Raw genomic sequence first — 72,089 nt, forward strand, 5'->3', positions numbered from 1 at the left:
ATTTCCACAACAGGATGTCCAACGGCTGCATCTTTCCATGCGGTCTCTGATGTTCGGCCTTGACCTTCCTGCAGGTCAAGCACCGCTCGACGTACCATGCCACATCCCGCTTCATGCAGGGCCACCAATAGTTTAGGCGAAGATCCCGATACATCTGTTGCCCCTGGGTGAATAGAGAATCGGGATTTGTGCGCCTCCTCCATCAAGATCTGGCGCACGCCTCCATGATACTGCACCCACACCCTACGGTGTAGTGTCAATAACCCCCGGCTATCATAATCGAAAGAGGTGACTTGACCCATTATTCACTCACTCTTCCGATGCTCCTCCTTCATAGCCTCCCGTTGGGCCTCTTGAATCTGCTCCAACAGAGGAGTCACCACGGTCATCCTCATGCAAACATCCCTGATCAGCGCCGCCTTGCGGCTAAGCGCATCAGCCACCAAATTAGCCTTCACCGGGTGGTAAAGGATCTCGCAATCATAATCCTTTACCACGTCCAACCACCCACGCTGCCTCATGTTCAGATTCGGCTGATCCATGAGGTACCTCAAACTCTTGTGGTCCATTGAAATGGTACAACGAACCCCGTAAAGGTAATTCCACCATATCTTGAGGGCGAAGACCACCGCCCCCAACTCCAAATTGTGTGTCGGGTAGTTCGCCTCATGAGGCTTTTGCTGCCTCGAGGCATAAGCAATGACATGCCCCCTTTGCATCAACACTGCACCTAAGCCTGAGATCGACGCATCGCAATATACCACAAAATCCTCCACGCCATCCGGTAGGGCTAAGATTGGCGCCTCGCACAATCTCTGCCTTAGAGTCTCGAATGCTGCCTGTTGCTCAGGCCCCCATCGAAAGACCATGGCTTTCCTAGTCAACCGTGTCAGGGGTACGACTATCTTGGAGACATCCTGAATGAACCTTCGATAGTAGCCTGCTAATCCTAGGAAACTCCGAATCTCGGATGGAGACTTAGGAACCTCCCATCTCATCACGGACTCGACCTTGGCCGGGTTGACTAGAATCCCGTTCTGGTTGACAAGGTGTCCGAGAAATTGCACCTCGCGCAACCAAAACTCGCACTTGGAGAACTTGGCATACAAGCTCTCCCTCCTCAGCGTCTCCAAAACCTCTCTCAGATGCTCCTCATGCTCCTCCTGTGTCTTGGAATAAACCAAGATGTCGTTAATGAAAACTATCACAGACCGATCCAGCATCGGTCTGCATACGCGGTTTATGAGGTCCATGAACGTGGCAGGAGCATTGGTGAGCCCAAACGGCATCACCACAAACTCATAATCGCCATAGTGCGTCCGAAACGCAGTCTGCTGCGCATCCTCCTCTCTGACCCTCATCTGATGATAACCCGAATGCAAATTGATCTTGGAAAACCAAAACGCTCCCTGAAGCTGGTCAAAGAGATCATCAATCCTCGGGAGTGGGTATCAGTTCTTCATCATTACCTTGTTCAGCTCCCGGTAATCTATACACATCCGATGCGACCCGTCCTTCTTTTTCACGAACAAAATCGGGGCTCCCCAGGGTGAACTGCTCAGTCGAATGAATCCCTTGTCTAACAGCTCCTGTAGCTGCGTAGACAACTCTTGCATCTCCGGAGGAGCCAACCGATAGGGTGCCTTGGCTATCGGAGTCGCACCAGGAACTAGGTCGATCCTGAACTCTACCTGACGCTCCGGAGGTATTCCAGGAAGCTCCTCCGGGAACACATCAGCGTAGTCTCGCACCACTGGAACCTCGCTCACTGTCGCCTTACCCGACTCCTAGGTATCCATAACGTACGCGACATACCCCGTGCATCCCTGCTGAAGGTATCGCCTAGCTCTCGTTGCTGAACATACTATAGGTCCATGCTGTGGCCTCTCGCCATGAATCACTAACTCTCCCCCACCTGGGGTCCTGACTCGCACCAGCTGCTGTGCATAATCTATCACCTCCCCATTGAGGCTCAACCAATCCATGCCTATAATCACCTTGTTCCCACGCAACGGAATGGGAACCAAATCCACCAGATAACGCTCCTCAAATAACCTCAAAACACAATCCCTGAACATTGTTGATGCTCGCACCGATCGATCATCGGCAATCTCTACCTCTAAAGGGCAATCCAACATGCCCGAGGACTCAGCGAACTTCTTGCTAAGCGCAAGGGAAACAAACGATCGGGTAGCACCCGAGTCGAACTACACCTGGGCTGGGATACCATTCACATGGAACGATCCCGTCACCACATCGAGTTCAGCACGTGCCTCCTCGGCGGTCAGCTGAAATGCCCGGCTCCTCATCACTGGAGCCTTTGCCTTGCCCTGTCGGCCATCTGTGATCCGCACGGTCGCTGGAGCTAGCACCTTTACCGGCGCTGAAACTATCAACTGGGGTTAATTGGCCTTCTTGTGGCCCCTCTGGTTGCAGTGGAAACACAGCAACTCAGACGTCTGAATAACTGCTGTCGGAGCAGTGCAATCCCTGCTATAGTGCCCAGACTTGCCGCACTTGTAGCAGCCTGATGATCCCAACCTGCACGCCCCCTCGTGCGTCTTGTCGTATTTCCTGCAGCGGCCCTGTCCCTGTTGGCCTTTCGGCCCTGCATCTGATCCCTTGGGCTTCTTCCCCGAAGCCCCCATAACATGCCCCTCCTCCGTCTTCCTCTTCCGGATGTGCTCCAGATCTATCTCCCTCTCCCTCGCCCTGGCAATCATGGAGTCCAAGGTAGGGCAAGCTGAAAAACTGACATGCTCCCGAATATCAGCTCGTAGCATATCATGATAGTGGGTCCTCCTCATATCCTCATCGCCCACGTGATGGGGCACCAGCAACGCCCTCTCCCGGAACTTGGCGGTGATCTCCGCCACAGTCTCCGTCGTCTGTCTCATATCTAGGAACTCTCTGGCCAACTGCTGAAGCTCGACAGCCGAGGCTCCAAACGAGTCACCGATGGACTCCCACCAATCCCTAGCTCAATCTCTCAGACATCCTGCTGCATATCTTACCTTCGACCCCTCAGGGCAGAAGCTAGTCAACTGTGCAGACTCAATGTCTGCAATCCATCGTCTTGCAGCTATGGGGTCCTTCGCCCCATGAAAGTCCGGTGCACCACTGCCCCGAAACTCCTTGAAGGACAGTGTGCGAGATCCCGACTGGCCAGATGCCATGTCACTCCTGAATGCCCGGAGGCGATCCTCCATCATCTCCAATATCCCTTCCTTGATCGACCCGAAGATAATGGGGGTCGACTCAAGGATACCTCTGGTGATCTCAGACGCGATGAACTCGCGCAGCCTCTCATCTACTGGCTCGAAACCTAATCCAGAACCCGATCCCTCTCCTGAACTGCCAACTGTTGGCCTCGGGCGTAGTACCACCATTATGAAATACAAAGAAATAACAACTGTTAGCGATACCGATACCCCTGGAGGGATCCCACCCGCTACAAGTTCCCTGGTCTTATCTTAGCCTTCCTCGGTTCAGGTACGGATCCTCTGCTTTCAGTAGTACAAGCCCATACTACCTTCCACATCTATCCGTACCTTCCCCGAAGACTGCCTCGACTCAACCAGGTCCTTTCCACTACCGCTGATCACTGCTACTCTTTATCCTAGGCTTACCCTAGGAAACCTCTGACTCCACCCAACCCAATCCTCAGCTGCTGAAGGCCTCTTAGTGATACCAATTAGCTATTACCTTAATACAATCACATGTGACGAGGCTCAGATAATCCTTCGAGTAAGGGACTCATCCCTACAACGGTTAGGACTCAAACAAGAGCTACAGCATAGAGTCAAATCTAATACTCTGAGATTATTCAACCCTGATCACATGTGACTTTAATGTATTCACCTAACAGCTAACTCCCATCACTTCAAAGCCCACATAGCACAAAGCAAGCAACATTTGGACATAAATGTCACAACTAGCATTTTTGCTAGGAAATTCTACTCTCATGCAATCATTCACCTAGTGTAATAACTTTTACTCTAAAGGAATATCATACTCCACTCTCATTCAAATATATCTCATATGTTTAAATAAGGGTTGGAAACCCTAGATATCCCGACTCAAGTTCATTATGGACTATGATTCTCTTATTGGACCTAATGGACCAATAAACCCTTAACTTAATTCTTTTAAGCTAAGAGTCTTAAGTTGGGCCTTATTTGAACTCACATTCATTAAGATATAGTATTTTGGGCTTTAATGGGCCTAGAATGACCCACACCTTTCTCATGGACCTATTGGGCCGAGAACTACCCTAAAGGCCCAATGGGCCGAAAATTTTCTTTATGGGCTTCATAATTCCGAACCAAAGAAAGAATTGGGCCAAGCTAATTCACCCTCCTTCCTCCTAGCCCAAAATCTCGGCCCAAGATCAATTAAAACAATATATATATATATATATATATATATATATATATATATATATATATATATATATATATATATATATATATATATATATAGGGAAATGTAATAAGAATTGACTTAGGAGGTGCCACCTCCATAATGTCCAACATACATCCATGCAACGACCCCCATACTTCCAAGCATGTCACCTCACCATCTCTCTCTCCCTTCTCTCCATATTCTCGGCCAACCCTCTCACCACCTTCATTTTTCATTCAAAAACTCTCTTAAACACTCTCAAATACCTCTTCCATCTTCCATCAAAAATCTCGAGTTGGTGTGTGCTTTCAAGAGGATTCTCCACCAAAAATCATCATCCTAGGTAAGTTTTTACTTATATCCATGGTTTAGCTTCTTGATTTCTTCAAAATCTCCTCTTAACCCTTTCCATTTCGTGAATCATACATCTTAGAGCCATCTAAGTTGTAAAGCTCCTCAAGAAGCTTGCTAGGGCCAAAAACCTCTTCACATCTTCATCAAAAACCGAAACCTTCAAACAATGTGAGCTTCATACCCCCTATTTTCTGTTTTTTTTGGGGGGGGAATACAAGTGAAAGTGTAGATCTATATGTGTTTTGTATGCTTTGTATGATTTCCATGCTTATATGTGTGCTTTTGTGAGTTATAATGTTGGATTTAGCCATAAAACCCCTCAAAACCGAGATATACCTTATGTTAAATGATTTTAGCCTCTACTATATTTCTACATACTAAGTGTTTCTAGAAAAATAGCTAAGTGGTTTAGTAATAATTTCTTTGGGCTAAAAACACAATTTTTTGACCTAAAATGTGAAAAATACAAAAATTAAGGGCCCAAATTGACATATCACGAATTCTGATGGATAAGGTGTGTCAAAACAGTTTCAATAAAACCATTTCTGGAAATATACTCATTTAGAGAATTAAAAACATAAATTTCAAGCTTAATGGGCTAAAAATGACATTTTCGGCCCAATGAGGCCCATTATGCGAAATTTTCTGTTTTGGAGGGCCAAAACTGTGTTTTTCTGTAAAACAGTGGACTATAAGTGTTCCAAGTCCTTTTCAAAGGTTTAAAATGCTTTTTAAATTTAAAAAGGACCAAAGTTGCAAAATTTTACAATTTGGGCCAAAATTGTCAAAATTGCGAAAAAGAAGGGTTATAACCAAGAAAACTGAAATTTCAGGGACTTAAGCTGTTTTCTATGAAAAATATGCTGAAAAATATTAATTTCAATAATTTTTGGTGTTAAAATGTCAAGAAAATTGATTTAAGGACCAAACCGGAAAGTATTTAAATAAAGGGTTGAAAAAGTAAATTTTACAAACAATGAGGGGCTGAAAACAGAAAACTTTCAAGGCTAATTCAATACATGCAATTTGACCAAATGATGGCACCACGACTATCGATGAAATACAATACATTACAACACCAAAAGTCGTTGTTAAACGAATTGGTTCGGTCTCGAACCAATAAAAATCCGAAACTACTAACACGACGACACTATGACACTATGACACTACGATTCATACTAATAACGTTTGGGAATTCAATATACATGCGAGTGTGCACAGACGTCTACGCACCATCTTTGGGCCCCAAAAGTGTAAAATCTTGTTTGTTGAGCCTAGCTAGCCCAATGACCTGATCTTAAGGCCCGAAGACTTCTATCTTACGAAGTGTTGGGTTTTACCGATCCGACACGACGTAAAAGGACTTTCAATGGCTTGTATACTACTGGTCCCCAAGGGTCCTTTGGTATTGCTAGTAGAGTCTACCTTTTTATGCGAGGCGGGTCTGGGACCCCTCGTACCTTTTTATCCCCAACCGGCTAATGGAGTCATCGAGGCCTTCGTGTCCTCTTTCTCTTCGGATGTGGGACTACACGTAGTCAGGGCGGTTGGATAACGTGATTAGTACAGACAACGCCTACGGGATCGTTAGTATTGCTATAGACTATTCGTTTGTGTAACGCGTGTTTGTAGCAAATAATGATGCTCAAAAATAATCCAACGTCGCCTGGTATTGATAACTTCACGTGTTGCAATGGTTTCAATGTAAATTCATGTAATTCAAAGAATTAGGAAAACATCGGGTTTTCCTAGGGTTTTTCAATACATACGGATTCGGAATGCACACAATTTTAATGAACAATTTTTACAAGTATAGAAACAAACAAGCATACCTACGGATCTTCACACCTTTTTGACTATACTATTTTCAGAAAATATCGGATTTTCTAGTGGTTTTCAAACAATACAAATCATTGGATTTCAAACACTACTTATGAACTCACCAACATTTCATATGTTGACGTTTTTCAAAATACTTGTATTCTCAGGGAACCAGTGAATCAAAGGAAATCATATTCAGTGATGGCTTGCAGTTTATTTATGTACGAAACGAACAATTTATTTTTGGAAATGTAATGTTTAAACAATGTACTTCATGTAAACTTTACTGGTTGTACTATATTAATGCATGGTGACGAATGTTGTTACGTTTCATATATATTCAATGTCATGGTATTCAATTGAGTCACGACAGCCCCCGGACGTTTCCGCCGTCTGGTTCGGGGGTGTGACAATAAAGAAAATAATCTCAAGCAACTCTATCCTCGTAGAGAAAACTGAACTATCATACAATGCTAAACTCGTAGTATAAGGAATAACCTAAACAGGCTACCCTACTACTGTCTACTCAACTCTAGCATGCAACTCTTTCATATACTGAAGCACATAAAGCAGGCACATAAGGCATCACTCCTAGATCCTTATTCCTATTCTAGCATGTTGTTCTACAGAAACTGATAAACATAAATAAACTTGTATGGGTACATTGGGGAATACTTACTTGAGCTCGGCTAGTCGCGCACATCACACACTTTGTTCTTTCTTAAAACCCTTTACTTAGCCTTTTAGAAAACATTTTCTCTTTCCAAAATCTTTTAATCCCTCGATTTGAGTTCAAACACCCCCCAAGGTGTGTCCGAATCCCTCAAACCAGGGCTCTCATACCAACTTGTAACACCCCAAAATACGAGCCAAAAATTTCATTTTTGAAAACATATTTTTAACAAAACATTCGAATTAAAACATTTACTGGTCATAGTATTTTAATAAGATATCGCATGTCTGGAAAACATTTCAATAAACATAATAATGTCATAGTACAAATCCCCAGGAAGTTCTCATGATGTGGAATACGAAGCATGTGTGTGATGGGCCACTACCGCGTCAGCTCCTTCCCCTTCGAATAAGAGGTACATGAAACCAACAATGAAAACTGTAAGCAAGAAGCTTAGTGAGTTCCCCCAACCTACCACATACCATACAATCACATAACATGCATATATCGTCAGGCATATCTGGGTGCCCGACCTACCCCTTCGGTCCTCTCGACCGGATACTGTCTAGCATAACTGGGAGCTTGCCTCCCCTTCGGTCCTCTCGATCGGATACTGACTAGCATATCTGGGTGCTAGTCTCCCCTTCGGTCCTCTCGACCGGATACTGACTAGCATATCTGGGTGCTGGTCTCCCCCTTCGGTCCTCTCGACCGGATACTGGGGACTATTTCACCCCCTACTACTACCACATAACACATATATCTCGTAATCTATCTAGCATGGCTGGGCATGACCGCCCCTTCGGCCCTATCGACCGGTAATTTGGGGACTATCTCCCCTACTATCACTAACACATAGCAGCATATCATACTAGCACATAAACATATCACCAGGTAGTAGCAACCTTAGATGAATATCACAGAAACAATCATCCATCATACAACTCCTATTGGTGGGTCGGCATTGTGGCCGTAGACCCACCACTACTGGAAGGTAACTCACCTCGTAGTAGCTGCTAATCTGTGTGGGAATAGTCTGTATGCTGCTGCTACTGCTCCGGAAATCCTCCGGCTGTAATTCCCACCAAACACTTAGTCAACTACTGCTACCCGCCCTCAGGGTAAATTGCCCATTTACCCTTAACGAGTCATGAGTTAAGTCATATCAACTACCAGTTGACCAGACTCGTCGAGTTGGCTTGCCGACTGGCCGAGTCCCTTTCTCTATACCCAAGTCTTAATAGTCCTGCATCCTACTCGCCGAGTTGTATGAACAACTCGCCGAGTTCGCCTTCATCCGAAGAACACTCTACGCTGTGACTAGCCGAGTTGTATGAACAACTCGTCGAGTCTGTGCTTGATCTAAGAAGATTGTCTTGAACTCGCCGAGTCATGGCATTGACTCGCCGAGTTCCTTCATGGATAAGTTCGGCTTCCAACTCACCGAGTCCACCCCGGACTCACTACACTACTCGCCATAACGAAAAGCGGGAAAACTCGGGGACTCCCGTCTCGACTCGCCGAGTCGTTCCCATACAATTACTATATGGTCGATTCTACTTGAATCCATCTCATGCCATACATAGATCCGTGATCCTGGGGCTTGATTTACACGTAAAGTTTCCAACTTTACGTGTAAATAGGCAACCATGAGGGTTTTACGGTCCAAAATGCACCAAAAGGGTAGATCTAGGGCTTTCATGTAATATGGTTCCAAAAAGACAGTAGATCTGAGCTCCTGAAGCTCAACCATGCCTAGATCTAAAGGTTAATCAACTTATTACGAACCCTCACACCTACCCAAGCTTGGAAATGGTTCAAGAAGGACTTTAATGGAGCTATAAGGGACAATAAGCATGAAAACAAGGGGGAAAACGAGTTATACCTTAAGGAACACACTGAGATAGCTCAAAGATGCTTGACCTCCTCTTCTTCTTCTTGATCTACTCTTCTTCCTACTCCAAAACTTCAAGAGGACACACCAAATGCTTCAAACTCACAAGGAAACAAAGCTTGGACGAGATATAGGTCTCTGAGGGTGAATGGGGGCGAGCTTGGGTCGCACAAGCTAGCTTAAATAGGGGGCAAACCCTTGGGATTAGGGTTTCATCAAATAGCGATGACTCGCCGAGTCCAGGATATGGACTCGCCAAGTCGCCAACTTAAGCGTGCCCCCGGACCGCATCCCTACTCTGTGATTCGGACCTACAACTCGCCGAGTCCAAGGCTAAAATGACAATTACTTAGATAAATTTTTACGTACCAGGAACCAGGTGCTACAATCCTCCTCAAGCACTCGTAACTGGTGATACCCGGACCTAAGATCAATCTTGGAAAAGTAACTCGCCCCTTGCAGTTGGTCGAATAGGTCGTCTATATGGGGAAGAGGGTAGCGATTCTTGACTATCAGCTTGTTGAGATCTCTTTAGTCGATGCACATACGGAATGATCTGTCCTTCTTCTTTGCGAACAAGAATGATGCTCCCCAGGGTGAGAAGCTTGGTCTTATAAAGACCTTGCTGAGCAGCTCGTTAAGTTGACCGGACAGTTCTTGCATCTCAGCAGGCGCTAGACGATAAGGCGATTTAGCTACGGGGGTAGCTCCCGGAATTAGGTCGATTCTGAACTCAACCTGACGTTTGGATGGTAAACCTGGTAGCTCCTCTGGAAAAACGTCGGGGAAGTCGTGTACAACGGGGAAGTCTTTTAGATCTTTCGTTTTCTGGCTCATGTCGACAACGTGTGCAAGGAATGCGCGATATTCCTTACGCAAGTATCTCTGGGCTTGAATACTCGAGATGATGCGAAGACTCGTACTGGGTTTGTCTCTGTAGATTAACAGGGTTTCGTTATTCATTAGATTTAGACGGATTGCTTTATCGAAGGATAGAATATCAGCATGATAGAGACTCAACAGTCCATGCCCACAATGACATCGAAACTCTTGATCGATACTGGTATGAGGTCGATTGGGAATGAATGATCATCTAGCGTGAGGGTGCAACCTATATAGATTTCGTTAGAGCTCTCTGTCTTTCCGTTAGCCATTTCTACGATGAATGTTTCTTTTAGTGGTTGCGGGGATTGGTTAAGTAAGTGTTTAAAGTTTTGGTTTATGAAGCTTCCTTCTGCTCCACTATCGAATAAGACACAAGCATATGACTTGTTGAGAAGGAACGCACCCGTGACTACTATGGGGTATGCTACTGCTTCATTGTGGCCAATAGCGAGTAGTCTTCTTGTTCCTCCCGTATTCCCAGCCTTCGAACAGTTTTTCTTGAAATGGCCAACTTCACCGCAGCCATAGCAAGTCTGGCTCACTCCTGAGCTGGGGCCGTGGGAGATAGGTTTGGGTTGGGATCTGCAAAACCGGATGGTATGGCCCTTCCACGCAGTTGGTGCAGTGCAATTCACGGCAGGGGCCGTTGTGATGGAAGGGGCACTTGGGACACTTGGGTAAGTTTCCAGCATAGGATTTGGCTGGTATGGGGGTAGAAGGAGTGGTGGCAGCATAGACGGCCACGATCTATTGGTTTTTGGAGGAGGATTGAGTTTTCTTGCTCTTCTTCTGATCCCAACACTTCCTCTTGTTGTTAGTTGATTTGGGTGGTGAAGTGGTAATCGCCATGGTTGTTGATGGGGTGGAGGGAGTTTCATGATCAATTAACCTTTAGGCCAATTCCTTGGCGCTATCAAAGGTCATAGGACGTGATGCTAACACGTTCCCTCGATACGGGGGCACTAAATCCCTAGATGTATCATTCTATCTTCTTGCTTTCAGAAGGTATCATGTTGGGACACATAGCTACTAGGTCACAGAACCTGGCAGTATAAGTGATTATATCAGTCCCCTTCATCTTGAGATTCCAAACTTCTTCTTCGAGCTTCTAAACTTCGCCCCTAGGGCAGTACTCATTCATCATTAGGTCCTTCAGTGTGTCCTAGCCAATGGCGTTGGCTGTTACCAAAGAGATTGATTTGACATGGCCATTCCACCATGTCAAGGCCCTTTCAGTGAATGTGGCAGCAGCAAACTTTATTTTGCTTTCTTCGGGGCATGAGCACATTTCAAAGACAGCTTCATCCCTTTCAATCCATTGGGACAAAGCAAGGATTCCTCCGGTCCCATTGAAAAATGTCGGTTTGCATTTCATGAAATATTTATAAGTACACCCCTGCACACGTAAGGTAATTTCACCGTGTCTGGAGTTGATGCCCATTCCAGCTCCACTGGCATCATCGGAATTCATCTAAGCCATAGAGGCTGTTACAGCTGCAGTTACAGCTATTTGAAACATCACAGGATCGATCTGTGGAGGAGGAGGTGGTGAAGGTGGAGTCTGTGTTGCAGGTCTGCCTCTGTTCGGACGCTTGCGGGGAGGCATCTTTTACTAGAAATTTATAAAGATGAAGATAATAGTGAGAATCGATTGTAAATAAGTTGTGAGAGTTTCACAGACCAAACTGACATAGTTCAATTATCAGATAGAATCATAGCAATAGAGTAGAAAAACATAAAACTTCAAACTTTCTCACAAAGTGTGTAGCTACCAATATTACTGGTATTAATGATGTAAAATGAATTCGAGAAAAGCGACCTAACAGTAGGTCTTACATCAAACCATAAGGGAAAATGTTGGCATCCTAGAGGCCTAATTAGAGTACTTTCAAAGTTAGGAACGTTTACAGACAAGTGCTCTACCGAGCATAGAAAGAGAAAGGCTACTCCTTAAACAAAAGGGAAAGATAAGTAGATATATTTTACTGGCAACAGGTACTCATTGGGCGAACCCTAAGATCATCCAGTTAGCGTACAATTTCCTGAAGATGTCTCTCCTGAACCCTCTGACGTGCTCGGAGTTCCCTAACTTCGGCTCGGGATGCAACTAGTTGTTGTTGCAGAGTCTCATTGGTCCTCCTAGTCCTATTCATGGCTTCTTCCAGTTGGCGGATACATACAGTGTTAAGGCTGGAGTTGGCATCAATTTCCACGACTCTGCCAATGGCTGCTTGACTTTGTTCAATGTTCCTAGCAATCCTACGGATCATGATGGGCAAGACTCGATCCACTGATCCTCCTTCGCTTATGTTATAGAAGCTTCGGTCTCCGTTGAAAGGTACAAGCTGACCCTGCTCATCGCTCCATCGGTTCAATGTTATTTCCCACATGGGGGTGGGACCTTGAAATACCAGACGGGGGTTACGGTTTTGAGCTACTGGGGGTAGGTTTTTGACTTCCGGTTCGGATTCGGAGCTATCCGAAAAACCTTCAGCACGGTGATCATCCAAAGGGATCGGGTGATCATCTTTTGGCTCCTCATCGAGCCATCCTCCATTGCCTTGGTTCAGATAATACGGATCACCAGGAATGTGGAAGCTAGCCATGCTATCTATGCGAGAATGGGGAAAGAAAGGTTAATAGACGTACTAATCTAGGATACTTATAAGATGATCGTTATTAGTCGACCCAATACTTGCATAGTGCATACCAATTACATGTAACCGAAGCAAGATAGTCCTTCGAATAAGCGACCCTAACTCCAGATGTCCAATCAAACAAGAACATGAAATGAAGGAAAGGTCACAAATTCTAAGTCTATAGCACCCTAGTCACATGTAACTGTGGTGTATCCACTTAGCAACTATTTCCCTACTAGTAACGACCCTTTTAGTTATCACATATGCAGTTAGTAGAATACAGAATACTCATATAGTATTCTTTTTCTAACGTTCTTGTAGTAGTGTTGGTAAGTTTTTAGACTTGTTGCAACACCACAATCACTCTTAGGCACATGCTAGTCATTCCTAGAAAAATGTAGTTGATCAGGCTACATCCACCCAGATATGACTATATGTCTCTAAGCCTAATTGTGTTGTTCAACAATCTTAATACTTTTGTTCTGTTCTAGTATGATACTGACCCTTTGTATTGGTGAATGTATATATATACTTAATTAAATATTTTAGCATTAAAAAGTATATATTCTTGGTCAGAGTGTTTTAGTCCCGAAGTGTTTATAGTTCGTATATCTTTTATGGGTTGATATACTTAATTCACTATAAACAATGCTCTGATACCAATCTGTCACACCCCAAAACCGAGAACGGCGGAATACGTTCCGGGGTGGAGGATGTCATGTACAGTATCATAACAATTGCATAATAGTAAAAACAAGCGACAATAACCATTGCATTAATATAGTAATTGTAAATACAAGCGTGTTCTATACAGTTTGATAGACACCAAAAGTATAAACAAAAATAAAAGATGGGTCTTGTATATGCTCCATCTTCTCAAAAGTTGCACCAGTACCTGTCTATTTTTGACCTGAGAATACAAGTTATTTTGAAAATGAGTATCAACATAAAGCTGGTGAGTTCATACGAATTTAGTGTTGTTGCTTGTATAAAAGTGTTTACAATCACGTAATATAAAAATAGTGAATAATGTTTGAGAATAGTAAAAATCCCTAGAAAATCCTATATTTTCTAGATTCGAGCATTTGTAAGTTTAACTCTTCGTGTGTGTAAAAGTATTTCCATTGAAACTTTCAGTTATAAAAATAAGGTAATAGATTTCATTCAAGTAAAGTAGAAGAGAAAAGATATTGTCGGTTGGCTGTAGTAGTGTTGCAAACTTCAATTAGTAATATATATATATATATATATATATATATATATATATATATATATATTATTTACTTCGGGATGTTAGCTTAGACTTTAATTCTTAGTGTGTTAATTTGGATATGGATGTGATCTCTCATGACCAAACTTAGTGATAATAGAGAGTCCGATGACCTTCCCGGTCATACGTAGTGTAGCGATGTTTTGTCACCTCTGGGCCTGGTCAGCTCGGACTGTAGTTAGCAGTCGGGATGTAATAGTGTCCGTCCTATATAGATCTATACATGTAGTGTTGCTTTCCTTCCGGGAAGCTCTGGTTACATGGTATTTGCGCAGTAGAGTGCCGTATAGAGGGATAGTGTGTCATTTCTGGGTTAGTGTATTCTCTTGTATTATAGTATAGGGAACTTTTAGTATAGTATATAGAGTGCTCTTTTTAACATGCGTTAACTTGTAATAGTAGTAATTATAGTGAGTATCATAGTACTAGAGGTAATGAGCAGTAGTCTTAACTATACCTATTATAGTTAATTAGAGTGTGGGATTGCATGCCTTTGATCTACAAAGGTATTAAATAAGGTGAATACTTTCATATTTAACACAAATATATATGATATATAACTAAGAATTCAACAACAGTCGGACGGATAACAGTATACCCTAAGACCACAACCAAACAAGAACAGGAAATAAGGCGAGCTATCGGTCCTAAGTCCTTCAAGTCTTATTTATATAAATATATTGGTATAGATATAGTTTAAAAGAAAAGTATTTTAAAAACAATTTAACATAAAAAATGCGTTTGAAAGTCATTTAAAACAGTTTTGTTGACTAGTAGCTAAAAGTATAGAAATCCTTTTTTATTGCGAGTTATAAATCACATATGATTTGATACTATAACTTTCTTGTATTTAACTTGTATTCCCCTCCCCCCCCCCCCTAAAACATTTAAAAACATTTAAAAGCTTAATTAAGGGGTATAAACTCACCTGTAGCGAGTGGATCGGGTAGGAGTGTCGGTTGAGTGCTTGGTGCCAAGTGAAGACTTGAACACACTTTATGACCCTAGTAACATATGAAGAAATATGTTTACATATAATTAGTTATTAAAACACCAATTAAACACGTATAGACATCCTAATGCGAAGAAAAACTCTTTGGTCAAGTGCTAGGAGGCTATTGGGTTGTAAGGAAGGAGTGTAAGGCCTCACTATGGAGTTTACTCCTCAAATACTCACCTTAGGTGAGTTTGTGGTTGAAGGACCACTTCCCCCATGGGTTTACGACCGTAAACTCATGGGAGGAGTGTATTTGAGTGCTTAAGGGTCTCTTACATCATTAGGAAGAGTTATAGGGTTTAATCCATGGCTTGAGGAGTGTTTAGGGTTCAAAAGGGGCACTCTCTTGGAGTTTGCAGCCCTAGGACCACTCCTTGGGAGTTTACAGTCATGAACCCCATGATTTACGGCCATAAACCCTTATACACCCCTTATACTTTGTTTTTGAGGTCCTCAGTTCACTCCTACAAGTTTCTAAGTGAAGGTCCAAGGCTAAATAGGGGGTTTAGGGCTCAATTTGCATAATTTGAGGGAGTTTACGGCCTAAGAGTGTTCCTGGGTCATAAACCCTCTTTCAAGCCTCCAAACATAATGTTTAATGTGTAAAACATTTCAAGGGTAAGTTCTAAGTTAGCCTCTACGCCTAAGGAAGGGGTTTGGGGGCATTTTGGCACCTTTTTAGGGGTTTACGGCCTAAGAGGGTTCTTGGGCCGTAAACTCCTTGTTCTTGGCCTTCTTGGATGATTTTCAAGCTATATTGACATGTAATGAGCTTTAGAACAATTTAGGGTAAGAGAACTTACAGTTTGGGAGCGGAAACTTGGGGATTTTTGAAGAATCGGGCCTTGAAGAGAGAGAGAGAGAGAGAGAGAGAGAGAGAGAGAGAGAGAGTGTGTGACTAGAGTGGTAAAAAGTTTAAGTTGGTGACCAGTCAACCCTTATATAGGGTTTGAGTTTGTGGCCAGGTGGAAATCTACTCGATACCGACATTAAACGGGGTTTATGGTCGTACCCGATTAAATGGTCGTAATTTGACTTGTTTGTAACTAAAACTTTTTAAAAGAATATTGATGGTGTTTCCCATGATTCTAATTTAATCCGATCCTTATGAAGTTATAATAAAAGTTCAAATTTTTAATTTCTCTGATCCTAATGTTAACGGAAAAGTTTAATAAAAACGAGTTATATTAACGGGAAACGGGTTACGGTGACGGAATAAATTTCAGGTTGTCACACAATGTTTCAATATAAATAAAATACATTTCTTCGAAAATACTTGGATAATTTACTTATCTTGTTTTTTGGGAACAAATTCCGCAATATTATTTTCTAAAATGGATACTCTGATTTTTAAATAAGCATATATAAAATTTTTAAAATGACTGTGAAATTGGGTATGTCACAGTTGGTATCAGAGCATTAGTTTAAGCAAACTAGGAATTTATAGGATTTCTAGACTTAAACTTAGAATGTTAAACGGTGATCGTGAGATGTGTGTATGCTATATTTCGGAAGTATGCCTGAATAGACACGAGCAATAGCTTCTTTAGGGAAGATTCCTAAATTGATTTTATGTGATAAATAGTTTATGCTATAAGATGCCTTATATTCTTTATGATGCTATCGTTTAATTGGGTCTATGACCTATTGCCAATTGGATCTGGAAATTTATGTGTTTTAGATTTCTAAACATTTAATTATGGTATTAGAACTGGCATGTAACTTTTCATAGTAATAAGGAGGATTATACATCTAAACCTTCTCCATCTTAAATTTCTCATCTTGAAACTATTACGGTGTATGGAACATCATGATAAGGACTCATACCAGACTCAGCAAACAGAAGAAATAAGAAAGCTAATGATAGTGAATGATACCTATCAGAAGATACCGTAAAAGAGGTATCTTGCATTTAGAATGCGTCTAATAAATAATATGTCTAGTACGGGAAAAGTACACTTTCAATTTGTAGAAAGAAAGATTTTTGGTATAATCCATGAAGTTATCCCATCATCTATCATTTCCTACACCAACCGAGTTTGAGAATAATTGATGATTGAAGATACGTATGGAAGAAGTCCTAATAGAGTCTAGGGAAAATTTTATGATTGTTTGGACACATTTGTATCTGTTAAAATTGTTTTTGTGATAATAACTTTGAGAACTGAGAGACAATACTAGGGACGAGTACAAGTAGGTGTGAAAGGTAGTAGTGTCATATACTACTGGAAGTACGTGACTCGCATTTAGATCAGGGAAAGTCACAAGGTTAGCAAGGCAATAGTAATTGAATCTATTTGGTTCATGCCTGTCATTACCATCGTTTCGTAATGACTAAGAAGATGATTGTTATTTCGACCGTAGTGGTCATATCAAACCGAGTCCGAATAAGATGAGTGTGTTACGTGGTTCAAAGAACCAAGTTCGATGTAGCGTCTAACTTAAGCCAGAAGATTGAAGTGAAAGATAATCGAAGCGATCAATAGAAGTATCATGATCGCCATGAAAGTAAAAATCTTGTAGCTAGAAGTGTTACATGGTAGAATGTGATTGTATCACATTAGAACATGAAGGAAGGTATATTCCATTCTGAAATTTGGCTCTAAAAGACCTAAGTCTAAGAATTGCATTATACGATGAGAGATCATTAGAACATGACCCATTGGTCTGTTACAATAATCAAAGTAAAGTCTATTTACGAAGGATCAAGAGTCTCCAATAAGAATTGAGATTGTAACTTGAAGGTCACGATTGAAATTCCAACGTGAGATAGAGAGTGGATGCAAGATTGAGCACCACCAAAAGTCAAGAGGTCCAAGAGTTAGATACTCATTTAAAAGGAAATAGGAGTTACAATTATTACTTAAGATGAAAAGATAATGTATGGAGTCATTATAAAATCCATGTTTCATTGATGATCCCGAGACATAATCATCCTAAGGGGAGAGATAATTCTAACGCCCGCAAATTCGGGCTAGCCAATTTAGAGATAATAAGCGTTAAAAATAAGTTTTTGAAAGAAATTTTTTTAAGAATAAGTAATCTTAACCAAGATATAGTATATGTCACAAGGGTTCTGTACATATAAAGAACGTTGAAATCCTAATTATAACGAAGAAGTTATGACCCGTCAAAGTTTTGCGATAAAACCGACACGACGCTGTGTATCGTAAAAAGTGAGTTTGCGATAAAAAAAAAACTTTTTAGCCTTAGCGATCTAAACGAAAGTCGTAGTAGACGTTAAACCAAGAGTGTACATAAAAAAGAACGTCCGAATTTGACTTCGTATAATGAAGTTATGATTTTTCTAATATTAAGCATAGTAGTACACAACCCGGAAATCCAATTTTAGATCGATCAACTTTTAGCCAACATAATCTAAACTAGAATTAAAGATTTCATTCATAGGAGTTCAACGATATAAAGGCATACAAAAACGGACGTCGAATGACAAAGTTATGAATTTTTAACGGACTTTAACTGCCTAAGCCTGTTAAAAGATAACTTTAAAAATAAACTCAAAATTAGCCGATGGAGTCTAAAAGTTGTAGATCCCATCGATACCTATGTGTGGATATAAAGAACGTCAAAAATCGAGCTCGTATGCAAAAGTTACGGATTTTAGAAGATAATTAGTTTTGGAATAACATGAGGTGACACGTGGTGCGATATGATCCATTGGTTCCTCACCACAGATTGACACCAGAGGATGACACCTAGCCACGAACGCATAGCGTTTAGCAAGGGAACGCCCCACGTTCGCACCAGAATTAGCCTATAAATAGAGGCGAGGATCACCGCAAGTGCTAGAGGCGAGTCCTGGAGCGCCAGTAGGCTCCGAGAAGAAGAGCTTTTAGCTCAGAAGTTCTGCCCCCTCAGAGTCTGACTCCTAGCTAAACCCCCTTGTAAGTGAGTTATGCTTACCCTACTTTAAGTGTAGTTTATGATTAAGTTCATTACCGCTATTATGAACCTATAAACATATTAAATGTGCTAAGTATTATAAATTATACAAAGTGGTATTATAATATCTTTTAACTACTCGTAGTACAGGGAATCTGCTCTGAAGTGCCGCATAGGGTTGTTGGATTTCAGAACAACTTAAATGCCAAAATGGTCCTGCTCTCCGGTGTTTCATGTCTGGACTATGTCTGTACACAGTAGTTGAAAAAGTATTGTTTAATACTTATAAAACCATATCACCCATAGACCTTGAGTTAATAATAAGTCACAACTTAGAAATAATAATGCTAGGTTTCGTTGAAGGAAAAGACGATTATTAGAAGCGAAGCGCTGTATGAAGTTGGTGAAAACATAGTTCAAAGGTTATCTATAAGGCACAACTGCTAGTATTATCCATTAGGCACAATTGCCAGTAAATTTAGAGTACATATGGTGAACACATCGTTCACAACACCTACAGGCTGTGAGCCTGCTAGCATTCCACTAGACTGTCTATAATAGTCTGTGGTCATTGTATATACTCGGCTAGATGACTGGGTCATCGTTATGGTCAAGTCTTCTCATCATCTTTCACATCTCATCATCTATATCATCTTTCATCTCTTATATTTCATCTACCCATTTTTACCCAATATATTTATAGGTATAAAATACATATACAGTTTAAATCAAATAAAATATGTATATTAGGGTCTCCAGCATAGATATCAAGAACACAAATAATATGCACACATATCACGTAATTTATATTAAATACTTCATGTGTAATATGAAAGTAACTATGTACTCACTTGTTAAAGTGATCACTCGAAATTTGAACAACGCTTCACTTCTAGCAATCGTTTTTCCTTCGATGAAACCTAGCATTATTATTGCTAAGTTTTAGTCTAATACTTATTGCGTATATGTTTTCATTTATAATATATAACTATTTATACAAATAATATGTTTGTAGAAAATCGAAAAAGATACAATAGAAACTATTATGCACGAAAAAAGGAGAAAAACAAAAAGAGAAGGATAGCTAACGGTGAAGGATGTAGTCAACCTACAGCACTCACAAGTTGCACTACAATGGAGACAAACGAAACAAATGTGAACGAAGATTCCTCTGTGAGTGTTATAAGTGCTGCTCAGAGGACGAGTACTTATAATAAAGAATATTATCAACGAAGAAAGGAACGAACTATGATGACAAAAAGAAGAGTATACGCCTTTCAGGAGGATCCGTATGATTTTGTTTACGAAAATATCCGTATGGAACATCGTATATTAAAGGCTCAAAACCCTTGTGTTTATTGTGGAGCAAAGCGACTACAATATGAATTCCCTACCTTTTGTTGCATGAGTGGGAAGACAAAACTGGCACACTCCCCTATTCCCACAGAGTTGCACCAACTCTTCACAAGGCAAGAGCAGCTAGAAGAAAGCTTCAGGTACAATATAAGGGCGTATAACTCAAACTTTTCTTTCGCATCACTAGGTGTAAATGTGGATAAAGAATTGGCCAATATGAATTCTGGAGTTTACACTTTTTGTGCGCACGGAACACTCTATCATAATATCGATCAGTTAATTTCAAGGGATGGTAAATCGAGGTATTTACAGTTGTATTTTTATGACGGTGAAGCTGAAATATCACAGAGATCCTCCTGGAAGAATGTTGATAGAAGAATCATCCAAAAACTAACACGTATTCTAGCTTCGAATCCGTACGTTAGAACATTTAAACAGCTATCTGATCTAGGACCCCTTGATAATTATAGAGTGACTTTGAATGCATCGGTGGAGCTTGACCAAAGGGTGTACAATAAGCCTACCACATCTGAGGTGTGAATAGTAACATTTAACTTTATTCATTTTAAAATTAAATGTCTCATATTTATAATTATAGATATCATATTAATCACCATATTGAACTACACCTTTGCATAGGTTGCTGGTATTTGGGTTGAAGGAAATAACAACATCACTGCATATAAAAGAAGTATAATTGTCTACGGGAGGTCTAACTATAGTACTGAAATTCAACCTCACTTTGGTTGTTATGATCCTTTGTCGTATCCTTTATTCTTTCCCAATGGTGAGTCTGGATGGCATCCTAAAATACCAAGATATGGGGTGGCCATGGATGAAATTAATAGTGACAATGAAGACAATGATGAAGGTTCAGAAGGTACGCCTTTAACATTCTTTTACATATTTAAAACATGTAACAGGTATTGCCTTAAATATTTGGATATTAAATTTATATTTTTCACATAAATTATGATATCACAGGATCTACTTCAAAAAAAGGCAGAAACACTGTAAGTATGCAGGAGTACTATTGTTACAAGTTCCAGATATGGTCGAATGATAATGTGATTTTGATGGGAGGGAGATTGTTCCAGCAGTTTGCAGTAGATACCTATATAAAGATTGAGACTACACGTTTGGTTTTTGTTGAAAAGAACCAAACCAAAATTAGAGCTGATTTATACCATGGCATTGTTGATTGTTTCAATGCCGGTGAGGCTCAACCAAGTAGGGTTAGACAGAGAATTGTGTTACCTGCAAGTTTCATTGGAGGTCCACGTGACATGCGCCGAAGATTTCTGGATGCCATGGCTTTAGTTCAAGATGATGGGAGGCCTGATATATTTCTTACAATGACGTGCAACCCAAAATGGAAAGAAATCGATGATGAGTTATTGCCTGGACAATCAGCTCAAGATCGACCGGACCTTGTTGCAAGAGTTTTTCATGCTAAGTTAGAGGATCTCAAGGTACAGTTATTGCAGAGACATATAATCGGTGTGGTGGGGTCATATGTGTATGCGATAGAGTTTCAAAAGCGTGGATTGCCACATGCACATTTCCTCTTAATAATGACCCCTGGATATAAGATGAATAATCCAGACGATTATGACAAACTTGTGTGTGCGGAAATTCCCGACCCAATAAGGTTTCCTGAAATGCATGATCTTGTCAAAAGTCACATGATGCACGGTCCCTGTGGTAGCTTACGAGAAAAAAGTCCGTGTATGCAGGGTGTGCCAAAAATATGTCGTTTCAGATATCCTAGGCAATTCAATGAAAAGACATCACAAGGAGAGAACTCATATCCATTATATAGAAGGAGAAATAATGGAATTGAGGTTACTGTAAGAAATACATCATTGGATAACAGATGGGTGGCTCCATACAACCCGAAGTTGTTAATGATGTTTAATTGTCATATCAACGTTGAGGTTTGTTCGAGTATAAAGTCTGTGAAGTACCTCTTCAAATATGTTTATAAGGGCCATGACAAACAAGTTATCCATATTGATAAAGACCAAGAAAATGTTGTTATTAATGAGATAAAAAAGTTTCAAGACGCACGTTATGTGTCCCCTCCCGAGGCATTATGGCGAGTTTTTAGCTTTCCTCTTTCAAAAATCCACCCTTGTGTGATGGCCTTGCAAATACATCTCCCGAATCAACAGTTGGTTAGGTTCAAAGACGGTGACAGAATAGAAGACATTGTTGATAGGGAGAACGAAAAAGATTCAATGTTGACGGCATTTTTCAAGAAGAATAAAGAAGATTCCAAAGCGAGAGAATATTTGTATAAGGATTTTCCCAAACATTTTACATGGAATCGGAGAAACCATTGTTGGAGGACCCGGGAACATAAATCAATGGTTGGTCGACTTGTTTATGCTAATCCAGATGAAGGAGAGAGATACTACCTACGCCTGCTTTTATGTCATATCACCGGGCCTACCTGCTTTGAAGATTTATACACAGCCAATGGTGTATTACACCCTACATTTCAAAAAGCAGCTCTTGAAAGAGGTTTAGTAGAGATGGATGATAATTTATCACAGTGTCTTGAAGAGGCTTCCTTATTTCAATTTCCCAGTGCACTTAGAAGGTTATTTGCGACGATGCTGATTTTTTGTGAACCTGGAAATGTTCGCAAGTTATGGGACGACTACTATGATTCTCTTTCTGAAGATTATAGGAAACAATATGGATGCGCCGAGCGAGTGCAAAATATGGTCCTCATCGACATTAGAGTCTTCCTAGAATCTATGAGTAAAAAGCTTAGTGATTACGACCTTCCAAATATCAGTGCACACATCGATTTACAATCAAGAGGCTATCGTGAGGTGCAAGAAGAATACTCTATAAATGTGGAATATGAAGACTTACATGCGCGAGACTCTCTCAATCCAGACCAGAAGTTTGCATATGATGAGATAATGAGGCATGTGGATCAAAATATTCCAGGTGTCTTCTTCATAGATGGTCCCGGTGGAACTGGAAAGACATTTTTGTACAAAGCTTTGTTGGCTAATATCCGTGCCCGTGTTCTTATTGCACTTGCAACTACCACGTCAGGTGTTGCGGCTAACAACATGCCAGGAGGGAGAACATCTCATTCACGATTTGGAATTCCGCTCAATCTTGATAATAACTTGATGTGCAAGATCACTAAACAAAGTGGGAAGGCTCAGATACTTCGCGAGGCAAAGGTAATCATATGGGATGAAGCAGCAATGGCTAAGAGGCAGGCAGTAGAAGCAGTTGATCGGACAATGCAAGACATCACAGATGAGAAGCTCCCTTTCGGTGGAAAGATAATGGTTATGGGAGGTGACTTTAGATAAGTGTTGTTGGTCGTGAGATATGGCACTCGAGCACAAATTGTCGACTCTAGCTTACGAATGTCACCTCTATGGGCTTCAGTTAAAAGGCTTCGATTAAATATCAACATGAGAGCGGTAAATGACCTGTGTCTGATTTTTTATTACGAGTCGGTGATGGAAAGGAGGAAACATTGGACGAGTCCTATATTCGTATACCTGATAACATGTCCATTCGATACACTGATAAAACTAAATCAGTGGACGTTCTGATTGATGCAATATTTCCTTCTTTGCAATCCAACGGCGCTGATTCAAAATTTATCATTTCGAGAGCGATATTGTCAACTAAAAATGAAAGTGTTGATGAGATTAATAATAAGTTGATCGAACGATTTTCTGGCGAGCAAAAAGTTTACTATAGTTTTGATGAAGCGGAAGATGACAAAAATAACTTATATCCGATGGAGTATTTGAACTCGCTAAATGTTAGTGGTGTACCCCCTCATTATCTTCGGTTAAAAACTGGGTGCCCTGTAATACTTTTGCGAAATATCGATCCTTCAAATGGGTTATGTAATGGCACCAGATTGATATGTCGAGCTTTCCAACAAAATGTCATTGATGCAGAGATAGCGGTTGGCCAACATGCTGGAAAAAGAGTGTTTTTACCAAGAATTCCTCTATGTCCATCTGACGATGAGATGTTCCCATTCAAACTTAAAAGAAAGCAGTTTCCAATTCAGCTTAGTTTCTCTATGACAATCAATAAAGCTCAAGGACAAACAATTCCAAATGTAGGTGTTTATCTACCAGAATCGGTATTCTCACATGGTCAGCTTTATGTGGCGTTGTCCAGAGGAATATCACGTGTCAATACCAAGGTATTAGTAAAGCCGGAAAAAATGTTTCATAATGATGGAATCTACACATCAAACGTTGTGTACAAAGAAGTGTTATGTGATTAACAAGGTACAATCAACAACTTATTATTATACAATTTCTTCAAATATGTATCTTAGATGCTTATTTGATGTTTAATGCAGGGCTAGCAGATGAAGCAACATGATTGCAGATTGGTGTAGGTTATATATTGGACATGTTATAAATGTACAAAACTGTATGGTTGCAGATTGTTGTTATTTATATATTGTTAAAATCAAGTATGAACTATCAAATGAATTATTTGAGATGTAGACTCAACTTTTATCGTATTGTATGACTATACACCTAGCAAGAAACTATATGTTGAAATGAACTATTCGACACATAATAGTCTACCAAATGGCCGCAATGAATAACTCACGTCTAAAGGAAACTATTAAAACTATCTTCCGAAAGAAACTTTTTGCCGCCCGGCGCTTAGCGCGGGTAAACGGCTAGTTATCTCTAAATTGACTAACCCAAATATGCGAGCGTTACATCATTTTTAAAAGAATATATTGGCAGTTATAGTTATTAGACTTATCCAAGTGGGAGACTGTTAGATTAGGTGTTTAAGCCCATAAATATAATCGGTATACACTTGAATTGATAGTAGCATAGTCCTTTTTGGTTGCCTTCAAACCTATAACATGTCAGGATGATTTTTTGGAGTGAGAGAGTTTGATGTATTATTTGATTAATAAATTGAAATAAATAATTTATTAATATATTATGAGAATAATATACTAATTAGAAATAGTAATATTTAATTAATATTTAATCAGAAATTAATTGAAATTAATTTTTGGACTAAAAGAATTAATTAAAAGTATAGGGACTGAAGTGTGATTGTTTAATAGTTGAGCAAGAGACATTCTAGAACCATCCATAAGGCTTGGACGGTTTTCTATGAGCCTTAGAGTTTCTAAAATAATCCATTTGGATAATCAGGAAAGTGGATAATTACCTGGTTTAATATAATCTTGGATTTGGGCTTATCTAGGGCATCCTGATTGCATTATAAAGAGAGCCTCAACCCTAGAATTTTTGGCCACCTGTTATTATGAAGAGCCAACCGAATTTTTGAGCCTCTCTCATCTCTCCCAATCTTCTTCCTTTTTCTAATGTTGGGTATGAACCACTAGAGATACGATATTTGTGTTGCTTGCTCTCAATGCTTCTACAACACAAGGATTTTGTTATTAGTCAATAACAATCACGATATGTTTCTCCTAACCCTAATTAGTTCATTTTCAAAAATATGCTAGATGTTTTAGGGTTTCTTATTTGTTTTTCAAAGTTGTATGTTAAATTAGAGAAAACATTGATCAAGAATTAGGCTTGCCTGCACACATAGGAAATTATATGTTTTGCATAATACCCAACACAAAATACGCTTGAGTATCACGAATACCACATCATCTTCAACTATACTCCCAAATTCATATGCCAACAAACCACTCACGCTTCATCAACAGATATAAACAAAATGTGCGTTTTTCATGGATAACATAGGATTCATGTTTTTATTTATATAAAACGGGATTTTGTTTTAATATTTTTATCTTGAACACTATCCTATTAATCCCTTTCGGTAACTCCAATCAAAATGAAAAAAGGTGATGAGGGTAGTAAGCTATGAGCTTTTAAAAACCAACCTCATTAGAGATTAAAAAACCTCTTTAAACTTCTCTTATAGCATTAGAGTGGTTGAGCCTAGTCACGGTAAGACTAATGTTGTTTTATTAAACATCCAATGACGCAATGTTAGGTTTAAGGAAAATGATTCCCAATTGATATGTTCTACATAAGACATACATGAATGAATTATTCTAGAATGGGCACGTTCAACTACTAGACACGCCATATCTAGTTAAGTGACCACGTGTTTTGGGAAATGTGCTTTCTTCGTGTCGTGTACCATCGTGCAACGCATCTGTCTTTGCATAGTACAATGCTCTTACTGAAATCACCTAAACGTACTGGATACCCATTATAGATGCGCTATGTTTCCTACATATCATAAGATTCCTTAGTTAAATCCATTCCAGCTTGCTCATTTTCCATTCCACTTTAAATGCCTAGAACTTACTCATCTTAAGTCCATTTTTTAAAAACTTTATGTCCACATAAATGTGGTAATGAGCTTAACAACTCTATTAAATCACTTTTTATTGAATGTTACAAAACTTAATACATTAAGTCATAAAGTGAGCACTTAAATGATAAAATTTCTCATTTTTCCCTTTTAGCCAAAACACTCAATTCAATCAAGGTAATTATTCAATTACCTATCTAAAATTCCTTACCTATTATTGTTTGGATGAATATATCCATTTTCACTATTACTTCTCACACATATTAACTAATGGTTAATTTAGTTCCAAATACCATGTCAACACTTTCTAATTCTCACCTGACTTGTGAGAAAGTGTTAGTCAACTGAACACTTGCTTTTTTTCATACTTTTTGTCACTTTGGACCTTTTTACCCTTTTGTTCCATAAAACACATATATTTTAATCTTCTAACACATTCCATTCATTTCTTATTCTTAATAAACATTCAAATTTTCTGGAAGTTACACATCCCTTGCTTTGCATACACTACACTGGGATGATGAATCACTTGAGTGACTTTAGGAAACCATTATACAAAATCATGATACTTTGAGAAGAAAAAAAAAGAAGAAATAAGGGAAAGTGAGTATAGATCTACGTAAAGGTTCAATTTAATCTACATGTTTGCTAACTGAGATCATATATGGAAGTTACATTAGATTTTTGCCTAGTCACCATGTAAGAAACATAAAAAACATGAAACAAATTGGTCGATTTGTTAAATTTACAACAAAATTATCCTAATTTTTTGAAATGAACAACATTTACCTCTCTCCTTTATAAGAACTCACCAATTGGCTTACCTAACTCGTTATACCAAGTTTGGATGCGTATGTCTGAAGGTAACTCAACAAATATCACGCTCCCAATAAAGCCATTCCTCACAGCTTTATATAAATACATATCCAACATAATTTGTTATAAGGCTTAAAGGAGTGGTTCGCTAAACCACTCGCTACTAGCCTCGCTACAAGTCGCTACACTGCCCCTGCTTTGTATTACCAAACGCACCAGGGATAGGTAGCGATAAGAGATAGAAGATATAAAGTGCATAACTGACTTCTTATTAGTTGTAGCCTTTTTTTGTAAATAAAACTTATTAAAATAACAAACCCCCACTCCTTATCTTTTTACAATTTAAGTGCTATAATTTCTTTTAGCGGCTTCATAAAATCTTATGTAGTTTCAAAAAGGGATAATGACTTAAAAGGGTAATATATTTTTCGATTTGTACACATTTGGTCAATGAGTTTTTTATCCATATTTACCCCTTCAACTTGTTAAACTATACACATTCAGTCCTTATGACCGGTTACTCCAAGTTAGCCAGAAAAAATGACTTAATAGGGTAATATATTTCTCATTTTGTGCACATTTAGTCCTTAATATTTTTTGTTTCAAAATAATTCATTTTTGTTTTTGTACTCATTCGGTACTTATAAATGATTTCTTTGGCTTTTCTCACGACATCTTACCTGAGACAATCATTGATGAAGTGTGTGGGGCTGTTGATATTTATGTGCAATGTCTCATTTACGATTTTTTTTTTCATTTTTAAATAAGGCAAAACGCCCTAATTATAAATCCATTATCAAGAAAAAACGTTCATTCCAAAATACATTTATCGAAAATCAGAGTAATATAAGAAACACAGAATCCTCAATACTGTTGATGAATATGTACAACAAATGTATTATCATGCATAACGGGCCCACACTCATCATATTGTAATACCTTGGCCCAATCAGTCATCGGACTGGAATGCCAACATGTAACATGTCCAATCAGTCATCGGACTGGAATACCCAGGGTTTGTTGGCATGTCGCCTTAACCCAACCACTCTTCTTGAGCCTCCATGCCTACAACTTACAACCGGCCCGCACAAGGTATCTTGGCCTACAACATATAGCAGGACCACCTCAACCTATCCCACCACCATATGACTATCCCACCTAATATGTCGTAAGAAAAAAAAAATCATTCATAAATACTGAATGAGTACCAAAACAAAAATGATTTATTTTGCAACAAAAAAATATATTAATGACTAAATGTGCACAAAAATAATAAGGACTAAATGTGTACAAAATAAGAAATATATTAACCTGTCAAATCATTTTTAATGGCTAACCTAAGTAGTCGGTCATAATGATTAAATGTATACAGTTTAACAAATTGAAAAGGTAAATATGAACGAAAAAAAAAATCAATAACTAAATGTATAAAAATAAAAAAAATATATTAACATTTTAAGTATTTATCCCTTTCAAAAAAATATTACGTACCATTCATCTTTCGGCCTAAATAATCCTCTTTTATTTATAGACGTCCGTGTAGATGGAACTAAATTCTATATATTTGACGAATAAAGGTTAGATACGGAAGCTATAAAGAAAAAAATAAAAATAAATAAAGAGCAAATCGGTAAAATAATTGGGTATAAATATCTACCCATTTCCATCCAAAGAGTCGCACCAAATTGTAGAATTAGGGTTTTGAATTCGGTGGGTGAGAGAGACAAAGAGGCAGAGATCAGGGAGCCATGGGTGGCGGAAATGCTCAGAAATCCAAGATGGCCCGTGAGAAGAACTTGGAGAAGGCCAAAGCTGCCGGAAAAGGTTCGTATTTACTCAAATACCCTTCTCCGATCCCCCTTTTCTTCCGATCGGTGAAACATATGGCAATCTAATCTATGATCCTGCTATGTCACGATGCCTATGCTTTGATCTCTGTAATCGACTGATTATCTATGTTATCTTTCGCAGGAAGTCAGCTTGAAGCCAACAAAAAAGCTATGAACATCCAGGTTTGATCTTAATCTTTTGAATTCATCAACAATCATTTTATTATATGACTACAAAGCTATCAAACATTAGCTAAAACAATCGTATTTTGATGATCGGTTTTGTGATGTCTCGTAAATCGTCTGTTTGGGGATTCTATTGGACAAACCAATAACGCGTCATTTTCATTTAGAAAATTAGTAGTTCTTTGTGGTACGACTTTCAGATAGGATCTATCTAGTTCTTTACGACTTTCACACGCGACCTTCATAGTAGTGCTCTTTTAGATCCGTCGATATCTGTCACAGATTTTGATGAAATAATCGCTGCTAGTTGCTCATCTGATAAAATATTTGGTGTCAAACGATTTACTCTTTAACTTCGTATATTCAGAAGGCCCTAGGTACACAAATGATGTTTTTTTCTTTTAATTTACAACAAAATTCATGTCGAATTTGCATTTGGAAACTCTAGGCAGGATCTAGGGAGTGTAATTCTCTTCTAAGGATCTAGTGGGACCCATTGATGTGGTTATTGTCAGGAAAATTGCAAAAGGAAGCTTTTTCTTTGTTCTTTAGAAGCTATTCTAAGATCATCCAAAATAACCAGGTTTAGGTATTATGTTGAGCTTTTGGCTTATTTCTTAGCAAGATTTACACCACTTTTTATTGTGAAGGAAAGAAACCCTCTCATCCTCATCATAAAAAACAACCTGTCAAGTGGGCAAGTGCCAAGTTACTAAAATGTCCTTGAATTTCTACATATTTACAAGATTAACATTATTAAAAGGTAATAGTTTTAACTAATTGGGGCTTATGAATGTGGTTTGATTGGATATTTCAGTGCAAGGTGTGCATGCAAACTTTCATTTGCACAACATCTGAGGTGAAATGCAGGGAACATGCTGAAGCAAAACATCCTAAAGCTGACGTGTTGGCTTGTTTCCCTCATCTCAAGAAATGAAAAGGAAAGAAGGTTTCAAAGTGTGGTTGGTTGGTTACTGTGAAATGTGGTTGAATGAATGAATGAATGAATGAATGACAGTAGTATATGTCTATAATATGAATATCATCATGTCTGTGTTGTTGCATCTTATGTTTCAGAAGCTCTACTAAAATGACACCTGCTTCTAATTGCATATTCATCTATAATGTTTTTGCATCAAATTACTACCTACACAAACTCGTCAATTCTCAAAATCTTTATGTGTTGAAGGTTAATAAGGCAATTCTATCATAATAGAAGATAATTTCACAAAATGATCACCAATAAATAACCCTCGATTTTCTATATTTCATTATGTTATTAGTAGGTTAATAAGGCAATTCTATCACAATGGTTGCTTGAAATGCACTTGAATGATGTAGTTAAACATAAAAGTTGTACTGATCTATTTTTTGATATAATTAAATAAGTGACTTAAGAACAAGTTAAGAGTCGTTGATAGCCACTTTAAATAAGTGACTTGTTATTTAAACATTAGAGTGGACCTTTGAAGGCGGTAGGATGTTAGAATTGACTTATCGTTCACGATATACAAGTATTCTCGATGTCAATAAACAATGTGTCCGAATAATTTGTAGATAAATACTAAAAACATAATTTTATAAAATATCCAGTTCTGTAAATCATGTAAACTCTCTTAAGATGTCGATCTATAGTATTCCAACTAACAGTGTGAAGTTTAAGCGATGAGAGGCTCATCAACGAATATGTACAATTAGAAATTTAGAATCGAGTTGTACATTACTTGGTACTCTCTAAGGGTTACCGATATATTTTATCTTAAATCGTTTACCGTATTAATTAGAGCTGGTACAACAAAAATTCTGTTGATATTCTATTAAGTATACTTGATACTAATATGTTTAGTATACTAATATTTTTAGTTACAAAGAGGCTTGGTTGGTACAAAATGAGAATTGTATATGCCAATTTATATTAATTTCTTTGTAAGATTCAAGAGAAGTTAATACATCCGGTAATTTGATGATTAGTGAAGAAACTAGTTCCGCAGTTTTTTCAATTTACTAAAAGTTTCTATTGAAGTAGCATTAAAACTAAAGTGATGTTTTATGTTTGTAATTTAACATGATAGTAATGCAGCTAAATGATTTATATAATGCAGCTAAATGATTTATATAATGGTCTTAAACTTGTAAACACTAAATACGATCAACAATTGAAATATACGATTCTCTCTCTCTCTCTCTCTCTCTCTCTCTCTCTATGTGTGTGTGTATGTGTATGTGTGTGTATGAACGGTCGTCGCATATGATTATTTTTTCGAGGTCGTATTATATTCCATGGACGTGTGTCGTGTGTGAACACATCACGACCAAATAAGTAGGTTTGACGTGTGTGCTATTGACGAAATGATTGATAGAGAATAGTTATTGTGGTTCCTACCCACTTTTGGGTTCATATATATATATATATATATATATATATATATATATATATATATATATATATATATATATATATATATATATAAGACTACGGGGGAGCCACCGTTTCCTGATTCCGACATATCATGGCTCTATTACGGATAGAGCCACCCAAGACACATCACAATGGTAGAGACTACCATCAAACTAACCCGATCACCACCCTGGAATTTTGCCATCGATGCCCTTGGCATATAGATTCCACACGTCCCACACGAATTCCGATTCAGGTTCCTATCCCAATCCAAATTGTTACTCTGGTCCTATCCGAAGATCCTCAAATCGACATTTGCATAATTACCATGAATTCATGTCATCCTTTACTCGACCGATTAATAAATACCCTTAGCCGATTCCGTGAGACTTCCAGTCTCGCACCCGATCCAACCATTAGGTTCTTATAAAATTTGATAACAGGGCTACCCAGCCGTAGCCCTACAGAAACATGCACTGCTCGACCACAAGATCCTGTATCAGAAGGCCCAACCCTTAGCATAGCAGTCTCTACCAGTTACATCCTAAATTCCCATAACCATTCGGGCTTGCCCCCGAATAACAGATCGGTTAATCACCTCTGGTCCTGATCCTAACTAAGTTGTGGCTCCACCACAACCCTACAAACTACCCTGCCCTAGTCCAAATCACCTGAAAGAATCAGTGAATGCTACAGAACCCCCATAGTCTTACAACACTCTCCACTGCTAGTGAATGTTACGACTCCCCCGCAGTCTTAAAACACTATACCCTAGCTGACCATCGGTGGCTCCCCCGTAGTCTTACATCACTTTCACCCTTGTTTCTGACATGGATACCTAGATAATTCTCCCCCACTTAGATTCAACTGAGTCTGCTCGGTACACCAGAGTTGAAGGATTCCCAATCCTCATTACGTTCTAATGTTCACCTTGATGACGACCGGTGCCTACCAAAGCTAGTACACCAAAGAAATATCCCTGCCAAAATAGCACACTTCCTGAAGTTCAACTAACACCTCTTGTATCCCGACAACATCAATGACTTCAAACGCTTAAAGTGATATCAAGCTAAGATCTCAGAGTCCAACAAACGGATAGTCTAACGAAAACCTCAGAGACAACTCTCTCTTCCCCCGGCAATCCCGATGGCTCTTCCGAACATAAATACCAAGGCTACTGAAACCTAGTCATAACTCCCTCGTTTAAGCCCTTGGACCAACCCTGAAAATGACTGGAGCAAGTGCACTCACTACTCTTCCCTGACCGTAAGACATTCGACCTCCTTGTCGACCACCTCAACACAACGAAAATATAATGGGCTTACTCCTTATGGGAAATCCCTGAAGACGTGGCCGAACCTGGTACACTTGTAGCAACCCAGATCACTGAACAAATTCTGATAACGACTCGAAGCAATCACGATACATGCGGAATCCGCTCTGCGAGATACATCCGTCTGAAGATCTCCCAAAGATTCCTCGACATGCTGAATGGCATCTGAAAACCCTTGCTAACCCATACAATAACAGAAAATCAACCCGAGATCCAACTTATCACAATTCCCAAGTGATACAATTACCCAATATCCACGAGAAATGGGCGAAGATATCACATCCGCAAACATCTGAAGGAATCCTGACCATCTCCTCCTGTGATACCTCGACTACCCTGAGAACATGATGTAACACCTCATTATGATCCCAATAACAATCCAGACCCTTGGAATGAGACTTCATTGTGCAGTTTCTGTAAGCGTTATCTTCGGGATAGAAGTTTCGGTTTGGGATTTCGATTGTCTTGGGAAGATTGTCTTATGCGCAAAATTTTGATTGTGTCCCTCAGGTGGATTGTTTTGTTATGAGTGGCAGTAAGGAGCGATTCCGAGGACGAAATCTAATTTAAGTGGGGAAGAGTTGTAACATCCAGAATCTAGAAGGTCAATTATGGAAATAAATTCCCTTTTTAGGGGCCAACTTGTCGAGTTTATGGCATAAAGTCGACATGTTGGAAGCTTTTGGGGCGCATCTTTTTAAGGACCAAATCGTCGAGTTGGTGAAGGAAACTTAACGAGTTGGACGCTGTTTGAGAAACCCTAATTTCGGGATTTTGCACCCTATTTAAACACCTTAAGTTCTAGGTGCTGGCCTCATTCCCAGCCGCCATAGCCCCTAACCGTTAATCTCGAAACCCTAGTGCCTCTAAGTGTGTTGTGATTCCATTATGTGTGTTTTGGTGTGTGTTTGAAGCTTATTCAAGGAAGAGAAGCTTAGTGCAAGGTGCTGATTCAAGAAGGAGCTCATAGATCTTGATTCTTTGCTCCATTTCCAGCACATTTTGGGTATAAAGTTCTAACCTTTCTTAATATTTTCTTAGATCTCTTATTTGGTTAAATTGCATGCTTTTAGCCATGGATGGGTGATTGTTGGGGATGAAAAGTCCCATGTGTTTATTCCTTCAGATTGTAACATCCCAAAATTCAAGACCAAAAATCTCATTTTTAATTAGGTTATTATAAAACCAACAGTATAAAAACATCCTACGTCAAAACTAAAGTGTCAATAATCAAAGCATGTTATCATAAAACAATATCATAGTGTAATCCAAAGATCTCATGTGCGGAAAACATAGTGTGATGCACAGCGATCGACGACTCCTTTCCATTGAAAACGAAGTACCTGAAACCAAAACTGAAAACCGTAAGCACGAAGCTTAGTGAGTTCCCCCATCATACCACATACCATACATAACACATATTGTCAGGCATATCTGGGTGTCCGACCTACCCTGCTGAGCATACCCGGGTGCTCAACTGTCACACCCCAAAACCAAGAACGGAGGAAACGTTCTAGGGCGGAGGACGTCATGTAAAATCACAACACAGTAAATGTAAATAAGCAAACAACATCATCCATTGCATTAAATATATAATTTTAATACAGGCGTGTTCTGTACAGTTATGGAAACCAAAAATAATGTAAATCAAAATAATAAGACGAGTCTTGGATGCGCTCCATCTTCTCAAAAGCTTACCTCGGTACCTGTCTACTGATGACCTGAGAATACAAGTTATTTTGAAAGAGTTTATCAGCATTAAGCTGGTGAGTTCATAAGTATTTTAGTGTCGGTGTTTGTTATCAAAACGTTTGAATATGTCTCAAGTGTAAGTTTGTAAAATGTATGCAAATGTTTGTAAGTGTTTGTAAAAGTCTGAATCTCTCAAAAAAACCTATATTTTCTATTAAAGTAGCCTTCTACCAAGGCTTAACTGTTTTGTACGCTCGTTTGTTGTAAAAGTGTGTAATTTCCCAAGTGTAACTATCATTAACAGAATATAGTTTATACATGAATATTTAAGTGAAATAATCACTAAATGTATATAATGGGTAAATTAATGTAGTACTGTAGTGTTGTGTTATGGGCACTACTGTTGTACTAACTACCTTAAACCGGATTTATATTAAGGTATCATGTGATTTAATTGTACCATACTATCGACTGAGTATCAACGACAAATGTAGGTCGTAAAAAGGTATGACGTTTGGCACCCGCAGACCTGCAGGTCTGACTGTAGCTAGCAGCAAGGTGTAGGATAGTCAATCCAGTATAGATCTATATGCAAACTCACGCTCTCCCTCCAAGAGATTCTGGTTACAACTCGGGCCATGACAATTAAGGCATGCACCGATACAGTGGATCACATTTATGGAAGTATATGTATGTATATGTATATGTATTGTTCTTGTTCTAGTATCGTTGTATATGTTCTCTTCCTTAGTATAGTCGTATATGTTCTCTTTCTAGTATAGTTGTATATGTACTCATAGTAATGTAATGTATATGTTCTCGTAGTAATAAGTATTGACTCATGAATGAACTGACTCATTGATCTAGCAATAGTGTAAGAGTAATCTTGCGTTACCCCGATGGTAACTTACTAATGATGTAACTGATACGCATGAATATGGAAGTACTTTTATGTCAATATATGCACATATGATATATAATTAATATTGAAATGACCCTCGGACGGCTACCTGACATCCCACCAGACCACATCCAAATCGAGGAAAAGGAAATAAGGCGGATGGCCTTCCTAAGCCTTTTAAACATTTCTTATATATCTATGCATACATGGACATGTAATTTATAAGAAGTATAATAAATTTTAAATAAAAGTATTTGATAAGTAAAATAGTTTGGAAAACATTTTGAAGTAAAGCAGTTTGATAAATAGTTTGAACAGTGATAAAATCATTGGTTTGGTAGTTATTAATCACATGTGATTGATATAATAACTATAGGTATTCAACTTGTATTCCCCCCCCCACCCCATAAAAGTGTTTAAAACATATAAAAGTATTTCAAAGGTTAGTTTAAGGGGTATGAACTCACCTGTAGTGAGTGGTTCTGATGACAATGTTGGATTAGACGCTAGGTGTCAAGTGGTGACTTGAGAACACGCGCGAATCCTATTAAGCATATGTAGGCACATATATGGATTTAACTAGTGTTATGAACATCTAATTGATGATTTTGGGACCACCTTAGAGACTAGTAAACACTTATAATGAAGTGTTATAATCGCATATGATTGTATAAGGGTTTATAAGTCTATACAAGAGGGTGTATGGCCAAAATACACATTATATGTGTGTGTGCGGCCAGGTGTGTGGCCTAGTGTGCTGCCAGCACATGTGTGCGGACCTGTGTGCGGCCAACACATGTGTTCTGCCCTGTGTGCGGCCATGTGTGTTGCCAGATGAAGATCTTGGTGTTCTTGGTACCTTTTATGAAGATCTTCAAGGAGAATGGATGATACTTGAGAGGATTTTTGTCTTCTATGTTTGAAGAAGTGAAGGTAGTGTTCAAGAATGATCCAAGGGTGGTATATATATGTAGAGTGTGCGGTTGGGGAGGTGTGAGGCCGCAAACAAGAGTGTGTGGTCGCACACTCAAGTGAGTGGCCGCACACTCCATGTGTGTGGCCGCACACTCCATGTGTTGGAGTGTTTGGCCCGGTTTTGATTCCTACACTTCGAGTTAATCCTTATTAACACTCCTACCTTGATTATATCATATTTAGAACGCTTCATTAGACTCTAAAGGGTACTACTATATAGTAAAATAAGTCTAAAATTGGAAAGGATTGAAGAGTGCACGTAAGAAGTTTTTCGGGTTGTCACATCAACCTACCCCTGCTAGGCATACCGGGGTGTCTAACCTACCCCTGTCATACATACCGGGGTGTTTGACCTACCCCTCCGGTTTATCTCAACCGGTTACGGGGAATATTTCACCCCTACTACTACCACATAAAAACATAACATAATTATACTGTTAGTCATATCGGGGTGCTTGACCTACCCCTTGGCCCTATCGACCGGATATGGGGACTATTCCCCTACTACCAGTATGGTACTGATGACATGGAAATAATAACTTTTACAAATATTATGCCTATGTGGCATATGTGATATACCATTTATTAAAAAAGATTTCTCCTTATCTCGATTCTGGAGCAAAAATCAAAAATCAAAACTTGTATAAAAAGGAGCAGAAATCACCGTTGTTGTTGAGTAGATTTCGGTAGCAATGGTGTCATTGCCAGCGATGTTTCTCTATTGCTCTTCAATTCTCTACTTCTCCATCGTTATATATCCCTCAAAAGCATTGAACACCGATTTGGACTTCATTGGAGTGGTGGTTGGAAGATATCATCGAGAAAGTTATTGGGATTTCACCGGGAAGGTTGGTAAGAGAAGTAAGTTTGTCGGTGAGATGGATTGGTAATCAGAATCTCACAGATAACCCATTTCGTGTGCAACTTTTATTCTTATCTAATGTTGTATGTTGGCAATGGTGGTTATTAGGAAGGAGGAGGGTGGCACCTATGACTGTGTCTCCAAATGCAGTTGGTGGGGACGACAATGAGAAAAGAAGATTGTGCCCTAGGGTGGAGAGAAGGAAATGGACGAGGGCTTCTCATAGGAAGAGGAAATCATTTGGTGGGGGAGAGATGTTAAGAGAGAGGGACCCATATTTTATTAAATAATAATATATAAATTGTTCATGTTAAACAAATAAAAAATAAATGACAATTCACCAAAATGATTATAGCTTAATCTTATTTGTCTATCGATCTAGAGGCGTCCGCATTGAAAAACAACATTGAATAATAGGTGTAATATAAAAGTAAAGTGTAATGTAGGGAAAATGACTCTTGAAGGTAACTAACCGTTGCGTTTGTTTTCATTTAGTCTCTTTTTTTGTACTCAATATACCATTGAACTTGTTTGTATTCACCATAACCTTTTTGACTGACTTTTGACCTGTGATAGTCAGTCAAAGGAATATGTTGAACACAAACAACAAGTTCGATGGTATATTGAGTACAAAAAAAATAGACCAAAGAAGAACAAACTCAACAGTTGGTTACCCTCCTGAGTCATTTTCCCCAAAAAGTTAAATGAAATTAAAGTTGCAAATTTATCAAAGACTGTAACTTTCTTTGGTCATAACGTATATGAAGAGAGTTTCGAAGGGGTAATTTCATTAAAACATGGTATATGCTATGCTTATTGTGGTTAGTTGTCAACGCCTCTCTGCAAAAGGATATGACTGTGTATGAGAGGTATATTTATCAGCATAAACATTTACCTCAAGGTATATTATGATGATGTGTCTGCAAAAGCCGTATGATATTGTACATATTGATGTTGTATTGTATCCCATGAATTCGATCTTAAATCTAAGTTAACTTAAAAATCACAGCACTTGTGATTCCACTCATTTGTAGACTTGTCTAAAATCCATGATACGATAAATCATTTGATTGGAAATGTAAATGTAGTCAGTAAATGCATCTGCTTAGTCAAGATTCCCTTAATAAATATTCAAGTGCATTACAAAGTTGTACATGTAAGAATAATGTTCTTTCGTGGCTTATGTTTTAAAGAGAAGCAAACATTAATCTCATAAATTTATTAACATCAACAGGAGATGACATGAGATTTGCTGTAAATGAGTAAAGCGAAAATGAATCAGGAAGGTAACCAACTGTTGAATTTATTCACATTTGGTCCATTTCCTTTTTTTTGTACTCACTATACCATTGAACTTGTTGTTTGTGTTCACCATAACCCTTTAACTAACTATCACAGGTCAAAAGTCGATCAAAAGGGTTGTGGTGAACACAAACAACAAGTTCGATGGTATATTGAGTACAAAAAATGGGGCCAAATGAGAACTAACGTAACAGTTAGTTACCCTCAAGAGTCATTTTCCCTATAATGTATGTGTGTTGTGATCTTTTTTAAAATGAATTTCAATGTAATGATTATGGAAGTAAGAATCATGTTAAAAGTAATTAGGGTGAGATATTTCCGGTTATCAATTTAATCGTTCAACTTAATAAAAACTAGGTGTGAGATCCATATATCACATGAGTTTATTTAAAAAAAAAAATATTATAAAATTTTAACAATTTGAAAAGTTTGAATTTATAAGAAAAATAAGAAATTTTTTGAATTATTAAAATTAATGAGACTTCAATGTATTGGATACATTACATATATAAACCATTTCTAATAAATACATTACATATTAAATGTGGAATTTTAATTTAATAAAATGAAAAATACAATAAAATGACAAGTGGAAAATAAAAAATTTAAAAATATTAGAAAATGTCATGTATCCAAATGAATGAGAATATGATATGTGACAAAAAAAACCTTTATTTATTAAAAAGGATTTGCATTTATAGTTTTACCATTATTAAAAATCTACAAAAATATGATAAAAACTTTAGACGTTTATCCCCCCTCCCTTCCTCTCCCCCCCCCCCCCCCCCCCCCCCCCCCCCCCCCCTCTTTATTTATCACTTACACAAATTAATTAATTTATCTTTTTCTCTTTATTTATTCATTACAAAAATTAGTTTAATTTCTTATTTATTCATCAAACAAACCCACCAAAGGATTTCCTCTTATTCGATCAGTCCGTTTAAACTTTTTCATTTGAATATAAAATCTAATTTCTTTATTTATTAATCAAACAAACCCACTAATTTATTTTCTTAATTTTCTTAAACATGAGTTTTATTTTTCTTATTTATCATTTAATTATAAAATCTAATAAATGTTAATTTGTTTTCTTATTTATCTATACATATAGTCTAACAAAAATATTTAAATCACAATAATTTTAGAAAAAATGAGGATAAAAGAACGTTTACCGTACTCCAATTACATATTATCACTTATAAAAAATGAATATGCATTTAAATCAAATAAATTGCTCTTAGACACTTTATAGTTCATTTAGAAAATTTTCACTAAATCTGATGGGTTCTTTAAACCAATGATTCGCCAAACAACGGGTATATCTCCATGATTAAAAAAGAAAAAGAAATAAATTTTACCGTACGAGTCCCTTCAAGATTTGAGTTTGTGGAATCACCACAAACACATAATCTTGAATTTACTCGTGTCTTTCCAAATAAATAATAAAGTGTTTAAGAGCAACTTATTTGATTTAAATGCATATCTAACTTTATAAGTGATTATATATATATATATATATATATATATATATATATATATATATATATATATATATATATATATATATATATATATATAGAGAGAGAGAGAGAGAGAGAGAGAGTCAAGATCAAATAAGAAGGAAAATTTTGGTAGGAAGGTAAGAAGTTTTTTTTCTACATATTTTTTTAGCGAACATACAAAATGAATCATTAGATGATTCAATGGTAAGATGATTCACAAGAAAAAATTCCCAAAAAAACATCTTCATGATTTATTTTTAAGTAATTAAGAAAAAATTCACTTTTATGAGAATTTTAATGAATAACAACGAAATCATTGTATAAATGAATCATTGGTGTGTTTTTTTGACATTTTTTTTTGGTGAATCATGTTATTTTTGATTCATCTAGTGATTTATTTTTTTTGTTCGTCAAAAAAGTATGTAGAAAAAAAAACTTCTTACTTTCCTACCAAAAAAAATTTCTTACCGGATCTATATATATATATATATATATATATATATATATATATATATATATATATATATATATATATATATATATATATATATATATATATATATATATATATATATATATATATATATATATATATATATATATATAAAATTGATGTAGGGTGAATCTTTTTTATAGTAATATTTTTCTTGACATTATTATGTTTGAATATAGCAAACGGGCTGAACCGGCCCGACCCGGGAACCGGCTTCGGCCAAAATCAAGAGCCGAATTGGCCCGGCGGTTCTACCGGTTCCGGTTCTGAGTCCGGTTTTTATCGGGTTTTCGATTTTGGAACCGGTTTGATTTGACATGCTTTCTTGCGGGGCTTGTAACTCATTCAATTTTTAACCAAATCAAACTTTTTATAGTCTAAACTTAACTATAAAACCTAAACTATGTGAAGGAAAAAGATTCAAGTCAAAAAACTTAAATTGAGTGAGTTATGCACATTTGAACAACAAAATCAGATTATGTTTAATTGTTGTAACATAAAAAAAATCTGATTTGACACGTTTTTTTTGCGTGACTTGTAACTCATTCAATTTTTAACCAAATCAAACGTTTTTATAGTCTAAACGTAACTACAAATCCTAATCTAAAAAAACTTAAATTGAGTGAGTTATTCACATTTGAACAACAAAATCAGATTACATTTAATTATTAAAACATAAAAAAAAAAAATCTAATTTGATACTCTTCCTTGCGAGGCTTGTAACTCAGTCAATTTTTAACCAAATCAAACGTTTTTATAGTTTAAGCTTAACTACAAATCATAAACTACATGTAGGAAAAAGATTCAGGTCAAAAAAAAGATGAATTGAGTTAGTTATGCACATTTGAACAACAAAGTCAGATTACATTTAATTGTTGAAACATTAAAAAAAAAAAAATGATTTGACAACCTTCCTTGTGAGGCTTGTAACTCATTCATTTTTAATCAAATTAAATGTTTTTATATTTCAACAATTAAATGTAGTCTGATTTTGTTGTTCAAATGTGCATAACTCACTCAATTTAATTTGTTTTGACCTGAATCTTTTTCCTATATGTAGTTTAGGTTTTGTAGTTAAGTTTAAACTATAAAAACGTTTAATTTGGTTAAAAATTGAATGAGTTACAAGCCCCGTAAGGAAGCATGAGACTGTTTCCAAAATCGAAAGTCCGGCAAAAACCAGACCTGGAACTGAAACCGGTAGAACCGCCGGGCCAGTCGGTTCTTGATTTTGGCCGAAGCCGGTTCCCGGGTCGGGCCGGTTCAGCCCGTTTGCTCGTGCCTAACTATACCCATCATAAAGAAGTTTTCAATGCATATTAGTAACAAATAAATGAAAATATAGACATTCATAAACCAATATTAAAAGCAGATTGTAGATCATAACATATTAATGTAAGAAAAGCATAAACACGCTACTGACTGAATACCCAAAACTTTAAAAAAGTTTGATATAAAAATTAAAAACAAAATACAAGTTTTACAGTTTCTGTTATGAAACAAGAATATATACAATCCTCTTCCCCATCTTTAGCTTTAAAAGAAAACGGCATGAAGTTTTTTCTTCATTCAGAGGCGTGTTCAGATCTCACCTTTTCATAAAGACGATAAATTAAGGTGGATCTTGACATCTGAATCTCCCTCCCCAAAACAGAAATCACATCCTTCACAGAGATGGTCCGTGGTACGCTACTACCATTCTGACCCAACTCTTGATTCCTCATTGATTTCCTCACCGGACCTGTTATTACACAAGAAATAGCAAACCACTTTCATTTCCTCTTATTAGAAGTAAAACATTCAAATACAAAAGCAATTTTCACTTTTCCTTTTTTTTGAAAGTATAAAAAACTCATAAAATGTATTTTTAATCAAATAAACTTGCAAGTGTTTGATTCTTTCCTTTTTTTTCTTCTGTAATTGGTCTGTGTGAACAAATCAAAGAAAATACGTTTGCATTTAAACCCTAAAAGAAACAGAAGACTAACCAGGAGTAGGAGTAGCAGTTGTAACACCAGAGCTCCTTTCAGTATCCGCATTATCTTTGGAATTTGACATGGGCTTGGGACCAACATCTACACTTGGCTGAGAATGAGAAGTAGATGACGCCACGTCAGCACCGCCGCCTTCGCGTTTCTGGCGGGCCTGCTCAGCCATTAGTTGCCATTTTGACAGCATGTCATCTCCGCCAACAGCCGCCCGTGCTGCCACATTGGCAGCCGTGGTTCGCATCTTATCATCTTCCTCTTTGTTTGCCTTCACATTTATATATATATATATATATATATATATATATATATATATATATATATATATATATATATATAAACATTCTTTTTTTCTCTTCAAAATAAATATGAAAATGTTTAAAATCAAAAACGTCTGATACCTTAGATTTTCCACGACCATCTTCACCATCAATTCCTCCACCATCAGGCTGCATTTACACAAGGATTAAATAATGTCATAAAAAAGGTTTACAAAACTACTATTCATTTGTTTTTGTTCACAAAATAAAATAGAATAAACTATTTACAGTTGATGATTTAAAGTTGGAAAGTAAAGGGGTGAGACTTGCCTCATCTGCTCTTTGGAGTTTTTCTGCATCAGCTTGCTTTTTTTCTAATTCTTCTCGGACTTTTTGATTCATGGACATGATTTGTTGTCTCACATCTGAGGTTACAACTGTCCGATGTCTTGGCTTCTCAATATCAACCCTCTGGAATTTAATCATTCACGTTTTTAATAATTTCTACTACCTCCAATCCCAAAAAAGGAGACTTTTTAACCTCAATACTTAATATATTATTTTGTACAAAAAATTGAATAACCATGAGTTAAGCAATAAAAACTAAATAATATTTAAATTTATATATATAAACACAAAATACTAACCTGTTTTGAAAGTCTGATGAGGTTGCTGATCAATCCACGCATTCTTTCCTCTACACACTAGATAACAAGTTGCATAATAACAGTTAAATGCAATAAATAGCAAATTACTTTCATTTATTTGTTTAATGTAGCATTCCATTTCCATTTTCTCCTGTTACATTATTGAACTTTTGAAAAAACTACCGATTATAGCAATGTCATCCATTTTACAAAACAATTTTCATAGCCATAACTGGTAGATTTTTCAAGTATCATATCCTGATAAGAAAAAAAAAAGACTGACATTTTTGATGGTACACTACGCCTTAATAAGAAAAAAATGGAACTACAATAGTTTTTTATATTGGCAGTTTCAGTCCCTAGACTTTTTGGGTTTTAAAGTTTGGCCACAAGACTTTCGTATATTGCCATATTTGGTGTCTATACTTTCATATACTGCCATGTTTCGCCCCGAGACTTTTTATGTTTCACACTTTATATTAGCAGTTTTAGTACCTACCCTTTTTGGGTTTCAAACTTTGGCCACAAGACTTTCGTATATTTGCATAATTGCACCCTAAACTTTTGTATGAAGCTACCTTACTAGTTATAACTTAAGATAAAGTGAAGCTCACCAGTGACAAGCACCTCTCCACATCATTGCCTCTGTTCTTTACACCACATTTTGCCACTGTAAAAAAACGTTGAAAGAAACCCTTAAACTGTAAGTTACATCCATTCAGATTATATGTACATGGATTACTTTATATAAACAAAAAGTAAAAGTCTTAACTGATTTCTGCTAATTTCTTCTGGAGTGGAATTTTCTGCAAAATCAACCTTTCTTCTTCTTCTTGAACGACCTTTCGTGAAGCTTCTGAAACTCTACTGTCTTCTTTGGAGCCAGAAAATAGCTGTTCTTCCTCTTCCTGATAAACCACAGCATCACAAAACAGCGAACTGAGCTAACTTATTGCTTTTCTTGAAGGGATAAATCATAAATAAAAGAAATACCAATGTAGTTTCTTATATTTGTTTACTATAGCATCCTAATTTCAATTCCTCCTATTACAACATTGTACATTGAAAATTTTAACAAATGTCTTCCAAATAAAAAAGCAATTTTCATGGATTTTTCAAAATACAATGTTCTAATAAGCAAAAATTGAAAGTACAAAGTTAATTACTAGATTTTTCAGACTGCAGTGTCATAATAAGAAATGATAAAAATTTTAGCAAAATGTTAAATGAAAGTACATTGCTATTTCAAGCATTTAGCACTTTGATGAAACATAATGTGATTGAAGAAAACATAACATATTACATACCCTGAGATTGACTCCACTGACAGCAGTGACATCATTAAGTTGCTCAATACTTTGGTCCGAAAATGCTCCCGACACTTTTTGCTTCTTACTGGAAAAAATAAAAATAAAAAATATACGTAAAAGGGTAAGAGCAAAATTAAAATCATGGCTTGAATGTTTACACTACAAAAGAAACCTTATTGTAGAAACAGGTGCTTCCAATGGTTTTTTCTGGCCAACAGATGGCTTTTTAGGGGGAGTCTTTGCATTGCTATTTCCAGCAGCTGCTAATGAAGGATTTCCAGCAGACTGCATCCAAGAGCTTAACAATCAACAATTTGTTTTGATCCACTACTCATAAAATGAAGAGATAAAAAAGAAGGGCTAAATTCAAGATATAGCAATAGCATTATACTTTCACTTTTTTCTATTACAGCATTGTAGTCCAACAAAAATTCTTATCTACTTTGAGAAATTAAAGATTTATACCATTGTACTTTTAAAAGTTTCTCTTGTTAACATTATATTTTATAAACTCTACCTACTTATAGCAATGAAAATTTCTTAGTATTTCAATAAACAAATCAACTGAAGTATGTTGCTATTTCTTCATTTCATAATCATGTCTAGCTGCACATAAGAATGGAAATAGTAGCTCACACATGTTCAATTTGCATAAATAGGAATCAGGATTCAATTAAACTGGTAAATCAAGTTTTTGGTATTCCAAAAAAATAAAAATAAAAAGTGTGATATTATTACCGCATTCTGGCGTTCAAGCTGTGCTGTGATGGACATAGGTTCAGGCTTACTCATAGGAGTTGAGAAACCAGGTCTTGAAGAAGACATCATCTCAAAACCATCATCCTTTGAAGGCCCTGCAATTCCACCACCTTGTTCAATCTGACCCTGAGAAAATGAAGATTGCCCTTGTTGTGGTGGTTTATGTTGTTGTTGTTGTTGTTGATCACTAATCTGATCCACAGGTTCTGGTTTCACATACGCCATTGTTGACAACATTTGATCTTTATGCATTGATGATTGCCAATGGCCTAAATGCATTCTCTTCATGTCATTAAACGCATTTTGACTCATTGGATTCCCGATTCCTCCTACCTGATGATGAACTGGACCTTGCCTCATTTGTAAATCATGGCTTTGTGGTTTAAAAGATTGTGAGGTCATATTCATATTTGGACTAGACCCTGGATGAAAGTTTCCACTAGGGTTTCCATAATTTGGAAAAGGAGGTTGTGGAAACTGCATATGTTGTTGTTGTTGTTTCACAAGTCCTTGTACTGGAAATGGTGGCTGATCCCTATCTTGCTTACTAGCATTATGGATAGATGCATCTGATTGGTGTTCCATCAATCTTGACTTTTGAGCATTGTTATCCATTGGTAGACTGCTTGATTCAGCTGATTGATGGATAGATGAAGGTGGAACATATGGAGATGGCTTTTGAATATTATGTTTACCAGAAAGCTGAAAAGTGGGATAGATTTTGTGAAGTTAGTTAAAGTGTGTATGAATATGAAGAAAGTGTTTTCAAGAAAAAGTGAAACACATAAAAAAAAGATGATGAAAGTGTTTTCAACCTGCCCTTGTCCTTGTTGCAACTTATAGACAGCCATCTTAAGCATATGATCACCTACAAGACTACGCATGTGTCTCACGAATTCTTCTTTGTTAATGTTATTGTTCTGGGAGAAAGTAAAAACATTACAATTCAGCTTATAGAATGTTAGAAACAATAACAAAAGAAAAAGAAAATACCACAGAATCATACCCTTAATCGAACATATAGACCTTGGAGTTGCATAGCCCTGTCTTTATCAAGTTGTGGTTCTATAACAGGAAGCAATAGAGCAAATGGCACCTGCTTTCCAGATGGCCGATTCATTGCATTAGCTGCTTGACCAGTTGCAGACATTGCTTGCTGTTGTTGCTGATTTCCCATTCTATGCATCCTTTGCAATTGGGATTCATTTTCTGGGTTCCTTGCTATATTTGGCTCTTGAGAATTGACAGGATTCTTTTCAGAATTCTGTGCATTCATGGTTTGAGACATATGAACATTATGTTGATCATCTTGAGGTCTGCTAGGTTCTGATTGGCTAAGATTCATTTCTCGTGAAGTATCATTTGGTGGATGTTGGGTTTCAGAACCAGAACCAGATCCATGTCGATTTGCTTCCATGGTAGATGATTGCTGCTCGTGTATTTGTGGCTTAACTTCCTCTTCATTAGAGTAATTGGTGTTTCCTTCACGGTTGGCAGATTGCCACTGTTGAAACAACTGGCTTGGAGTATGATTCGTTCCTTGAGATAAAGCTGCAATAGTGGTAGATACTTGAGTTTCACAGATAGCTGAATGTTGGTGAATGTTGGTGGGAGTAAAAAGGGTATGGAAACATAAAGGAAGAAAAAAGCAATGAATTGGAAGGATTACAATCAATCCAGAGGTAACATCATAGAAAACAACTTTGAAGGTAATGGAGGTCGGCCATGTCATTTACCGCTAAGAATCACTTGAATATACCACATTTGAGACCTAATTTTAAGCAATTGTAAATTGGGGGTTTTCCAAACTCAATTGAAGTTGAAAAGTAGCTCGTTTGACATACAAACTGAAAGTGTATCTCTGTCTAGATTTGAAAAGAAAGAGTAAATAAGAAATAAGAACGCTTAAAGAATCGTGAAATACCTCCGCCTGCATCTGTAGTAGTGGGAGTCTGAGACGTTGAAGTATTGTCCCCTTCAATATCCCTGTTTAGGGCAGCAGTGAACGCCTCAACGTCTGCCCCTGAATGCATTGTTTCATCCTGAGAAAATAAAATTGTCATATACATAAATATATACAGCAAATTTAGCACCGTTTAGGATATAGGAATCAAAACAAACACACGCAGAGAATGGTATATGTATATAACCTCGTCTTCTTCGAGGAACTTCATTATAGAAGGATCCATCAGATGAAAAATCAGGTATGTGTATAGAGGCGATGAGATGTGTACATGTGAGTTATGAGATTGTATCTGTATTCAGTTATGGAAAACTCCGGTGATGAACTTTGGCTCCGATCAGAACGAAACAGCACGAGAAAGTGAAACAGAAGAGTTATATCTTCAATCTATATATAAGCCGAAACACGGGCTGGACTGCATTTCTAGGCCCATATCTACGACCATCATTAGTACTGCATAATAGCTATTGAAAGCCCATTTGAAAGCCACATGCATTTTATCTTTCAACAATATTGTCACAAAAGGTTAAAAAAAAAAACTTGATTTACCCTCATTTTTATGTCTATTAATGTCCAATATTTGAGAAGCTTTTGTCATATATGCATTTTATTAGGTTAACCCTTACATAGTGGTTACTAAGGCCACGTTAGAGTCGTATATGATTGTTAAAAACTCATTCATTTCTTTTAAAAGGGTTCCAGCATTTCCTTTTCTTCAAACGATCTTCAGCGGGATTAATGACAACTTCTTCAACAAAGTTGAGATCCAATGGAAGTTCACAATGGAAGAACAAGGGCTTAATCATATGTTGATGTGGTGATGTATGTCTAATTTGGATTTCAAGACATTAGACAATCCAGGAGGAAGATTTTTGGTTTGTCATAAATTCTAAGTGAAAATAATGTAATTTCTCTTTACCAACCTTAATTTTGACATAATGATACTTTGTTTTGTAGGATTATGAATCTTATTGCCGTTTATTGTAACGTTCCGTTAAAAAATAAATAAATAAAATAAAATAAGTAAATAAATAAATAATAATAACAATAATAAATAATAAGCCCCAAAACTACGAGGTCCCTCAGCTGTGATATGTATTTTGATGATTGTTATGGCATGTTTTCAGTATGGCGACATCGCAAGATGGACCAGTGGATGGATCAGGTGTCAGAGATGGGTCAGGCTCGAGTTTAGGGATCGAGTAGCTCGAAGAGCGGATGAGAGAGTTTATATCAGCTGAGATTACACGCGGAATTCTTGACCAGACTCCTGTGATCTTTGGCACAGTCAAGGAGGGCATCCTGGAGATTTTGGATGAGAGGCTTGGAGCCTTTCACACAGAGCTGATGACTATGTTGGGAGCGCGTACTTTGACTTTCCGAGAGTTCAGGGCTTGTGGAGCTCCAGATTATCATGGGGCTAGGGACCCCATTGCTAGTGGCAGATGGTTGGCTAATGTCGCCAACACTTTTCGTTCTAGTCGGTGTCCTAAGGGGGACAAGGTTCGACTCGCCTCCTGTCTTCTGAAGGACAGGGCACGGGATTGGTGAGAGGAGGTTGGTCATGCTATCGGGGATGATGTCGCGTTGGACGCGATGACATGGAGTGATTTCTCGGCCAGGTTCAAGGCCGAGTTTGCACCGATTATTAAGGTGCAACAGTTAGCCGGGGAGTTCCAAGATCTACAGCAGACGACCGAGAGGGTGGCGGAGATCACCGCCAAGTTCAGGGAGATGACTCTTCTTGTTCTGCAGTATGTCGCGGATGAGGAGATAAAGAAGGCTCGATATCACGATATGTTGAGGGACGAAATCAGAGAGTTTGTGAGTTGGTCCAGCTGCAACACGCTGGAGGATATGATTGCTCAGGCCAGGGAAAGGGAGATTGATCTGGAACACCTTGGGAAGAGGAAGCCAGAGGAGGTTCAGGTATCTACGGGATCGGGCAAGAGGCCCAAGACATCAAACTCTAGATCAAGAGGTCCTCAAGACGGGGGTCGTTGTGGCAAGTGCGAGGACGCATGAGGGTGCATGTAGGAGTGGCAGCAGTGGTGATTCTAGTTGCTTCAAGTACGGTCGGATTGGTTATTTCAGCAGAAATTGTACTGCTACCACCACCCAGGGATCAAACCCGTTATGTTTCCATTGCAGTCAGAAGGGCCACAAGAAGGCCCAATATCCGAGTTTGCATTCAGTAGGACAGGTGCTGACACCTGCCCCTGCAACCATGAGGATCACCGATGGTCGCCAGGGCTGGGCAGAGAGGCCTACAGCGAGGAACAGGGCGTATCAATCGGTTTCAGATGAGCTGTGAGTAGCCCGATGTGTCGGGTACATATCTTCTTTCATTTCTCTATCAGCTTATGATATGGTCTTATTGTTATGGCTTTGCATCGGTATTAATATGATACTTCGGAATTTTGCGGTCTGCTAGTGATTTATTTAAATGTCATCTGCATACCTTGGATGTTAGAATGATAGTTGGAGGTCGTCTCCTTTAGAGTGGGTTACTTAGGATGCATTATCTGTAGCATGCCTGTGAGGGGCTTGGTAGTGCCTCGCTAGTTCAGGAAGGTGTCGATTGGAAATGGATCGGTTAGATCCCCAGTTGTGGCAAGTCTGGTTTTCAGCGAAGTGACCAGGGGATGGTAGGAAGAATTGAAATTCTTCTGAACTGTGAGTTGTGAGAAACTAGTCAAGTCGAAGTGGGGGAGAGCCATCCGTATAGCCAAGGATAGAATTAAGTACAAGACTAGGGTGGTTTCACAGTCTTAGAAAGGAAGAAAGTGGCTCAAGTGGCTGTTGGGATGGAGGATCAGGTTAGTTGGGAGTTGGAGAAACTTTACAACCTTGAGTTTGTGTATTCATGTCTGGCGGGTGACTAGTTCGGGAAAACCAAGTCGTAGAGCCTTTGCCGGGTACGAGTTTAGGTGGGATATAAGACTGTGGGGTAGCCACAACATACCCCCAGCAGCAAGTCGTGAGGAAAGTGTCATAAGACTGTGGGTAAGCTGTAGCGTTCATTAGCAGTTTAGTTCGAGGAGTGTGGGCGGAGGCCCGTATCTCCTAGTCAGCAATGGGGATCAGGAAAGGCTAAGTCGTTAAGGTTTAGTATGGAGTTGGCCTGCATAGTCCTTGTTAGGAGAGGCCACTCGAGATACACAGTTAGGTGAGACCCGTGGGCGAGGCCCGTATGCTAGCAACAATATAAATGAGACCTGGGAGCAGGATTGCTCAGTAGTATGGTTTGGGTGAGACCCGTAGGCGAGGCCCGTGAGATTATAGCAGCATAGGTGGGACCTGTTAGGGACCTTAGGGTCAAGATAGGGGATCGAGGATCCCAAGACTTGTAGCCCAGAGTGGCGGGATAGATAGAGCAATTTAGATAGCTGAAGTTTCTTTAAAAGTCACTGGGAGCGACTAAGAGATTGTGCTAGTTGTAGTGACCGGTGAGTATCCCCAGGAAAGAGAATGAGAAGCGGTAGGACTTTAAGGCAGGGAAGTAGTGATAGAGAGGTATGGTGCAGGACAACTAGTTAACCGAGGAGTGCTACGCCTCTCGCAGCAGGGATGGATAATCTCAGAGGGAAGGGTTTGACCCTGTTGCGCAGCTCTCATTGGAGTCTAACCATTATAGGGATTAGTCTTTTACTTGAAGGATTATCTAATCCATAAGTTGGGTTGGGTGCTCAGTGCTAGGTTATTGTAGCCTGAAGTGTTCGGTAGGTATCGACAGTAGTGACCAGCACAGGGAGTGGTTGGAGTGATGGATACCATGAAGGATATGTCTTTCGCAATGGTAGAGGAGGTGGTTCATGGTAGAATGCTACCTTGGGAAGGCCAGAAAAGCGTGCAAGGAAAAAGGAGGGGGTGAACCCCTAGGATTTTCAGCATAAGTACTCGGGGAGTACTGGAATGATTGTTAGTTGAGTGAGTTGTGTGCACAGGATTGGTGGGATTAGAGTTCACTTGAGGATTGATAGCTATAAGGACTAGTTTTATTCTAGGTAACTGGGCGGAAGGTCCTTAGAAGTGGTCGGTCGGAGTTATATTCATCAGGCTAGGGTGATGCGAGTGGATTACAGGACAAATGGCCGTAGCGGACTTCGAGGACGAAGTCTAGTATAAGTGGGGGAGAGTTATAACAACCAGAATCAGAAAGACCAAGAAAAGAAAGGAAAAGCTCCAAGTCAAGGAGTCAACTCGTCGAGTCCAGGGAAGAACTCGACGAGTTGGAGCGGGATCCGGGTTATAGAATAAGTGACCGACTCAACGAGTCGGCGAGTGGACTCGGCAGGTCTGGTCTGGACGAGAAAAGCCATAATCTTAGGGTTTGCCCCCTATTTAAAGGACCTTATGTCCTCTCCTCAGCCCCCCCCCCCTTTATCGGCCAGAAGCTTCTTTAAGCAATTCCAAACCCGAACTTGAGTAAGAGGAGGAGGAAAGTGAGCTTGGGGCTTTTGCAAGAGGAAGATTTGGAGGATTTGACCACTAAGGAGCTGGAGGATTCAACTCTTTGGTTGTGAGCATCAGTTTGAAGGTAACAATCTGTCACTTTGCCTTTTTTGCTTCTAGATCTTTTCTTGGATGATGTTTTGGGGCCATTTTAGCATGTTAATGAGCCATTTCGAGTTAGAAGTCCAGATCTGAGGTTGCTACTTCAGATCTAGGCTTGTCTTGGTCTAAAAACCCGTAAAGTATCAGCCCTTGGTGTGTTGGTGAAGCATGTTTGTCTTAAACCCTAGCCCTAGAGTGTTTTAAGCCTATAGCTCCTTGGTTTCACGTAAAGTTTGCAACTTTACGTGAAGGGTGGGCCTTAGAAGAGTAGATCTACACTTTGGAGCCCCTGCATGGCTCGAAAAGCCATTGTATGGATTTAGAACTGAAGCAACTCGGCGAGTCACATGGGTGGACTCGACGAGTTGTATGAAGATGGGCAGGAACTCGTTGAGTTGGAAGAACAACTCGGCGAGTCTGTTGAAGATTGCCTTGGACTCGGCGAGTCTGGTCGCAGAACCTCAACCTTTTCTGGTTAAGATGCAGATCAGTGAGTTGAGTGGTGACTCAGTGAGTTGGACAGGATTGGACACAGAGATCGTGGAACTCAGTGAGTCTATGCGTTGACTCGGTAAGTTGAGTCAACTGGAAGGTTGACTTTGACCAAGACTTTGACTTTGGCCAGAGTTGACTTAGTTTGACTTCTAGAGTTCAGTTTGGAGCTAAGTGTTATATTGATATTAGAAGCTCGGGGAGCTAGTTCGGAGAGTTGTCGGACAACAACCAGAGGTTTATCAGCAAAGTTCAGCAGTGCAGGTGAGTTTCCCCTTATGTGAATGGGTCCACAGCCACAATGTCGGCCTATGTAGTTATGAGTAGGAAGACTTGGGGGTTAGCCCTAGGAACATTATGCTAGTATGACATTCGGGACTAAGGTCCAATGTTAGCGGGCGGGTGCCCAAGGAATGGTTTGTGCGATAGTTATACTTGTTGTCTGTGTGATACATGTATGTGCCTGGTAAGGAGGTGAGTATGGGCGAGGTCCCGTATCTCACCAATGGCAGAGTGTGGACGGTGTTCCATACCTCATTAGCAGTAGAGCAGGGGCAAGGACCAAGTAAGGAAAAGAGTAAGTGTCGGTTGGGCATGTATCTTACTGTCGGTAGGGGCGTGGATGGGGTTCCATGATTCAACAATAGCATGGCAGGGGCAAGGCCTTAGTACAGTAATCCAGTAGATTATGTTAGTTATGTGTTGTGATATGATTGTATGCTAGTATATGTGTGACAATCGTCAATCTTGAGTCAAGTCAAATCATCAAGTCAAGACCGGTCAACTCGATTAAACCTTGTGTATTAGGGTTTGTGTTATGTTCATACTGTATAACTTGCTATATTAATGGGAAAACATCACTTGAGAAAAGTCTTGTGTTAAAAATTTCCTAAACCCTAGTTCTAATCAATGAACTAGACCGATAAAACAATGTTGCATACTCATCGGGAGTGTGTAAGATCCTTAAACAAGGCTTAATAGGGTTCACGAACCATGCATTTCGATGCCGGACACTCACAACTATCCCACATGGAACCTCTCTCAATCGTTTCCACACTATCTCTCTCTCTATGTCAAACCTCTCCCAAATCTCTCCAAGTATGCGAAATCTCTCTTAAATATCTCTCTGTATTAGAAATCTCTCCAAGAATGTCAAATCTCTCCCAAATCCCTCTAAGTATGTGAAAACTCTCGCAAATACCTCTTTGTATGAGAAATCTCTCCAACAATGTCAAATCTCTCCCAAATCTCTCCAAGTATGCGAAATCTCTCTCAAATATCTCTCTGAATTAGAAATCTCTCCAAGAATGTCAAATCTCTCCCAAATCCCTCTAAGTATGTGAAAACTCTCGCAAATACCTCTTTGTATGAGAAATCTCTCCAAGAATGTCAAATCTCTCCCAAATCTCTCCAAGTATGCGAAACCTCTCCCGAATCTCTCTCAAATAGTTCCCGTAACTTTTTAGAATCATTCGGGTCATTCCGACGCTTAACCGTGTCAAAAACAGCTTAAAACGGGGTAAAAACGAGAAAAATAGACATTAGGAACCGAAACCAAGAGAGAAGCTTCTTAGGACCCGAAGGTCCTCTTAGGGACTGAGAGCAAGAGGAGCCGAACCGAACCCTCCTGAGCCGAACCAAACCCTCCTGAGCCGAACCTGAAGGTACTGTTCACCACTAACCGAAACCGAACCCTGCTCAAGAGGAACCGAACCCGAAGGTACTGTTCACCACTAACCGAAACCGAACCTTGCTCAAGAGGAACCGAATCGAAGGTATTGTTCACTAACCGAACCGAAGGTACTGTTCACTACTGTTCACTACAGTCCGTTCGGTTCTGACATTCTCGCCTCTTATTCACGAACCGAACCCCACCCTCGCTACTGACCCTTCGGACCGGACCCTCGCCCATCACTTCTCGCGTCTGACTCGCCCCTTTCGTTTCCCTCTGTTCGTTTCCGGCTACAATCCTCAGCATGGACCGAGTCTCGGCCTAGGGACCGAACCTCGGCCTAGGACCGAGAGGTCTCGCTGGGAACTCATTTTCTCCCGGTTTTCGCGTAGTTTTGCGTTTAAGGCCCGTTTTTAATTATTTTAACGTGGGAATTTCACCCAAAATCATATTTTAACATAATAAACCCTAAATATTCACAATTTAATCATATTTTCATAAAAATCTTTATTTAAATAATGAAAGCAAGTGGGTAAAGTACAAAGAGGTGGAGTGTTGACTTTGCTTTACCTTATAACACAAGCAACCACTCCCACACCCACTCTATGACCAGCCACACCTCCCCACCTTACCTAGGTCACATCAATGTCTTTTCCACTCAATTATCCCTCTTTCCCACGTTTTTGAGAGCTGAACATTCATCCTCTCTCCTCACTTCTCTCATTTGCTCTCATTTCACAAGAAGATCAAACTCTTTCCTCTCTCACTTTCTCTCTCTAGAAATTCGAGATTCAAGGGCTGATCTTGAGTTTTTCCTCCACATTTGGTAAGCATAATCCATTCTCTTTATGATTATCTCACTTATTTCCACTCAAATCATGGATATCTTAAACAAACTCTCTCATAATTGTGTTGGATCTTCGAATATTCAAGTGATTCTTCAAGTGTTCTTGGGTTGAACACTTCTCTTCTTCAACACTTACCTACTGAAATCACTTAAGGTGAGTCCATACCCCTACATTTTCATGTTTTCTCAAGTTTTCAGGGGGGGAATACAAGTTAAAACACTAAGAACATAATTAAAATTTTCTAACAGCCTTCATCAGAAAAGTTCAACTCCATTCACGGACTGTTTTGGGCATCTTAAACATTTTTGTTTTCAAAACTGTACAAGATGCAAATAGTTCAAGTTTGTAGCTTTAAAATGACTACTTGCACATCTCCATACGATTTTTCTACAATTTATGGTGATTTTTACAAAACTGCCTATCATTTCAAACAACAATCCGGACCAGTCTGTGATTATGGACATTTTCACCCAAGTTGGAGGTCATTAAAAATCGTGATAAAAATTACGAGTAAACTAGACACATTTTGTGAACTCTCAGAATTTACGGATCTAGTTTTCAACTTCGTATGATTTTTCTATGATTTTAAAAAACTGGGCAGAATTGCTAAAGTTAGCCAACAGCATGTAAATATCATAACACTTTGTAATATGTTGAGCAAAGTGTATAATCATAAGTTCTAATATTTGAATGTGTTTCCTTGTTAGTTTATCATTGTGAACTGAAACTAAGTCATTCATATTAAATATTATTCATTCATTTAGAACACGTATTATGTAACTATAAAAAGTATAGTTGGATAAATTCACGACACTAATACATTTCCATAAAAAGAATTCATACATATTATATACATTTTAGATAAACTATAATAGGTATAGTTTATGATACATCACTCAACACACTCGTACAAAAAGGGTACATTCATACAAGAAAGATTTATATCTACACACATTTCACGTAAACTTGTTAACCTATGTTGTGAGACTCTCTCTCCCCGTACGTCCGAGTGCGGGATATAATTCCTGGTAGTTATAATCAAAATCTCCTTGAGGGAGAACGTGATACTTGTATATAGATCTATATTGGGTTCGACACCCCACACCTTGCTGCTAGCTACAGTGGGACCTGCAGGTCTACGGGTGACAAATGTCATTTCATTTTCGCGACGCCTGAGAAACGTTGTGGCAGGTTCACATAGTCACAGTATGATTATAGCGACTCACCTAGGGAGATAACAATTCATAAAGTTTACGGGGTTTCATAAAACCGAAGTAGGTTTTAGGTTGATAAAGAAATTTACTTTCCATATCATTTTAAACTCACGACATTTCTACTAAGAAATGATGATTTCTTATACATTTTAGTCTTTGGTTATAAGGCTACATTTTTCGGATTTCAAGGAAAATATCGGATTTTTCTGACACAAACGCGACATTTACATGTGATAGACTTCTACTAAGTTTATTAATAAAAGCTTATGAACTCACCAACCTTTGTGTTGACACTTTTCAAACAACTCGTATTCTCAGGAAAACACTAAACAGGTAATCAAGTGCTTTTGAGGATGGGACGTTAAGACGTCAAACTTTTCATATTTTGTCAACATATTGTAATTGATTTTGAAACATGTAATTCATACAAGTGATGTAACTTTTTCAATTATATATATGTTGGTTGTGTTTGCTTAAATTACTATTGAAATTGTGGTTATGATACTATACATGAAGTCCTCCACCCCTGGACGTTTCCGCCATCCTTGGTTTGGGGGTGTGATAATATGTTAGCGGGCGGGGCCTAGAGACGGGCGGGGCCTAAGGAAAACAGATATGTACGCCAAGCGAGGCTCGAAGCCAGGTGGGGCCTGGTAGCGGATGGGGTCCGATAGCGGGCAAGGCCCAATGCAGCGGGCGGGAGCCCAGTATGTGGTTATGTGCTCAGTATTATGTATGGCATGTTTGGATTAGTAGATATGTATGGTATGTGGTAGGTTGGGGAACTCACTAAGCTTCGTGCTTACGGTTTTCAGTTTTGGTTTCAAGTATTCAGTTTTCAGAAGAGGAGCTCGGGAGGGTTGCAATGCACACACCATGACAAGTTAGCCTGGGATGTTTACTCTGATAATTAAACAAGTGTTTTTGAAAATGAAACTATGATTTGTCATATAAACCCTTTTTGTATGTTGGAATGACTTAACGCTTTGAATTAGTAATGTTTTTTAAAGAAATTTTTGGACTCAAAATTTAGGATGTTATAATTTTTATTTAAATGATAAAACTACGTTATACTACTTATCAGTACAGTACAACTGACATTTCAAGGAAACATACATTCAAATGGTTTTAATTAAATTAAAAGCGTATAATACTACTCTCACACTTGTACATTCAATCTTAGGATTTTAAGACTACTGTTTACTTTACAAGAAAATATTGGATTTTCTAGACGTACACACTATATCACTTTACAAAGGAAAAAAGGCAGATTTTTTTCGCATAGAAACACTTATGAAATCACCAACTTAATTGTTGACACTATTTCAAACCACTTGTATTCTTAGGAAATTACTTAACAGACATTCAAGATAGATTGGATTACAGGTGACCCAGTTTACTTGTTGTTGTATTATATGCCTATATGTTAAGGCAATTCATGTGTTATTATTATTTGTAAAAATGTTGTATTCAAATATCAAGATGGAACATGAATGTTATTCTGTTTATTGTTGTACTTGTACTATATATTCAATTTGTCTATGACCCATGAACTTAGTCACACAGTCCGGCATGTTCCGCCGCCTCGGTCGGGGGCGTGACAGTAACTATGTGCTCACTTGTTAAAGTGGTGACTCCAAACTCGATCAGTGCTTCGCTTCTAACAATTTATTTTCCTTCGATGAAATCTAGTATCATTACCACTAGATTTTAATCTAATATTTATTACGACTAATTTTTAATCGAACAATATTATTTTTCTTGTATTATATAAGTGTTAAACAATACTTTTCAACTACTATGTACAGAAAGGGACCAGACATGAAACACAAGAGGGAATGACCATTTTAGCAATTAAGTCATTCTAAAATTCAACAACCCAAGTGGCCCTTCAAACCAGATTCCTCTTACCGTGAGCAGTAAAAAAAGGTATTATAGTAACAACTTGTATAATTTATAATACTTAGCACACGTACTTTATAGGTCATAATAACGATGACAAAGTTAAACATAATTTATACTTAGAGTAGGGTAAGCATAACTCACTTACAAGGGGGTTTGGCTAGGAGCCGGGCTCTGCGGGGTAGAACTTCTGAGCCAAATGCTCTTCTTGTCGGAGCCTTCTGGCGCTTTAGGACTGGCCTCTAGCACTTGGGAAGTACTAGGGAAGGGGATGGGTTAAGAGAAGTAATTGAGAGAGAAAGAATGGAAGAGGTGTGAAGAAATGGAGTGAGGCTTGCAACTATTTGTAGGATGCCTCCTCGGAGTACGTTGCGCGTACGAGGAGCTATGTTGCACGTACGAGTGCCAAATATCATTCTTCAGATGGAACGACGTGGAGAATGATGGGACCGTGCATGCAAGTAAGTTGGGTGTAATGTCCGCTACGCAGGGTGTACACGTGTCCCATCACATCCAAATCCCATAAACTTCTAAATTTCGTAACTTTTGTAGTTGTGAATTTATCGAGTATGTAATATGAGATCAGAGTAATGAAAGAATTTAGGGCATCCACAATAGGGGTTCAATAAGAGTTGAATAGATGGTGACTATGATTGAATAAAGGTTAAATGGAGTGTGGGTGATGATAAGGAGGAGGGTTGAATAGAAGAGTTGCATGATCATTGAGTGGTTGAATGAAATTAATCTTTTCTTTTTTAATTAAATTTCAAACAAAATATATATGTAATCATATTCTTTATATTTTTATATTTGATTTTTATATTTTTTTAATTAAGCCACAAATAAAATTAACCGTTTTTAGGTATTATATTATGTAATAAATCAATAATTAGGTGTCTTACTTTTTTAAATAAATAATACAAATGAAGTATTTAAAAATAAAAATTCACTTAAAAAGAAATATACCCGTTACAAATCTAATACAAACTGATTTTGATAAAATATTACATTAATCGAACTATTACACATTAATTCCGACTATCGTGTAAAAAAACGTTCCCAAATATGCTCTATTAAATCATGTCGAAGTGCGTGATGTGTTTCACTATGACGTGGTTCTGAGTTCCTTAAAATTTGATATTCAATTTCTTGGGCAGGTCCTCGATGCACACGTATTGGAGGATCAACATCATCAGACCAATTAGAAACCGCGTTTCCTTCATCCTCCACAATCATATTATGTAATATAATGCATGCATACAATATATCCTTTATATTTGTGAGTTGCCAAGATTTTGCCGGACCTCGTACAATGAACGCTACCAAAGATCTGTGGATTTAAAAAACATGTTAAAAGAAGAAAAAAATACAATTAAAAAATAAAAAATGAAGCATGAAAAGACGTCAATCATTTTCATGGATCCAAGTAGCATGCCGGAGGAGGGACGACAAATTTGAATGAATCGTTGTGAAGAGGGCAAGATAAAATATAACTTGTAGGTGTAATCTATTTTATTAATGTATTTTCAAGCTTTGTGTTTTTAATTAATGTATTTTTAGATATTAAATGTTTTAGGTTTCGTAATTTTTAATTAATGTATTTTTAAGTATTGTATTTTTTTAAACTATTATATCTTTTATTTCTAAATTTATTATTATGTTTAAAAATATAATAATGAAAATGTGGAATTTCATGAAATTGTGTTGGGTTTTGGGATGTCAAAAAGTCTCGTGGGACCCCGAACCCGTGGGGCTCCGATCCCGAATGGGGAATATATGTTTAAAAAATCAGGGACGGGGACAGGGTGGGGGCAAATTTAACCCCCGTTTTAATTTCGGGGGTGGGTGCGGGGGTGAGTACTCCCGTCCCGAACCCCTAATGGGACCCCAATAATATATTATTTATATTAATATATATTAATTACAAAAACATAATAAATAATAGCAATGATTTTGAACTTCCAAAATTCAATAAAATATAATGTTTTAAGTTTTTTAGTATAACGTTTTTGAGATGTAATAATATTTTTATTTTAAACATATAATATTATTCTATAAATAACTATTTTTTACCAAAAATGGTTTCTTTTAGCCCAAAATATAACTACTTTTAGTCTAAACAACACCTTCGTACGCCCAAGAAAAAGTCAACCCAAACAAGGATGGGGAAACGAGGGCGGGGACGGGGGTAATTCTGGAATTCGGGGGTGGGGCGGGGGCGGGAGAATGGGAAAATTTCGGGGGTGGGGGTGGGGGATGCAATCATTGCCCTGTTTGCCCCCGTTGACATCCCTAGTTGGATTTAATTGATTGTCACATCAACATTTCACTTTTTATTCAAATTTACTATTTAAAGTGAAATATTGATGTGGCAATCCATTGAACTCCTTAGAGTTATGGATTGTGGATGCCCTTAGAACTAATGTTTTAAAAACCGGTTTGAACCGGCCGGTCGAACCGATTGGACAGGATATCGGGGGAGGGAGCAGTTCAACTATCACTAATTTTACGTCGATTTTTGAACCGAATTAAACCGACCGGTTTTTAGAAAAACCCAGTTGAACCAATCAAAATAAACTTATTGAAGTTAAACCGAATAAAAACACATGGACAAGAACCATTTGCATAATACACTTTGATGATTTTTTTCTAATCTATTTAGTTTTCCTTAAATAAAAACATATGGTCAATATTATAAAGTTTTTTGACGTGTTTGTATTCATCTAAAACTATATTTTGTTTCGGTATTATAATTTATTTTCTTTTTGACGTATATGTATTGATGTAAAATACTAAAACTTGTGATTATGTATTATTTTAATGTATTTGGATTGATCTACAATTTATTTATATATATATTTTTTATGTTTTAACTTGTAAACGTCAAATTCATGATTTATTTATGTATGTATGTGTAGAAAAATAGGAAAAATATGAAAGTTATAGAAACCAGTTGACCTGACGGTCGAACCGATCACTATACCGGTTCAACTAAAAAACCGTTTTTTAAAATATTGATTAGAACACAAGATCTAAATAACCTGGTTGGCTCGATTACGATTTCGATGAGTACAAATAAATTCAGAGTACAAATGTGAATCCAAAAGTTACCTTCTAACTCTAGTATTATCTCATATTTATCTCATATTTATAAGGATCAGGAAAGCATACAAAGAATATAAGGGACTTAACTATTAAAAGCTTTGATACAAAAATGCCCTGATAATAAAATAACAAACTAACATTTGAAACTATTCAGACCTAAACATCCTTCGACATCTCACAATAAACATTCCATCTAAATAAACATTTCACCATAAACAACCATTGCTTCAATATTCTCATAGCTTTATATTTTTAAAGGATCACATTTTTCCATACCAGGAGGATCGTTTTGTCAAAGAGTCATGATACTTTAAATTTGTCTTCGGTTTTTTTTTGAAATACAATATATAATCTACTTCTAAACTAACACCTAAATCCAGCTATATCCACAATGAGACTTAAACCCTCGACCTCAAGAAGGGAGGGCACCACCTGATACCGTTGGGCTAAAAACCCTTCGTTTAATAGCAACTTTCCTTTTTTCCTTCGTAGGCTCAACACTTATTCCTTTTCCCTTGCTTTTATCAGTTGCCTTCGGTGGTTGTTTCCAAGAAGAGCTTGACCTTCTAATAACAATTCCTTTCACTATAGGCTTTGTTATTGTTGTTGTTGTAGAAATTATTGGATCATAACTCTTAGGCATCGAAGAGGGAATCTGATTGGACTTGACTATACCAACAACTTTCGCATCTCCTTCAGTTTTCCCAGAAGCACCTTCTCCTTTAACAGTTCTTGAACTCATGCCAACACTTTTCCTTTCTCCCTCTTGCACCTCTGTGGAAACAGGTGGAGCATCCGTTGGCATCAAGTTAGCAAGCTTCGCAATTGGGGCCAATTCATTGTGAATTGAAGATTCCAATAGACGAAACTTTTGAGTTAAGAATTCCGGAGTTAACAACGAAGATGAAGAAGACTTTGAAACTAAATCTTTCAAATCAGTTAACAACTTATCCATCTTCTCAAAAGCTTGAACATCAACCTCAGCCTTCTTCTCTATTTTAGGAGCCAAAGAAGTATAACACTCAATCACCTTGGTAACAGCATCAACAATGATGTCGACCTTCGTACGAAGAGAATAATAATTGTGATTCAACTCTACTACTTCCTTTGCCATATCGTTGCGAAGTTCTTCGATCTTGAAATTAACATTCTCACGAACTGTTTTTACATCTTGAACAAAAAGAGCATGGCGTTCCTTCGCAACAGCTTTCAACTCCTTTAGTTCACCATTAAATGAATCAGATTGAGCTTTGACTCTCAACTTATTACACTTATTCATCTGATCAAGCTTGTTCTGTAAACGATGTTCTTGAGCTTTTAACATCACATCCACCTCAATGCCAGAAAACATATTTCGACCTCTTGCATCAGCTTGAAGTTGTAAAAGCGAGTTAAGCTTCCTGTTAAGAATCTTAAACTGCTTCCCAGACATTAACATGTGGTCTTTATGCATTGATGATTGCGAGTGGGCTAAATGGGACAGATTTCCTCCATGCATTCTCTTCATGTCATTAAATGCATTTTGACTCATTGGATTCCCAATTCCTCCTACCTGATGATGAACTGGACCTTGCCTCATTTGTAAATCATGGCTTTGTGGTTTAAAAGATTGTGAGGTCATATTCATATTTGGACTAGACCCTGGGTGAAAGTTTCCTCTAGGGTTTCCATAATTTGGAAAAGGAGGTTGTGGAAACTGCATATGTTGTTGTTGTTGTTGTTTGAAGGGTCCTTGTAGTGGTGGAAATGGCTGTTGATCCCTATCTTGCTTACTAGCATCTGATTGGTGTTCCAACAATCTTGACTTTTGAGAATTGTTATCCATTGGTAGACTGCTTGCTTCAGCTGAAGGTGGAACATATGGAGATGGCTTTTGTATATTATGTTTACCAGAAACCTGAAAAGTGGAATACATTTTGTGAAGTCAGTTAAAGGGTGTATGAATATGAAGAAAGTGTTTTCAAGAAAAAGTGTTGCAAAATCAAACACATACAAACAGATGAACAAGTGTTTTCAACCTGCCCTTGCCCTTGTTACAACTTATAGACAGCCGTCTTAAGCATATGATCACCTACAAGACTACGCATGTGTCGGATGAATTCTTCTTTGTTAATATTATTGTTCTGGGAGAAAGTAAAACCATAACAATTCAGCTTATAGAAATTATAACAAAAAAAAAAAAAAAAAAAAAAGAAGTAGCAGAAAATCATACCCTTAATCGCACATATAGACCCTGGAGTTGCATAGCCCTGTCTTTATCAAGTTGTGGTTCTATAACAGGAAACAATAGAGCAAATGGCACCTGCTTTCCAGATGGCCGATTCATTGCATTAGCTGCTTGACCAGTTGCAGACATTGCTTGCTGTTGTTGCTGATTTCCCATTCTATTCATTCTTTGCAACTGGGATTCATTTTCTGGGTTCCTTGTTATATTTGGCTCTTGAGAATTGACAGGATTCTTTTCAGTATTCTGTGCATTCATGGTTTGAGACATATGAACATTATGTTGATCATCTTGAGGTCTGCTAGGTTCTGATTGGCTAAGATTCATTTCTCGTGAAGTATCATTTGGTGGATGTTGGGTTTCAGAACCAGAACCAGATCCATGTCGATTTGCTTCCATGGCAGATGATTGCTGCTCATGTATCTGTGGCTTAACTTCCTCTTCGTTAGAGTAACTGGTGTTTCCTTCACGGTTGGCAGATTGCTACTGTTGAAACAACTGGCTTGGAGTATGATTCGTTCCTTGAGATAAAGCTGCAATGTTGATAGATACTTGAGTTTCACAGATAGCTGAATGTTGGTGGGAGTAAAAAGGGTATGGAAAGATAAAGAACAAAAAAGTAATGAATTGGAACGATTAAAAATCAAGCAAGAGGTAACATCATATAAAACAACTATGAAGGTAATGACGTAATGCAGGTAAGAACATACCAAATTCGAGACCTAATTTTAAGCAATTGTACGGATTCATATATTGGGGGTTTTCCATGCTCAATTTGAAGTTGAAAAGTAGCTCGTTTGACATACTAATTCAAAGTGTATCTCTGTCTAGATTTGAAGAACAAAGAGTAGAGAAAAATTAAGAACGGTTAGAGAATCGTGAAATACCTCCGCCTGCATCTGTAGTAGTGGGAGTCTGAGATGTTGAAGTATTGTCCCCTTCAATATCAGCAGTGAACGCCTCAACGTCTGCCCCTGAATGCATTGTTTCATCTGAGAAAATAAAATCTATATTTTAATAACAGAATAGTTTTACTCCTAATTTATTTTTGCTATGTATCACCTCATTGGCTTTCATATTAATTCTTAATTTTAAATTTTAAATTTTTCATTCTAATCTCCATATATAATAAAAGAATAGTTTTATTCTCCTCTTGACATGTATCATTTTATTAAGCATCCTAATTAATACATATTTTATTCTCTTTTGATATGTATCATTATATTATATCTCATAATTAATATATAGTATTTGTAAACCTATTGATTCTTCATTTCAAATTTCAAATTTTAAATTTCTCATTTTAATTACATTAAACTAATAACATTATAATAAAAATTAAAATAAACTTAATACAAATTAAAAATGATATAATTTCACATATTTATTTAAATCAATGATTAAAATTTATATAACTAAAAAAAATCTCTTAATTAATAATTTATTTAAAATAATCGATTAATAATTTTAGTTTTTATTTTAAAAGTTCAATTAGTTGTATAACCGTGATTCTCACGGGTTATAAACTAGTTGCCATATACAACAAAGATTTAGGTGTTTGGATTAGCTTTTTAGCTTATTGCTTATAGTTTATTTGTGGTAGGAATAAGCAATAAGCAATAAGCATGGGGAAGATTGCTTATTAAAATTAGTTTATTTAGCTTAGTAACCCAGATTTTATCCAAACACTTAAATTAACTTATTGTGGGAATAAGCAATAAGCACCTTTTTTTTCCTATCCAAACACCCCCTTAGGATATAGGAATCAAAACAAACACACGCAGAGAATGGTATATGCATATAACCTCGAGGCTGTGGAAAACTTTTTAAATGACTTTTGTTTTTAACTTTTCTAAAAAGATATAAAGATGTTTGAATGATGCAAAAGTTCTTTTCAAAATAACTTTTTGTAAAGAAGAAAATGGTGAGTTTTCAAAAGTCAAGAAAGTGTGATTTTTTGTAACTTTTGAACTTTTAAAGCTAAATCACACTCAAAAGTCAAAAAATACTACCCAAACACTTTTTAAAACCTAGCCTTTGTTTTCTCAAAAGAACTTTTATAAAAAAAAAACTTTTACAAAAAGAACTTTTAAGCTTAAAAAGTTTTCCCAAATACCCCCCCTCGTCTTCTTCGAGGAACTTCATTATAGAAGGATCCATCAGATGAAAAATCAGGTTTGTGTATAGAGGCGACGAGATGCGTACATGTAAGTTATAAAATTGTATGTGTATTCAGTTATGGAAAACTCTGGTGAAGAACTTTGGCTCCAATCAGAACGAAACAGCACAAGAAATTGAAACATATGAGTTATATGTTCGATCTAATATAAGCCGAAACACGAGTTGGACTGCATTTCTAGGCCCATATCTACGACCTTCATTAGTACTGCATAGTGGCTATTGAAAGCCCATTTTAAAGCCATGTGGATTTTATCTTTCAACAATATTGTCACAAAAGTTTAAAAAAATTTTAATTTACCCTCATTTTTAGGGAAATGACTCTTGAGGGTAATTAACTTTTGCGTTTGTACTCATTTGGTCCTTTTTTTGTATTCAATATAGCATTGAACTTGTTGTTTGTGTTCATCATAACCCTTTTGACCGGCTTTTGACCGGTGATAGTCGGTCAAAGGGTTATGGTGAACATAAACAACAAGTTCGATGGTATATTGAGTACAAAAAAGGAAAGGGACTCCCTTCCCTAACACTGGTCCATTCGCAGAATGAATTCAGTGGTCATTACGCCTCGACTCGCCGAGTCCCAAGAACAAATCGGTGAGTTCATCCTTGACCAATACCATACAGTCGATTTAACTGGGTCTTAACACATCAAAACCATAGATTTGGCCTCCTAATGTCCATTTTATACGTAAAGTTCACTCTTGGTGCACATGCATGGGGGTTTTTGGCTCAAAAATCCATAAAAGGTGCTCTACAATATGCATGGGTTTCTCATGGCCATCAAATTGGCACCTTTATGCCATGATACCCCTTCAATGACTCAGATCTGAAAGTAGAAGTCCATGAATCACATCACAAATCCGAAAATGGATTAGAGAGCCCTAAATGCACCCAAAATCTAAGCCCTAAAGATGAACAACCAAAAAGAAAGACCAAAACAGGGGGCATTTACCTTGCTTGAGTTGAAGATGGAATAAGATCTCTGGATCTACAAGCCCCCACTCGAATTTCCAAGCTTCTTCCTCCCTTTCAAGCTTTACAAACCAACCACAAGCACCAAAATGGCCTTAGATCACACAAACAATTAGGGTTTTGGTTATAGAGAGTTCTGAGGGCAATAGAGACGAAGAGGGTTGAATAAGACGTTTAAATAGGGTGCAAACCCCCTTAAATTAGGGTTTTGTCCAGACAGTGCGGACTCATCGAGTCGCTCACTTAACTCCCGTGTCCAATTTGCTTCTACTCGACGACTTGGGTCACCAACTCGCCGAGTCCCAGGTCAAAATAAGAAATGTATTTGATTAAAATACATACCAGGAATCGGGTGCTACATATTGGATCAATTGGAGATCATCTTCATCGATGATATTCTGGTCTATTCGAAGACCATGGAGTAGCATAAGGAGAATTTGGGTGAGATTCTCGAAGTTTTGAGGATGGAGAAGCCCTATGTTAAGTTCTCCAAGTGTGATTTCTAGTTGCGTGAGGTTTAGTTTCTGGGACACCTCGTCAACCAGAACAATATATTGGTTGACCTAGGAAAGATAGAGGCAGTGCTATGGTGGGAAGTATCAAAGTCTCCATCTGAGATTCAGATCTTCCTTGGGTTGGTGTGATATTATCGGATATTCATCCGAGACTTCTCCAATATTGTTATTCCTCTCACTAAGTTGACGAGGAAGGATGTTGTGTTCAGTTAAGGGCTTGAGCAACAGGCATCATTCGAGACTCTTCTCTAGAAGAAAGTGTGAGGCACCGGTACTTGCCCTTAGTGAAGGAGTTGAGGATTTTATGGTCTACTACAATGCATCCATTTTAGGTTTGGTTGTTGTGTTGATGCAGAAGGGGCATCCGATTGCATACACTTCAAGGCAGATCAAGCCTTATGAAGCGAAGTATCCCATCCATGATTTGGAATTGGGGTGCGGTGGTTTTCGTTCTTAAGATTTGGCACCACTATCTTTATGGAGTTCGATGTACCATCTATACTGACCATCAGAGCATGATATATCTTTTTGATCAGCTTAACCTGAACATGAGGCAAAGGAGGTGTCTGGATGCGGTGAAAGATTATGACCGTGAGATTCTATATCACCCAGGCAAGGGCAATATAGTGGCTGACGTCTTGAGTTGGAGGGAGGTTAGTACCCTGATTTAGGATGTGTGTATGAGTATGACTGTGATGGCCCAATTTGGGAAACGATCAAAGAAGCACATTCGGAGGCCATAAAGGAAGAAAATTGGATAAGTGAGTGGGTAATCGTTCAGATTTCAACATTTGATATCGACAACAAAGTGGCTTTTGACACTTCATGGGAGGGTTTGGGTGCCTTATGCTGGCGGGGATCGACGGGTATTGATGAAGGAGGCCCACAAGTTGAGATTTTCCATCCACCCGGGGGCTACCAAGATGTATCTCAACTTGAAGCATAGTTATTGGTGGCAATGTATGAAGAAGGATGTGGCTTGGTTTGTAAAGTGATGTTTGACCTACTCGAAGGTCAATGCCGAGCACCGGCACACTCATGGCAATTTACAGACCTTAGAGGTTCCACTATGGAAGTGGGAGCAAATCATGATAGATTTCATTACAAAATTGCCGAAGACTACAAAGGGTTTAGATGCTATTTGGGTGACAGTGGATCGTTTGACAAAGAGTGAAAACTTCCTAGCTTTAAGTGAGGGCTCTTCTATAGAGAAACTTGTTGAGATTTATGTTCGAGAGGTGGTGGTTCTGCATGGGTTACCGACTTCTTTCATGTCGGACCAAGATGTTTGTTTTGTTGGATTAGTGTCTAAGTTCATAACTATTTTGGTATGTACTTGACCCCGATGGTGCATGGTTCTTTTGGGTTGCCTTCACCAAAGCAACTTGATAGGATGAATTATGGAGAAAGAGGATTAATTATGATTTATTAATATATTATGAGAATAATATATTGAAGAAGAAATCATATTGGTTAATTAATATTAGTCAATAATTAATTAAGAATTAATTTTGTGGTTAAAAGACATTAATTAAACTTAAGGGACTAGAACTGTCAATTGTATGATAGTTGAATAGTGGGCTAATGGACTCAATATTAGAGGGGTGGACGAATTCTATGGGGAAATCCATTAGAAATCGTCCTAGGCCTCTAAGGAGGGAGTCCATGGGTTGCTTAGGGATTAAGCAGTCAAATTAGGGTTTCTTTGTTAGATAACCCTAATAGCCTCACTATTTAAGGATCCCTAGAGCACCAAAAACGTGGCTAAGAGTTTCCTTAGGGTTTCCACACGTTTTTGGGTGCCTCCTCTCTTATCATTCTTCATCCTCTTGCTCTTCGTGTTTGTGAACCATTAGAGGAGTGACACTTGTGACTCTAAGCTTTCTAAAGCCATTACAAGGAGGATTTGAGTTGTTATTATTATATAACAACAAAAGGTATGTATTCTAATCTTCTTGGTGAATTTCGAAAATAGTATGTCTCATTAGGGTTTTATTATGTGTTCATAATGTTGTGCAACTAATAGTGAAAACATAGATCCAATTCTAGGGTTGCATGCACACATAGGATTGTTTGTATAAAACACAATAGTGGTATTAGAGCCTTTGGTTATTTTTTTTTCAATTAATATTATACAATTGTATGAACTTGACATATTAGGGTTTATTGCCAATAAACCCTAGGAGTCTAGAATTTTCGAGATTAGGGTTTCCAAACCCTAATTTGCGAAAATTTGAACAAGATTTTCAAATCCTTCCCTTAAGCCCCAAGATTTCGAAATCTAGGGTTTGCAAAACCCCATGATTTTCGAAATTGCCTCCTTCCCCAAGATAAGATCCTAAATTTTAGGGATTTGGATTATCCCATATCTTGTAATTATCCTTTAATAGTTAAATATGGTAACTAAAGATTTTGGGATATCTCATCCCTTATTTTCGAAATCTATGTAGAAGTTTAAGGGATTAGGATATTTTAAATGTATAAATGGTAATTATCCTCATGATTTAGATAATCCCTTATGATTTAATAATTAAAATTAATAGTCTAATTCAAGATAATTATTAAATCAAGAGTTTTAATATTTAAAATTTTAATATAAATGTCTTAAATTCGAAAATTTTAAGTGAGATTAAACCTAATTGTTTTGAAAAGTTTCAAAACTTTCCCTCAAGTTTTGGAATTTAAATTGTTGATTACAAGTTAATTTTGAAAGTCTAAATTCCAAAACCCTAATTTTGAAAACTTCAAATTAAACCCTTATGGTTTTATTAAATTAATTAAGTGTATAATTAAAAGATAGTTAATAAATCCATAATGATTTTGGTTAATTAAAAGTATAATTTAAACCACCTAGTATTTTAAAAGTGTAAAATACACCCTTATACTATGTATAACATTAAGAGTGTAATATTATATATGTATAACTAAAATGCTAGTCTTACCGTTAGTAGGCCTCATTCACGAAGCCGATCTATAAGGGGGGTATAAGGTTATGGCCTATAAAATGGCCGTTTAATGGGTATCCACTCTTACCCACCGCTTCCTTGATTGGTGGAGGGTCGTTAGCCGAACGGGTAGGATAGGGAAAACCCTTTCCATTAAAAGTATAATGAAGTATAAAGTAACTTAAAGTTTTACAAAATTCCCAATCTTAGTTACTTTAGGCAAAAGTGAATTGATGCAATCCCATGAAATTACACTTTGTGCCCTTGCGAAGACGTTAGTGGAGCGTGTGTGGTTAACTGGCACACCAAATGGTTCTAAGCAAAGGTAGCAAAGGGTGACTCGATGTTTTTCATAGTTCGGTGGAGCGTGTGTGGTTAACCGACACATCGAATAGGTGATTGTAACATGTGGGGGCACCATATAAGTTTGCATGGTTATTCACACCCGCTTTGTGATCCTTGGTATCCCAGTCACAAACTAGAGGGGCATATCGAGATTTAAACATGCCATTGAAAAGTTCAATGAATCTCAAAGGATCTAGGAGTTTTCATAGATTTAAAACTTAATTTTTTTTTCGTTTTTCATCGTGGAAATTGGTAAATCATCATTTACCTACCTTCAAATATTCTACAACTAGATTACGACATCCTTTTTCTAGGTTGTAGCGTATTGTGTTGGGTCCTAGCCTTAATATCTCATTTGGGTGATTTATTAAGGACTCAATCAATCAACTAACTTGAATTTAGTTTCACCCGTTTTGTAGATGTCAAAGTACGACAACTATGGTATTCCCAAATCCCGTGGAACAAGCTTTCCACATGAAGATGATATTCCACGATTCGATCGAGGAACAAGAGATCATGCTTCACTTCCTCCACCTCCTCCAATTATTCTCCCTAACCCACAAGTTCGAAGGCTTGAAAAGTTCAAGCTCACTCAAGCCCTTTTTGGCAAGTAAACATGGGAAACCTGTGTGTGTACACGTCTTAGAGATGAAATCACACATTGAAAGGTTAAGGATGTTGGGTGTCGAGATTTCAGGTAAGTTGGCTGTTGACTGGGCTCTTCAGTCGCTTCCGGAATCATATAGTGAGTTCGCAAGAGAGTACTATATGATGGATCATGACGTGACCCTCATTGATTTGACCAAATTGCTTATAGCTGCTGAATCAGAAATGATTTGGCGAGCTGGTCGAGCAAATTTGTATGGTAAATCAAACTCCCAAACTTCAATGGATATTGAAAATGGTGACAATGGAGATCCAGAAAAGATAGATACCGAGATAGTTCCATGTGCCATTCTAACGGAATCCATTTGCTTTTATTGCCAAGAGAAGGAGCATTGGAGACGAAGCTGCCCTATTTACCTGAGAGATCTAAAAGATGGGAGAGTCAAAACATATGGCTCTAATTTAGGTAAAATCCATTAACTAACTCTTTTAAGTTCCTATTCTATATTCTTAATACATGATGTGATAAGATTACATTTGATGTTTTGTAGAATCGAAGAAAAGAGAGGAAGCTTAAGGGAAGAAGTGAGCGGAATCTAGTCGTGAAGAAATGGATTTCGATCGCATTACTTGAAGATTAGATTCTTGAGCTACTACTTAGAGTTAGAATAAGAGTGCTAAGAAATATGTATTAGCATAGTTTTTCAATGAATTGCATTGTAAGGACAAATTTTTCCGCAATAAAATAAAATTTTGA

General features: G+C 37.9%; 5 protein-coding genes across 7 annotated transcripts; 3 read left to right on the plus strand and 2 right to left on the minus strand.

The window, feature by feature from the left end:
- Positions 1-11,200: 11,200 nt before the first annotated feature.
- Positions 11,201-23,540, plus strand: LOC145040527 (uncharacterized). The gene is made up of 4 exons (XM_078988442.1): positions 11,201-11,393; positions 19,856-20,730; positions 20,836-21,076; positions 21,181-23,540. The coding sequence occupies exons 1-4, from the start codon at positions 11,201-11,203 to the stop codon at positions 23,538-23,540; spliced, it is 3,669 nt and encodes a 1,222-aa protein (XP_078844568.1).
- Positions 23,541-23,743: 203 nt separating this feature from the next.
- LOC145040528 (uncharacterized) lies at positions 23,744-24,484 on the plus strand. The gene has a single exon (XM_078988443.1). It carries the CDS (start codon positions 23,744-23,746, stop codon positions 24,482-24,484), a length of 741 nt encoding a protein of 246 aa, XP_078844569.1.
- Positions 24,485-29,006: 4,522 nt separating this feature from the next.
- On the plus strand, positions 29,007-30,487 carry LOC145043388 (uncharacterized protein At2g23090). Its single transcript, XM_078992022.1, has 3 exons — positions 29,007-29,178; positions 29,326-29,366; positions 30,187-30,487. Exons 1-3 carry the CDS (start codon positions 29,103-29,105, stop codon positions 30,304-30,306), a joined length of 237 nt encoding a protein of 78 aa, XP_078848148.1. The 5' UTR covers positions 29,007-29,102; the 3' UTR covers positions 30,307-30,487.
- Positions 30,488-42,264: 11,777 nt separating this feature from the next.
- TAF4 (TBP-associated factor 4) lies at positions 42,265-48,113 on the minus strand. The gene is made up of 14 exons (XM_078992023.1): positions 47,942-48,113; positions 47,716-47,833; positions 46,798-47,342; positions 46,607-46,711; positions 45,771-46,493; positions 45,205-45,317; positions 45,030-45,117; positions 44,495-44,630; positions 44,337-44,392; positions 43,723-43,779; positions 43,406-43,546; positions 43,217-43,264; positions 42,816-43,083; positions 42,265-42,568 (listed from the first exon to the last, which is right to left on the minus strand). Exons 1-14 carry the CDS (start codon positions 47,978-47,980, stop codon positions 42,393-42,395), a joined length of 2,613 nt encoding a protein of 870 aa, XP_078848149.1. The 5' UTR covers positions 47,981-48,113; the 3' UTR covers positions 42,265-42,392.
- Positions 48,114-61,607: 13,494 nt separating this feature from the next.
- On the minus strand, positions 61,608-64,751 carry LOC145043390 (uncharacterized). Of its 3 annotated transcripts, none has more exons than XM_078992025.1 (4): positions 64,656-64,751; positions 63,757-64,301; positions 63,563-63,667; positions 61,608-63,441 (listed from the first exon to the last, which is right to left on the minus strand). In XM_078992025.1, the coding sequence occupies exon 4, from the start codon at positions 63,367-63,369 to the stop codon at positions 61,957-61,959; it is 1,413 nt and encodes a 470-aa protein (XP_078848151.1). In that variant the 5' UTR covers positions 63,370-63,441; positions 63,563-63,667; positions 63,757-64,301; positions 64,656-64,751; the 3' UTR covers positions 61,608-61,956. The 3 variants fall into 3 exon arrangements, with proteins under 3 accessions (XP_078848151.1, XP_078848150.1, XP_078848154.1); XM_078992024.1 differs by having other exon boundaries at positions 63,538-63,667; XM_078992028.1 differs by lacking the exon at positions 64,656-64,751 and adding an exon at positions 64,479-64,648 and having other exon boundaries at positions 63,538-63,667.
- Between the last annotated feature and the right edge of the window lie 7,338 nt (positions 64,752-72,089).

The sequence above is a fragment of the Lactuca saligna genome, chromosome 4 (assembly GCF_052625555.1).
Source record: "Lactuca saligna cultivar CGN05327 chromosome 4, ASM5262555v1, whole genome shotgun sequence".
NCBI lineage: Eukaryota > Viridiplantae > Streptophyta > Magnoliopsida > Asterales > Asteraceae > Lactuca > Lactuca saligna.

Bases quoted from the DNA above. Each gene is read 5' to 3' on its own strand.
- LOC145040527 (XM_078988442.1), top strand. From the start codon at position 11,201: ATGGCGTTGGCTGTTACCAAAGAGATTGATTTGACATGGCCATTCCAC. The intron at 11,394-19,855 runs GTTTGCATTTCA...ATATGTTTGTAG, and splicing joins GGTCCCATTGAAAAATGTCG to AAAATCGAAAAAGATACAAT. The intron at 20,731-20,835 runs GTGTGAATAGTA...ACCTTTGCATAG, and splicing joins ATAAGCCTACCACATCTGAG to GTTGCTGGTATTTGGGTTGA.
- LOC145040528 (XM_078988443.1), top strand. From the start codon at position 23,744: ATGTCCATTCGATACACTGATAAAACTAAATCAGTGGACGTTCTGATT.
- LOC145043388 (XM_078992022.1), top strand. From the start codon at position 29,103: ATGGGTGGCGGAAATGCTCAGAAATCCAAGATGGCCCGTGAGAAGAAC. The intron at 29,179-29,325 runs GTTCGTATTTAC...TATCTTTCGCAG, and splicing joins GGCCAAAGCTGCCGGAAAAG to GAAGTCAGCTTGAAGCCAAC. The intron at 29,367-30,186 runs GTTTGATCTTAA...TGGATATTTCAG, and splicing joins AAAAAGCTATGAACATCCAG to TGCAAGGTGTGCATGCAAAC.
- TAF4 (XM_078992023.1), bottom strand. From the start codon at position 47,980: ATGGATCCTTCTATAATGAAGTTCCTCGAAGAAGACGAG. The intron at 47,834-47,941 runs GTTATATACATA...TTATTTTCTCAG, and splicing joins AGTTCCTCGAAGAAGACGAG to GATGAAACAATGCATTCAGG. The intron at 43,547-43,722 runs GTTAGTATTTTG...ATTAAATTCCAG, and splicing joins TCATCAGACTTTCAAAACAG to AGGGTTGATATTGAGAAGCC.
- LOC145043390 (XM_078992025.1), bottom strand. From the start codon at position 63,369: ATGGATAACAATTCTCAAAAGTCAAGATTGTTGGAACACCAATCAGAT.